This window comes from Athene noctua, chromosome 4 (genome assembly GCF_965140245.1).
Source record: "Athene noctua chromosome 4, bAthNoc1.hap1.1, whole genome shotgun sequence".
Taxonomy (NCBI): domain Eukaryota; kingdom Metazoa; phylum Chordata; class Aves; order Strigiformes; family Strigidae; genus Athene; species Athene noctua.
The window spans coordinates 69,105,978-69,178,066 of NC_134040.1; the positions used below are offsets into that span (position 1 = coordinate 69,105,978).

The 72,089-nt window shown below is 37.1% G+C and overlaps 2 protein-coding genes across 4 annotated transcripts in view; one reads left to right on the forward strand and one right to left on the reverse strand.

Annotated features, from left to right (window-relative positions):
- GASK1B (golgi associated kinase 1B) overlaps positions 1-8,803 on the reverse strand; it is a 21,633-nt gene extending 12,830 nt beyond the window's left edge. The window contains exons 1-2 of the mRNA XM_074905683.1: positions 8,790-8,803; positions 6,907-8,190 (exon numbers count right to left, since the gene is read on the reverse strand). Coding sequence (XP_074761784.1) covers positions 6,907-7,903 — 997 coding nt within the window. The 5' untranslated portion in view covers positions 7,904-8,190; positions 8,790-8,803. The remainder of the gene's footprint in view (positions 1-6,906; positions 8,191-8,789) is intronic.
- Positions 8,804-13,938: 5,135 nt separating this feature from the next.
- On the forward strand, positions 13,939-31,857 carry TMEM144 (transmembrane protein 144). 3 transcript variants are annotated; one of them, XM_074904055.1, is made up of 13 exons: positions 13,939-14,095; positions 17,934-18,130; positions 19,202-19,324; positions 19,718-19,817; positions 20,346-20,426; positions 22,321-22,402; positions 23,522-23,595; positions 24,513-24,631; positions 25,927-26,046; positions 26,538-26,635; positions 28,589-28,642; positions 29,766-31,106; positions 31,774-31,857. In XM_074904055.1, the coding sequence occupies exons 2-12, from the start codon at positions 17,992-17,994 to the stop codon at positions 29,847-29,849; spliced, it is 1,074 nt and encodes a 357-aa protein (XP_074760156.1). In that variant the 5' UTR covers positions 13,939-14,095; positions 17,934-17,991; the 3' UTR covers positions 29,850-31,106; positions 31,774-31,857. The 3 variants fall into 3 exon arrangements, with proteins under 3 accessions (XP_074760156.1, XP_074760157.1, XP_074760158.1); XM_074904056.1 differs by having other exon boundaries at positions 13,942-14,081; XM_074904057.1 differs by lacking the exon at positions 13,939-14,095 and adding an exon at positions 14,309-14,445.
- The last annotated feature ends 40,232 nt before the right edge of the window (positions 31,858-72,089 follow it).

Here is a 72,089-nt window from a genome sequence, read left to right on the forward strand (position 1 = left end):
GGCAGGAAAAATGGCCAGGGACTAATAACTTGACATTCTTTGGTTAATGTGGTCTTATTCCACATATAAAACCACCCACTGCAGGAATGGAAGAAGCACAGACATAAATGTCTTCAGTGTACAGAAGGCTTTGTTAGAAGCAAGAGATTAACGTACAAAATCATGTACTAAACTAGACTATTAAAAAGTTTATAGGTAGATTATGAGCCTACAATGCAACTGTGAATCAATGATGTAATTTCCCTTTGATTCCAGTGAACTGATGATGATTTACAGGAACTGAAAACTGATGTCAAAGTACATTTTCTGTATAATGGGCATAGAAACACTACAAATCCTATAATCAAAGTGGATTTATTGTTTATCATTTTAGACTTACAATGTATGATTGCATAGTTCTGAAATGATATGAGAGTACTAGAGTGCATGTGCTTAGCTTGAATAAACAGCCTGACAAATATTTTTTTTACCCAGGTATAGCATGAGATATGTTTTGCATAGCAGTTATTTTGATCACATTCTTTAATTCTTCTGTGTAAAGAATATTCTGCCTTTCCCTGAAACTAAGTCAAGGGCCTTAGCTTTGGTGAATCCAAGTGTTCATAGACCCTAGTAGGAAGAAACCTTGGCAAAGAATTTAAAATTAGTTTTCCCAGTATAAGAATTGTTAAATATATTTAACCCAATATCAAGTAACAGGCACATTTATCTTAGAACAGTGGAAATCTCCTTATCATTGCTGATGCAATGCTGCTGCTGTCCTAAACTGTCAAGGACCCAGGACTGACTGTGGCTTGTACATATATTAGAACAAATAAATCCTTTCTGGTTTTTGGTGTAGACAGAAGACCAAAATATGATGTCTTGGTACAGAGAGGGGGAACCATTTAACTGCAAAGCTGCTGTTTACTAAATAGCAAGTGTTGGAACACATATAAAGCTTTAAAATCTATTTATATTAATCTTGAAGGTCAATGAACCTAAAGCCCATATTATTGCACAATTTATCACATAGCTAAATGCAGCCTAAACTGTCCCTTTGTCTTCCACATGCCCATGAGACGCAGCTGAAAAGAAGCTTTCAGCAACTTGCATGAAGGCAACAAGATCCATGGCCTCTTCTTCTCCAGAAGCAAACCAGACAGAATAGCACATAGAAAACAGGCGTCAGTGCCAATTGCAAGGTAAAAGCTAACATGAATGCTCCATCTATAAAAACTGTTAAAAACAGATCTCCATAGAGCAGAATCAAAAAGCAACTTGTTAGAAAAATGCTGGCTGACCTAAAACAGGTAAGAAATTATTTTTGCCCATACTTAACAGTGAATCCTCTTGAATTTGCCAACAGAGCATGACAGGCTCACATGTAATCAAGCCCAAGAGGAAAACAAACTCCTCTGCAAAACCAGAATGTACTCTATCTTCTCTCTGCCATGGCTTGCACATACAAGATAGTCCTCCTCAAGCCAACCCAACGTGTAGCTCTACCACCTCTTTCATTTCTTTCCCAGTTGCCTTAATGTTTCCTTAGAACACAGAAAGTGTCCTTCCATTAGGAACATCAATGTCTCTTTCACTAGGACCAGTATTACCTTTATCAGCATCACGCTCCACACTTTCCTCCACTGACAAAAAGCACTGAGCACTCCTGAAGATCAGGCTTCTCCCACTGAGGTGCCTGAATAAGAATTTGGGAAATCCTATCCATTTTCCCATCTCTCTTGCTCGGGCTCCATCACCTGCTTTGTGGATGACTTTAGCCAGGTCAAGTCAACTATTGGCTAAGCCTCTTCTCCAAGCCAGTTGGGGAAAGTCTATATAGGCGTGGGCAATTGTAACAAAAAAGGACAGCTTTCTTCAGGACCAAGTCTGATCTCTTATTTTTATATCTCAAATAACAGCTTATGTAACTATTCATGAATTCTTCCACAAACAAAATACATCAGTGGTCTTCTAACAAAACAAACATCTCCTGTCTACTCAAAAGGGATATGATAAACAATAGTAATATAAATACTTGAAAAATATCTTGCCACTTTCCATTAAATACAAAAACATTTTTAAAAGACCAAGGTTAAATACAGGAAATGTTTGCAATTCAGAGGAAATGGGAGCAGAAAAGATGAGCCAAAATAAAATCTTTTAACTTTGTAATATAAATTGAATTACAGGAATATGAAACCACATCTTCAGTAAAGAACACTGACTCAAATTTTTGACACTTGCTTGAAAAATATGAAAATATTGAGTTAAAGCAGTTATAGCTGCATGAATTAACATGACCCCACTGAAATCAGAGGAGCTCTTCTGATTCAAACTTTGTGAGGATAGGGCTGAAGTTAACTGAACAGTGAAAAGTAAGGCCTGGCTAAGATTCAGAGCTTCTAGTTTGATACAGCCAAAACTGAGGAAATGAAGCACACTTCAGAATAAGTTCAGTGTGTTCTGCAAACACTTCTTTCCTTATCAGCTTTATATATTACCACAAAGGGCCACTGCTTTTCTGTTGCTGCAGCTGCGCTGCACTGAATCATGCCCAAAGCTGATTGACTTAATTCTCTCTTCATCTGCTGTTTTAGGTCAATACATTTACTTGACTATCTAAAGATGATCTGCAAAACCATATGGGAAAGATTTTTTTCAAAATTCATGTTGGAACCAGCTTCCTAGTAATTCATATAGATTTTTTTAAACATCAAAATATTTCTAAGAATTTCTTAGGCCCTTAGGACCTACTGGCTCAGAATATCCCAAACTGAATAAACTAACACAGATGAAACCTCAGGCTGCTGAGACCAGACTACCTCAAGGTACTCAAACTGCCTCATGTGCAGTTAGGTAATGTATCACTGAATGGCTTCTTCATCTCTGATATCCACACACAACTTTAAAAATAGCCTGTATGCTTCTTAACTGCAAAGATGCTCTTGCAAATGTTACTCTTCTATCTTGTGCCTACAGCATTTTTTCTAACTTCCTTGAAAGAAAATATTTTCAAACATGCCCATGAGAACATAATTTAAAAGAGCAAATCTTTCATGAGGTAATTGAAGCCCTTTCTCAAACTCCACATTGTTCACTGTAAAGCAGTACAGCTTACAAATGCCACTTTTGAAAGGAACTGTTTAGTTTCCCCATGTATTAGCAGGAGAGTGCAATTTATTATGTAAAAATGAGAGGGACTGACATACAGAGTATTTTTTGAATTTTAGCATTTAAGTTCTGAGGGAAAATGTAAGGGACAGAAGCAGAAAGCTGGGAGAAGTTAGGCCATTTATTTTTCTTTCTTCCCTTTGCACATTATTTCAATGTTTGTCCTGTGATCATATGGACGTCAGAATTAAGGAATGCATGAAATGTGCATCACTTGCTCTGTAGACTAAGGACTCCATTATTGCTTGTACATGAACTTCTCTACCCAACGAAATATCAGAAATATGTTCTCTGGTACCCCTCTGAGAGTTACAACACTGTGGTGTAAGTTGTTTGGGTTGATAGAAAACAGGACAGATCAGTTGAAGCACTTTAGAGCATTCTGAATGCATAAGTCAGGGTTAGGTTTTACTTATTCTTTGCCCTGACATTAGTGATTCATAATATCTTTATCTGCTTTTGCATAAATTTTGGTGGGACGGCAAGGGCAGGCTGATAGTACAGGGTACAACACAGAAAAACCTATGGCTACATTTATCATCATGTAGAAGTCAGTAAAGCAAAATGACAAGTACAACCAGTGGAGCTACCTATTAGGCATCTTTTCATCTATTTGCACTAAACCAACCATGGAAGGTGTTACTCAAAGGAAGAGTTTCTTGCATACTTTAGGAAACAAAAAAGTGGTTCTGGGCAAAAAGTGGGTTCAGTCTTTAGCTTGAAAAAGCCCAACCAAACTGAGTATACTTGTGTTTATTCTTCTCAGCACAAGATAAAACCTAAATAGCCAAACTGATGATAAGGGGTAGCTGTCAGCATGCAGTAAGTAGTTCAGGCCCTCAGCAAGAGGCACAACAAAACTGCATAGCAATAGCTGTGTATTTTGTACGAAAAGCTGAATTAAGAGTTCAACCTTGTTGCTATGATCCAAGGAGCCAGAGTCCTGTCCCTACAGCTGTCAGCTGCAACACAGAAGCAAGCCTGCTCCAGCCTGTTACTCCAGTTGTAGCTTAAGCTCTAACAAACACTGGCATCGTTCTACCCTGCACATGCTGCTGAGCTGCAGGCAATATATACAGTCGTTTTACTTAGCTCTGTGCAAATTAATTAAGGTAGGGCTGTGACACCAAACAAGATCACTTGTGTCTCTTCAGTTCCTCAGGTTAGGGGGATCAAATAATGAAGATTCTTAGTCCTCTGGTATTAATGTGACCATCCTGAAACTCAAACACACAAGAGTCAACCTCCATTTTCTTCACAACAGATACAATTTTATGATAATTTCTTGTTGGTTTACAGGCTTTTCCTTCTTTGTTTATAGGTATTTTGAAGCTCTTGTCATTTTTCACACCTTGTGGGTAGCAATGAGTGTAATGACTGACTGCTTGTGTATACCCTGAATCATGCTCTTCTAGACTGCAATATTGAACTCAAAAGGGCTTTGCCCACCTGTCCCCAGACTTCTTATGTTTGGCCAATTCATTACAAAAATGCGAGAGTTATCATACCTGATTTTTCCATCCATGATGGAAAATAAGATAAACCATTAAGATAAACCATTTAAAAAATTCAGTTAAAGCTTAAAAGGGTTTACAATTAACTAGGAAAGGCAAGGGCAGCAGAATTTTGCTAGAATTTAACAAAAAAAAAAAAATCAGTGGGGGATTTGTGGGAATAGGGGAAACAGAACCTGTTCAGGGACATACTAAGCAGTCCTTTTAAACTCTTGACAAAATGAATGACAGTTTTGAAAAGCCCATTTTTTGAGATTTTAATGCTACATCAAACATGTCTTGTTAGATCACATCACAGCTGAGGCAAGCTAAAGGGATGTGTCGTAGAGAGAGAGATGTCAGCCCAAAAATGGTGTACGTTCATAAACACATGCAAGGTCTCTAATCCTGCGTTGTTTTCTTTCCTATATGACTAACCATGATTCACACAAGCTGTCCCGTAAAAAACTTTACAGTGTCCACCTAATCTTAACTTAAATGCATATGGGTTATAGAAATGAGCCCACTGATTGTTCATATTATTTTAAAGAATAGATTTTGCTCATTTTATCAACAGAGACGTTTTCCAGATTATGTCAAACACAAACATGTAAATAGTAATGAGCTCAAGTAGGTATTGGGCATTTGAGCTCCAGCATATTTCCAGGCTAAAGAATGAAGAGAGACAAGGTACAGTAACTGTTCCAAATGCTCTGTTCACCCTTTAACTGGAAAAAATGAAGTGAGACCAAAATAATGTTATTTCTCTTCTCATCACCTAGCAACACTCTTCTTGTTATAGGAACAGAGCCAGTTATGAGGAAAAGAAAATTAAAGAGGGCAGAATGACACACTCTGTCTCAGACAATCCAAAATACACTGTAAGGTGACAGACACTGAGAAACACAATGCACAATTAGCCTAATAGCAGTTTTCAGAGGCTTGCAGTCTGTCATCTCTGCAGCAACACTGTGCAGAGTTCCTCCAACCGAACTACCTTAATCCGTTATGACAGCTCTATAGCAATAAATCTTGATCCTAAAAATAAGCTAAGCATAATGTATCTTCTATGCTCTGCAAGTATGAATAATATTCAGAAGCCTCCAAACTGTTGTTCCTAGAGATTCATTCACATTGTTGTACAGGCTGCCAAAGGGGAGGTTTACAAAGCAGGAAGAAACTGGAGATCACTGGGTTGTCTTCCTGCTGTCAGACTTTAGAAAGCCATTCTTGCATTACACTTTTTTTAAGAAACACAGACTGATATAAATTTATTTGGTATAAGCTAATTTCAGCAGCAAGAAATGAACAGCAAAAATATAGCTAGCCACTTTAGCAATGATTCATTAAACTGCAATGTAGTCCTTCTGGATTGTGATTTGTGACTGTACAAAAATAGTACTTAGGCTGAAGCCATATTTAACAAGATAGCAATGTTAGAAGTAGACTTCTAATTCACATTCCATGTCTGAAACCTACCTTTAATTTCACTACAGCCTAAAAATAAAATTTGTAATTGAAGACTATGCCAATCATGTAACAGGCATATTGAGATACGTACTGTGTTTATTTGTCTGCATAATATATAGGTGTGTGTAGTGAACCTCAAAATGTATAGCAGGATTCACTGAAATGCAGTGGATATTTTTAATTACCAGGGGAGAGGGAAGCACTTTTTAAAATTTTTCTGTTCCCAGAGGTATTAGTACCATGAAAGTAGCATCAAGCTTCTGCAGGAAGGTCCTCTACCTCTCCGAGTAGGTTATCTGACTAAATATAAAACCCCTCTCTTACCAGCTGTTTGAGAGATGAATTCTTGTGCTCACTTTCAATAATACTAAAGTAAATTCTAAAAGATGAGAAAACTTTACCAAAAAAAATCAGAAATACCCATTGAATCACAGGGTATTCTGGAATTTGTTTCACCAGTTTCACTTCAGGCAGTCTGTACAACGTCATGCAATCTACGGATGATTCCCTCTCTTTTTCTCATTCAAGACTCTTGTGGAAGAGAAACTGTTACTGCCCTCAGATCAAATACTGTTCAGCTGCTAAACTTTGGGGTACTGCATACTTTGGACAGGATAATTGCACTGCAGAAGTTATATACAGATACCAGCTTTATTTCCCTGTAATGATGGAGTTAGTTCTCAGGCTCACGGGAGTTAAAGATGGTGGCTGCTGCCCCATGGTCAATGTGGGAAGGGGAAGGAAACCTCAGCACTGCACATGCAAGCTGAAAATCATAGGAATGTGTTACCTTGGAAGAACTCTGTTCTCCTGCTTACAGAAGGTAAGCTCCTGTTTAGCCCCAAGATCCTATCCAAATGAAATGCAAACACCTCACTCATGTCGAGAGGTCTTTTGACAATGCCACAGTGTCCCTGATTACAAGCAGTTCCTGTGGTGCTGGAACCTCTTGCAAATACTACCAGGACTGCTTTGTGAGATGATACTTCTTGGATGCTCTCTATCTGAGAATCTGCCAGCATGCGCATGTTTAGGATGTCATCTTTGCTCAGCCAAGAGGGAGAGCTCTCACTGTAAATCCTGATATTGCTTTCCTCAGGCTGGAGCTGTGCTTTTATAGGTTCAGAAATTCCCGCAGGTCTCCGGTGACCCCTCTCCCTGATTGCCATTCCTTTATGTCTGTGTTCAGCCAGCTGGTGCTTTCTTGTCTCCAGAGCCATTGCTGCTCCCACTGTGCTTGCAGCATACATGGCTCTCCTTGGCTGTTGGGCAAAGGCCTCTTCCTGGTCCATAAAAGTGGCTTTTGGAAAGTGCTGTCTGTAGGACAAAGGGGATGCATGTTTCTTCCTGCGCTTTGGCTTCACCGTGCCTCTGATATTGGCAGGCTTGCTGCGCTTGGACCGCAGGGTAATATAAACTACATTGGGTGGCAGCAAGGTCCCATTGCTACCAAGCTGGGGTTCCTGGAAATTGGGCAGTGACAGGGTGCCATCCAGTGGGATGCCCAGAAAAGGAGTTTGGGCTGCATCTTGGAGACTTCTGGAACTGATCTTTTGGTGTCCTCCTTTGTTCTGGGGTAAAACATGACCCACTTGACTGACAAGGAATCCCAGGTAGATCACACATGCAACACCCACCAGCAGATTTCTCCTTGTCCTTGGGCGCCTGCAAGTCCAGAGCCTCAGCACCCGCGGGGGGCACAGGCAGCAAATAAACAAGTTTTTGATTTTACTTGGTTGATCAAAGGTGGTCATTTCTCCAGTGAATCCACATGATGAAAACAGCATAAAGTCTTCTGTACGTTCCAGCTAGGATGATGATACATGATTTCCTTTCTCCAATTTCTATTTCTCCTTTCCAAATTCCTTCCAGCATGTGTGATGGACAGAGGCTACTTATATGCCTGGGAATGTGTTTAGCACTAAGGATGCTGACACTCCACCTTCTCAAGCTGTTAAATTCTTATCAGCCACCACAGGGAAAGTGATTGGCTTCAGACAATGAATGGAGCCAGCTGTGTAAGCAAAGTTTACTGACTTGTAATCTAAAAGATCCGAACTACCTCCTTTGCAAACTGCAAAAAGAAAATAGTAGTATTTAATTTCACTAGTTGCATATGGCATCTGTGGTTTTATATTTTTAAGAGACAGAAGTTCTAGATGAGAGAGTATGCATCTAGAAATTTGTCAGGATACATCTTTCACTTTCACATTACAGTATAAGTTAAACACCAAAATAATGAAATACAGGCTCAATTTGCAATCTCAGCTAGCTGTATTCCAGCATTAGAAAAAAGCTTGTCAAACCCAGATCATTATCATCTTTTTCTTATGAGACAAAGCCTTCACTAAACCTCATGTTAAGAAAATGCTGTGAATTATACGATATTAACCACCAGTAGCTGTAGTAGTTAAATATGCATATATTCACTAATATAAAAATGTATTAGCAGTGCCAAATTTCCCTAGTTGAATATGAATATAGTTCACATAATTCATAAACACATTAAAGATGAAAGATGGTTAATTCTCTTTGCTCTTGTAAAGCCATAAATAGGATCTAGCTATAGTTTTTCAAATAAAATGACAGTGGCTTATATATCCTTTCAAAGAAACAAAGATAGAATAAGTGCACATTGTATATATATTGCTATAAAAATACAAAATCTCTTACCTATTCAGCTTGACACATCCTTCATTCTGGTACACTCCTTAGGTTAATAAAAGTAACTCAGTAAAAGTTGACGTTCTGAGTATTCTAGCAGATATTTTAGTTTTAAGTATGGTTCACGTTTAGGTATTTCATTGCAAGCTAAATACTGTTTGGAAGCTAACTGTACTGAGAAGTGGTTTGCATATGAACTGCTATAAACTTACATGAACCTCAAGTTATTAAAAAAACCCAACACACACACCAAAAAACCCCAGCAACTTCTAAATTCTGTAATGAAAAGTCCTGTGAAGTATGTGCTTTCCAAAAGTGCATTCCACCCATTTCTAACTCCTGAGGGCCCTCTAGTGCACTGCATGAGAATGTACTGAAGAAATTTCCATTTTCTACGTCTGTTTGCTTGATTTTTTATTTTAAAATGCCCCCTCCATCCCCTGAATTTTAGAACTTTGGGGAACCATATGTTCTTGTGATGAGAAATGAAAAACAGATAGTGGCTTTTAAAACGTTATTAACATGCTGTTAAACAGCTCAGGAGTGTTTCCTATTTGTGCTTTCCAAAATGAAGCATAGCATAGTCACTACACAGATGGAAAAGTTGAGGCAGAGAGAAGTTAAGAGCTTGTGCAGAGTTAAGAAGTAAGACACTAGCAAAGCTCTGACTTCTGACTCCTTGCCTAGTCTAAGTATGAAATAATAAAATGTGTATGTTTGCTGTAATTCAAGCTAATGGAGATATTATCTTTCCATAATTAATACTAAAGGAAATAGATGGTTAAGGAATTGGTTTATGTTTCAGATGGGTCCAATCTGAATTTATAAAACTTTGTGAGTGGATGTTTTTCACTGACCATCACTTTACTTTTTGTCTAAACATGTACTATCAAGTTAAGATTTCAGCATCTGTGCCTGTTACTAGGAAAAATGCCTTCATATAACCTGCTTTTCCCAAACTTGAGTTCTTGGAGGAATAGAGATTGTAAGAAATCTTTCTGGCCACTAAAGTTGTGCACTCTCTTTTTTTTTTTTTTTTTTTTTTTTTTTAAGTTTGGATTTGACTGAAGGGACATATCCCAAACAAAGAAGATTAATTCAAAAAGCTCCAAAGTGTATCAAGAAAGTCAGTAAAGATGTGGCTACTGCCACTTAACATTTTTTTATATTTGAAAGAAGTTGACAGAGATGGACATTATTAGATCAGCCTTAGATGCCTGAGGGTCCCGCTGAAAGAGGAAGGGTTTTTAGCAAGAGGTACCAGCTTTGCAGCCCATTTAACCAACAGAAGTATGTGGGTCACTCCTATACCCTTTTTTTAATACCAGTGCAAACTGAGTGAAAAATACCAGTGAAGTTATATAGTTAAAACCATATAATAAGGGTAAATAAGGGTAACTAGGTACTGCAGACTGAGAGCAGAATTTCACCCATAGCATGTAATTTACACATACACATGGAGAAATTTTTTTAAATGTCTAAGATAGGCTCCCTCCTTTAAGGATAAATAACACACACACAAATAAAAATTATACCTACTGGATTCTGTTTTGACTTACTGCTTATTTTGACAGCAAATAATTCAGCATGAAGCTTTTACTCCACTATATTTCTTCCAAGTGTCTTTGAATTATTTTGGGGGATTTTACTTTATATTGTTAATGGCAGAGTGTTCCTCGACTTGGAAATGTATGACACTGCAACAGTTGTTTTAAAATGCCCAGTTCTTGCATGCAGACAGCACCATGAACTGTCCATTACAATCAAGCAGTGTTAAAACAGTCCATTCCAGTCATTAACAGTTTTCCTTTGCTATGATATTTCTCTTAAACTAAAATTTTGGAACCTATGTAATCTTCCCACTGCAAAATCTTTAAAGATTATCTGGAGGAAATTACAAAAGGATATGGAGAATTGTTCTTCACTTGTTATTTCATTTGTAGCCTTGAAATCAAAATGTGTTCCCACAGATGGACAGTGTTGACTGCTGAAGTTTTTTTGAGGCTTTCTAAATGTGTTGAAAGCAATACTTCCTTTATTTTTCATGTTCAGAAAGGAGAAATATCTTTAAATTTTGTACTGTTACATCCTTTGGAATGGATCATGGTAGGAATCCAACTAAACAGTATTCAATATCTTGTAAATTTAGCAGACTTTGCCTCTAATTCTGGATCTCTAAAAGATAACATACCAAGAGACATTATTTTTTTCAGCTCTTGTGGTATACAGCTCCAGCATCCTACTACATTTCACAGAATAATTCAGGCTGGACTGGTTATGAACTTGTTTGAAAAACAAACATTTCTTTATGTTTCAGGAAAGACAAAGAAAATGTTTGTTGTTCAGGTGGGTAGTAATATTCTTTCTGGAATCATTACTAACCCAAAGCTGCAGCAGAGCACTAAAGGGCATTACTGAACTGAAATGATACTTCCTCTGTGGTCATAAAACATTCAAGACCAATATTTTGAAAGAATAGACTGCACAATGCTAGTCATCTGACTAAATTCTGGCATAAGTTATTGCATTTAGCCTACCTATATTTAGCCTGCAATGTCAGTTAGATTCTGTATTTATTCCTTGCTCTGAACTATATCTGTGATATTACCATCTGCATCCATTAAACTCAGCTTCTCATGTAATTTCTTCAATCATCCTCACCTATGCAATCTCCTCTAGTGTTTCAACTTTGTATCCTTCTTAATCCTACCAAGTACAGCTTTTTCCTTCTCATCTGAATTATTCTTCATAATCGTTTTTTGCAATGTCTTTCATAGGTGATCTTCTGTCTTCTTTAATCTAGACTAAGTACAGCCTTTTTGGGATAGTGAATACTACACCTGGAGAACTAAAGAAAAACACAGAGAAAACCATTTGTAACAACATAGTGATACAATATTATTAATCATACAGAAAGCTACCTAGCAGCTAATATGTTTCTCTCCAAAATGCTAGGTTGTCAATTTTTACAAGTATCAGTAAAGTAATACATTTCCTATTTCTTCATCTAACCTTTTCTTCTTGCTCCACTCAGTCATTTCAGTTTTAAGAGACATGGGATTTAAACATGCTTTTTTTTTTTTTTTTTTTTTTTTAGTTTTCCAAGATGTCTCAGTTTAGTTCTTTCCACTGTAGTTACAACTGCAGAAGTTCCTCTGAGTCAACGAAGAACAAAATATTGTCTGTGATGGTTTGTTGAGCATTTTGCAACAAAAGACACTCTTTAAGTAGACACCTGTTATATTCATAGAAGGCTCTGAAATTTGAAATATGAATGTTGCCATTTTCAATTTTAGTAAACACTAGGCATTCATGGAATTCCTTCCCCATATACTTTTCATCTCCAACAACCTATGATTTCAATAAAACCAGACAGGACAAATGAATCAGAATCTGCCCCTATTTGAGGTGTTTTATTCATACTGTCAGTGCATTTTAACTGCTGTATTAATGAGAAAAACAATTCTCCAAAACCAGCATGGTTTGAAGAAATAGTGAGGAATAGATGAAACAGTGAGGAACAGGTTACTATCAATTCAAGTGGGAAGTGGGACAGAGACAGTAATTAGAAGTAATTGCTGATGATTCTTCTGAGATCCATTCTTCCAAAGGAAACCAGGGGCAGGAATTTTGGAAAATATTTTGTTCAATACCAAGATTCTTCTGAAGCCAAACCTCAATACCCCTCTTTATCCCTGGACACTTGAAAGGATGTAGTTTCAGCCTAGGTTCATTATTGTGCATGCTCTTGATTTCTATGTGCAGGCAGTTCAGTGTAAAAGATTAACTCTTTTTTTTTTTTTTTTTTTTCCCCTGAATAAAATAATGCTATTGTCTTTAGAATAAAAAGCACTCACTTATTTCCAGCCTACATTTGTGATTATCATATGGGATATTGTTCCTCTTGGATGCACTGTAGCTAAACTGTTTCCATAGAGACATTCTGCAGTTCATCTCTCTGTCAGACAGGCATTTATGTTAAAATAATTGATAAATGGTACACTCCTAGCTTTACCGAGTCCATTGAACTGAGAACTTACTCTCTGGAGAAAAACTGCATGTCCTTATTATGGGTAATGCAGATTTGATTTACAAAATATGAAGCATTATTTTAGAAGGATTGTGCTGTGTTTGTAAGGAGATCGATTTGGGCTGCCATCTGGAAACTGTACTCCAAGAGGACAGAAAGAAATGTTTGCTTCATGACTAAACATGCTGACTAATAGTCTGTGCTTTATCTGCTCTGGGTCAAATCCTTACAGGGAAATCACAGAATCATCTAGGTTGGAAAGGACCTTGAAGATCACCTAGTCCAACCGTTAACCTAGCACTGACAGTTCACAACTACACCATGTTCTTAAGCTCTAAATTGACCCTACTCTTAAACACATCCAAGGATGGGGACTCCACCACCTCCCTGGGCAGCCCATTCCAACACCTAACAACCCCTTCTGTAAAGAAACGCTTCCTAATATCCAGTCTAAACCTTCCCTGCTGTAGCTTGAGGCCATTCCCTCTTGTCCTATCGTTTGTTACTGGGTTAAAGAGGCTCATCCCCAGCTCTCTGCAGCCTCCTTTCAGGGAGCTGTAGAGGGCGATGAGGTCTCCCCTCAGCCTCCTCTTCTCCAGACTAAACACCCCCAGTTCCCTCAGTCGCTCCTCGTACGACCTGTGCTCCAGACCCTGCACCAGCTCCGTTGCCCTTTTCTGGACACGCTCGAGTCATTCAATGTCCTTTTTGGAGTGAGGGGCCCAAAACTGAACACAGAAACCTGCAAAAATCTCTTCTTGACATCGTGCAAAATATTTTTATTCCTGCTCAGTTTTGATCATTGAATAACACGGGGGCTTCCCAGAGCAAAAGATGGTAATTTCTGTGTTTAGGGAAAAAAAAAAAAAAAAGCACCGTGTGCTGGCTGCCCAGCCAGGATGCCCTAACCTGGCAAGGAGCTTTCCCTGCCTTGCTGTCCACCCCAGGGTCAGCAGCCGCTGCAGAGCCTCGAAATGTTCCTGCTTCCCCGAGGTACCTGCAGCCCCGTGGCAGCTCCCAGCAGGCAGGAGGCCTCAGGAGCGAGGGAGGAGCGGCAGGGAGGCCATCCCTTCCCCTCTGGCAGCAGTCCTGCCTTCAAACCCTGCCTGTGCTCCTGGGCACATGCTGCCGAAACCAGGGTGCCTGTTCTTCCAGGGGTGGTAACAGCAACAGCCTGTGAAGTACACAGGGCCCTTCCACCAGAAAACACAGAACTGTCTCATCAGCTGCCGTTTCAGACCGGGGAGGAGCAAAGGCGCTTTCATCACGCCGTGAGTGCCTAAATGTAAGGTTTCCCTTGGTGCTTCTCCCCGCCAGACGGGCCGCTGGCGCCCCGGCTGCGCCCCTCCGCTCCTCTGGGCCGCCGCCACGGCGGCTCCGCGGCAGAAAGGCGGGCGAGCGGGGCGCGGCGGCCGGTCTCGCCCTCATGTCCCTCCCGGCCGGGGAAGCGGATGGGGAGGAGGCGGGCCGAGGCGAGGGCCGGCGCAGGCCCTGGCGGGAGGCCTGTGCGGCAGCGCGGAGCGGCGCAGGCCGCACGGACGGCTCAGGCGAGGGGTCGCCCGACGCGGGTCCATCCCCGGGCGCCTTCAGCTCCGCCGGCTGCGGGAGCGGGGCGGCGGAGAACACGCCGCGGCGGTGAGCCGGAGGCAGGGCGCTGGGGAGAGGAAGGTGTCCGGCTGGAGGGGGGTGCCACAGTTTCCTCTCAGGGCGCGTCGCGCAGCCCTTGGCCTGCTCAGCCGCTGGCGCTCCCTCCCGCGGCGGCCTTGGCCGAGGGCTGGGCCTGCCCCGTCTGCGGGCCCTGTCCCGCTCGCAGCCCGGGCCTGCCTGCCCTGCGGAACCCCGGGCGCCGCGCTGTCAACAGAAGCAACGTCCACCCGTGTCGGGAGCTCAGCTGCACGTTTTAACTTGTTGTGTGATGCCTCTTACTGAAAATACTGCCCGAGGAACGGCTTTCAAAAGCGTTCATTTTCGGGAAGTGAAGAAACGTTTCTTGAGCACCAAGTCAGGGGCCTTGGACATCACTGAGCTGCTTCGGGACTCACAGGGAGTCTCCTAGAATAAGGATGAAAGTATCCACCCTTGATGACAAGTAGATGATAGGAGAAACAGGCAAATAAACAGTCAATGTGACATGAAACTTATAAAAATAAAAAATTAGCGCAGTTTCTCAACAATAGCTTGGATCAGCCTTGAGATGAAAGCTCTTAAGGGCAGGTTTCTTGATATTGTGCCTGTCTGCAGAGACTGTAGCGGTGTGTTGCTGTGGCATTAAGTGATCATCATGATTTGTTATGTCTCTGTGCAAAGGAAGAAAATAGTGGCATATTTCTGAGGAAACAGTGAAAAGACAGAGCACAATCTTCAGTGAGGTAAACGTGTGAAGTTAGTATAAGGGCAATGTGTGCCAACAAAATTCTATTATATTTCCTCTGCAGCTTGGGAACCCCAAAGTGCCCTTCAGTAAGGGCTACTTAGTTAAAAAAAAAACCTTCAATAACAGCAACAATTCCAGTTGTCTCTGCTTGAGTTTCATTTACAACCTCTAATATCTTAGCAGCTTCAGCAGGTGCTTCTGGTTTGGCATTTGGTAGCTATGAACCTCTGGAGACAGCATATGCTGCAAGTTCCTCTGGCAAAAACATAGGATTTTAGAGAAGAGAATAGGCTTTTAGTGAAATCTCTGAAGCTCTCTGATGTGCAAAGTATGTGCAAGCATATGCAAAAAAGTGTAGTCAACTTAATGCTGTGTGCCAGTTTATTATTTGATCTTGACATTGGATTTAGCTGGAAGGAACCTCCAGAGGTCATCTAGTTCAACTCCCTGCTTAAAGCAGTGCTGTCATCAAAGTTAGAGCAGGTTACTCCAGACATTGTCTGGTTGACCTTTCTCTTTAAGACTTTAAAATGGATTTGAAAGTTGAGTCTGAATTTAGCTAAATTTGGAGCTAAGTGCCCAAAACGTGGGAAAGTTGTAGAGTTTTAGACAGTCTCAATGAAGCATATTGTTCCTTAATTAACTGGAAGTTGTGTTTCCTTTCCATTTGTGGTGTCATGATTCTGATTCTCCAATTGTGAAACAGTCTTCAGTGTGCATAATGTAGAAATTTTTGGAAGATAAAAAGCAGAAAAGTATATTGCCCCACAGCACACAGATTTTCTCTTAGTAGATACAAAACTGAAATATTTTTAAAATAACTTTGTATATTATCAAAATCAAAAAGGCTGATAAACCACTTTAAATTTGAAAGGTTATTCATATTTTACCTGCATCAGTACTGAGTCCTGCATTCATAGAGGTGCAGTGTAATCAGCTTTATTTCTATGTCCTTAACAGCATGAAGCTGTGTTAAACCTAGCTCTTGTGCCTTCTTTGTCAACTAAATGAATTAAATGTGAGTGAATACTCAGTGAGTTGAGGTTGATGGGATGGACATAGCTGATATAAGTCTTTATCTTAATCCATTCTTGTGGTGTCACAGTGTTTCTTAGCCTGTAAAGTCAGTCTTTGAAGAAATCCCAGCATTATTTGTAGTAGTCAATGTCCACAGGTCCCAGGTAAAACATACTTTATAGAAGAGTCTTAAATACAGTGAAATCTTCCTGGAGAAGCTTATTATTTAAGTAGGCAAGAAAGATGAAGAGTGAAGGAGAAAAAGATAGTAAGATAAATGGAAATACCTGTGCTATTGTATCTTCATGATGTGTCTTCTAAATGTCATCTGAGTTTCTCTTAAGTAATCAAGTTAAAAATATACTGACATCTTTTGAGGGGAAGACTTACAGAAACTAAATTGTTATATTAGTTGTGGGGTTGAAATTTTCACCTGCTAATGCAAATAATTAATTTCAGCTGACACTGATGGCCCTGCTGAAGCTGTAAATAAAAACACAACCTCAGCAGATACAGATCTCAGTGTCCTAAGAACTCTAGGGAAGCTAAGACTGAAGGGTAAAATAAGATGAAAGAATGTGCAGCAGCTCAGCTCTTCCTTTTTATGTGCAGAATGTAGTCTCAGCACCCCTTAGAAGACTTGGCAAAATTTCCACCATCCTATTTCAGCTTTTTCCCTTCAGGCAGTAGCCAATTCACCTACACTGGAGAATGTCAAACTGCGTTAGGGTGTCATCTGTTTCAGTATAAATAGTATTACTTCGACAACAGGATTGCATGTAAATATGCCCCTTTATACTCACAGCATATTAAATATCCTGTTGCCATTTGAAGTTAAATTTCCAAACACTTTTCTTATATGTAGTCTTATATGCAGTGTGGTGTTAAGATTATGTATGCAAAGATCATGTTATTATAGTTGTCCTCAGAGCCACCTTTTCTATCAAAGTCATAATCCTATCAGAAGTATATATGTGGTACTTCTATTGAGTGTAACCTCAAGATGAATCTCTCACTTTTTTTAAAAAAAAGGTATTATGGGATTAGAAAAAAATCTATGCCTTTCGTATTATAGTTATGTGGAGTGAACAAAGAAATTTTAGAGGCAGCTTCTCCCTTTGTTTCCCACAGGAAAAAAAAAAAAAAAAAAAAAAGAACCTTTATTCACGTTTTGAATCAGCTAGAGCAATCCCTGGGGTTACGTTATGATCCTATATTGATCCTGCTGTGGCATCTATAGAAGGTCTGTGCCTGTTCCTGACTTCTAGGCAGCAGAGCTGCAAATTGCTATAGCTTCTTCTGCCAATTAAGATTTTGTCTAATTCCTGCTTTTTCACACACCCCAGTGTGACTTCCTTTTGGCTACAGGAATAAGGAATATTGTGATAGAGCATCTCCCTAAAGTGTCAGGGCTTCCCATAGGCCTCAGATTCAAGTCCTCATGACCTTTGAGTGCATCTCTGCATTCACCTTATTGTATGTTTTCAGACATGCTTTTCTGTGAAGCTGATTATGAAACACAAAATAGTGTGGGGGTTTTTTTGTGTACATCTGTTCTTAAGTTACTTTATTCGAGCTTCATGGTACCTTTTTATGGGATTCTACAGTATACTTTGCAGTTCTTTCCAGCTTTTGAGAGATTGATAAGTAGGGTCCTTTTAAGTTTAAGATTTCTGAACTAGGTTGGTATTACTTAACACTCCAAATGTTTAATTCCACTCTCTGATTTCAGAATCTGTCAGGACCCACAGCAAAACAACTCCACAAAAAGAGGCACCTTCAGAGCAAAGATGAACATCTGGAAAACTTACAGTACCTTTAACATCAGCAATGGAACAGATCTAGCTATTGGCTTTACATCTTCCACAGTAGCTGTCCTTCTATTTGGAACAAACTTTGTGCCTGTTAAGAAATTTGATACTGGTGATGGTAAATTTACTTCTATTCTTTTGTTGGTTTTGGTGGTTTTGCTAACAGGAATAATATTTTTGGTAAATATGAGAGTTTCTATAGCTAGAGTTATAAATATCATTACAGCCTTAATCCATAGAGCATGTTTAATTTTCTTTGCTATCATTAGGGTATAAAGCAATAATATATTGCTTCAGGATGTGGCAAATCTTTAAAAGAGCCTTTTTATGTGTTGTACATTTTAACATTGATGTGCATTTCATGAGCATTTCACAATGGAAAGTGAAATGTCCATTTTTCTACCCTGTGGGGATTCTCAAATACATACAGTGTCATTTATACTGTAAAAGTTCTTGGACTTTGGAGGATTGCCTTTCAGTTGTGAACCTACCATAAAAACAATCAAAAATTTAATACTTTCATCTAGTGACTCGGTAAGAAGAAACAATCTCTTCTATTTCCTGCTTGGAATTTTACCACTTTACTAGATTCATGTTGTATTTGCACATTTATATGAAGCATAGTCAGTTACCAGATCCCTAGATGAATAAATCTGCATGATGTTACTGCAATAATAGTATCTGCATTACTGGCTGGATATAACCTCTCTCTATTCTTTGTGCCAAATATGGTCCTAAAAAGACAAGGCTAGAATTCAAAGCAAAGTCTTAGCTAATGTAAAGTTAACTGGTCTGCCTACTTGACCCTTAGAGAATCTATAAAGGTAGAAGAGATCTGTCCAAAGTTTTTACCATCCTCAATATCCTGGACTAGTGGAAAAGTCTGAGCCCTGAGTTTTGCAGAGTTTTGTCCTGTTCAGTCGTCTGTGTTGGCAGCTGCTAGGGTGGTGGGAGAAGTGTGCAGTAACTGAATATCCTCTTTGTCAGAAGCCTGTCAAAATTTTCATGTAACACCACACCCTAAAATATATCTTTTTAATGTATTGTAACACAGTTCCCTGAAATTCACAAAGGAGGTGGCCACCTTACAAATTTTTTCTGTACTGTTTTATCTAAAACATAGTATGTTAAGAGATTCACCTGCAGTGTTCTACAAGTTCTCTGTTGTGTGCATTTGATTTTTCCACAGGCATGTTCTTCCAATGGATTCTCTGTGCCTCCATATGGATAGTTTCTTTGGTGGTCAATTTAATCCAGAATTGCCCCCGGTTTTGGCCTCTTGCTATGGTTGGGGGTTTTGTGTGGGCTACAGGTAAGGATAGAGATTCTGTTTGTTGAAACTGGATGTAATCCTAACTCTTCATAAAAAAAAAACAGTGATAAAAACTTTTCCATATATGAAGTAGTAGTTATTTGGCAGTTATTTGGCTTTTTAAAGTCTCAGCATTCATGGAGCTGTACCCTTATAGCATAATTTTATTATGCTTATTTTGTAAGCAGCAAATAGACACCAAAAAGAGCTTTTAAAATTGAGTATTGAGGAAAAGTCTGTGTTTAATGTATTTATTTTTTAAAAACAGTTTCCTCCCATGTTGTAGTTGCCTAGATTTCTTTGCCTTCTGAACAGTCACAGAACATAAAGCAAAAATACACAAGATCACAGTCTAGTTTTTAACTGATTTTAATTCTGGTTTTTGTATTTCAGGCAATGTTACAGTTGTCCCTATTGTTAAAACTATTGGCTTAGCTCTTGGTCTTTTGATATGGGCTTCTTTTAATTTGCTGACAGGCTGGGCAAGTTCACGGTGAGTATGTTTAAATCTTAAATTGTACATAATTAATGTTGCCAATTCTTTATTAATAACTACAGTGAAAACAGTATCACCAATAAATAGGATTTATCATATATACAAAATAACTTTTTCCTTCTCAGTGGAAAGTAATCAGGTTAATTATTTTATCTGTGTTTGTGCTGTCTCAATAGGAAGAAGAATGCCCAGTGACATTCATTAACATAATTGAGTGAATAGATAGCGTATTTGTTAATGTAAAACTAATACACTGTATTTTTTATTCTATAGCATGGGATGATAAAATAGTTTAAATCAACTTAAAATTTTAGATAGATTAAAAAAACCAATGTAAATTAAATTAGTTTAAAGATTACTTTTGTAGACATAGCTCTTTGCAAGCCAACTGAAGCACTGATCCAGTATTGCAAATATAAACTTAAGCAGAATTATTGACACAAGTAAAGATTTTCAAGACTGGGTTATAATTTAATTATTTCTATGCATTTAGTGCAACTAAGTTAAACTGGTTAAATATTCCAGGTTTGGTTGGTTTGGAATTGACCCAGAAGAGGTATCAAGACCAATCTTAAATTATATTGGAGCTGGTCTTTCACTGTTAAGGTAAAAATTTATTCTTATAATAAATTTCTGTAATGTAAAACGTATAGCTAATAACCACAGGGATAATTTAACTAGAGGGCAAATATATTGAAGTATTTGTTGCAGATTGATTTACTGCAGAATTCATGAGCTATCCGTACCTAGCTGGTCGGTGTTTTATTTCAGAATAGAAACATGCATGATATCCAGTACAGTGGTGAAATGGTTATCCATAAACACACAGATATGCTGATAGGCATGTTCAAGGCAAAGCAGTGCTGCACTGATTGTCTCCCTAGGTAGGTTATTCAGATGATTCTGACTAGAAGAATCTTGGTGAGAAAACTTCAGTGAGATTTCTGATCTGACTTCACTCAGTTGGGGGTACAAATCCATCCTCTTTAACTGTAGAATATGACACAGGACCCCTTCCCATACCCTTCAGGGTCCATGAAAAGCCAGAGACTTTGCATTATCTCTTGTCCTTAATAGCTCCTCATCTTGTAACTCTTAAGCCACACTTAGAACAACTCCCAGACAATGGCTTCCTTTGGGATCTTCAGAAGGACTTCTACTCTTACTTTTTGTTTAATATTTCTATGAGGGCACATTTTGGTCCAAGCACAGAGGAAAGAGGTTCTTTGGTACATAGCAGTGTTCTTGCTTTCCAACTGGGTGGCTAGGAAAGTCTTTCTAGGAACATAATGGGGGCCCTAAATCCCAGGGGCAGAAGGCTTGATATATGCATGCTAAGCAGCAGATGCACGTAATGCCTGTAGGAGAAGGGTGCCAAGAACATGGAGACAACGGAGCCATTTTGATTGCTGGGAGAGAGCTGCTGGCTTAGATTCATGAATTTTGCTTCCAGTCTTCCTCTTTCCTAAGAGTCTGCAGCTTTTTACCCATTACCCTTGGACGTAGCATGTAATTTTGTGAGGTATTCACAAAATAGTAGCAGTACTGCTGTTTCTGCTAAGTGATTTAATTCAGCTCACCACCTGCTTCCTGCCTGTTTCTGAGATATCATGGAGAAGTGATCAACTGGGAAAAAGATTGTGACCAGACATGTTTTCCTGGCCAGCTGCACAAAGGCTGTGTATGTTGCTCTGTAGAGCTCAGAAGCATGTATTTCATTTTAGCCTCCTGTATATGTTTGTCTAGTCCCTCTGGAGGAAGCTGACATCCTTTTATATCTACCCTTATTTCTTCAGAAGATGAATCATTCTTCAAATGGAGACATTCTGTTTAATGTTATGGGAAGGAATTCCTAAATCATTAAAATATCTTCCATAAAAATGAAAAACAGATCCTGCCAGTTCTGATTACACATATTTACCTGATTACCTGGAGCTGTGGGTACAAGTAATAATGTTACCCTTCCTTCTTTGTTTTATTCACTTGGTGCACTGGAACACCACTGAACAATACCCCTTCTCCTTCCACATGTGCATGAGGCCCTGCAGGAACAGTATTCCCTCACTCACATATGATAGAAGACTAAAAACTTTTTTTCTTGAGCACAGGGCCAACTCTGTGCAGGTTTAAGCTGTTCCATGTAGAATTTTCATGCAGATGTTCCACTGTATGTGTGGCTTAGTACAAAAGGGCACTGTTAACTAAAGCAACTGTTGTTAACATAGTTGTAACTACACACTGTAAAAAGGAAACATTTCAATACCATTACATAGAACAGAAATCTATGAAGTAATGCAAAGACTAATTTATTTACTTACTGTCACTTAATTTGTTTGTTAAAAATGTGAAAAGCAATATTTTTAAAATACATTGAAGTGACTCTAGGGCAACAATGAAAATAAAGTAATATGCCTCCAAATATAACTTTTGTCTTTGGACACTAAATGTTACGTCCTTATGAGCTGACGTGGTATTTATTGGTTTATTTTTCTCTTCTGAGTGCTGTCATATTTCTTTTTATAAAAACTGAAGTCCGGAGTTCTTCAGCTTCGTTAGAAAGAACACCTTTGCTGAGAGAAAGTGTAAGTACTCTATAGTTGTTATTTTACAGCAGTGAAAGTATATATCCATTTAAAACCAAAAATCTGCTTAATGTTAACCAGATTTATGGATTTATGGTAGACTACATAAATGTGCACTGATTGTATTTAATTTGTGGATCTTGTATGTCCACATAAATGTGAGTAACAGAAAAGGTTTTTTCAAGTGTTCTTTCTCTATTGTCAGCTTTAAATGGCTTAGAAGTCCTTTTTCATTATGACAGAGATTATATAAAAGACAGAGTGTATTACTTTCCTATCTGAGAAGAGGAAACAATTTTAATTAAAATTTAACTATAAAACTAGGAGGGTGCTTAGATGAAAGGCAACACTGTATAACTCTTATCTGCCAAATTTTTGACACATTTCAGAGACAGGGGCCTGTCAAGAGTCGCTGATACTCAGCATCAGCTGTGGACAGGTTGAAGGCCAACGAGGGGTGCCAGATTGGCTGTTGCTTCTTGGGGTGTGCAACAAAAGCTGGAGAGCAAGAGGCTGGCTCCTACTACCATTGTACCTGACTTTTGCAGGTCAGTGCTCAGTTGCTACCTGAACTGAGAGCCCCTCAGAGTCCTCTAGATGTGCTCAATGCTCACTAGAGGTTCCAGTCTACCACACCAAATTGCAGGATTAAAATAAAGGGATGTTGCAATTTCTTTATACTGCAGACAGGGGCATTAATTTTCCTGTTTGCAAATAGTCCTAATTCTGATAGCACCAGAGCTATCAACAAAAGGCAAAAACCTCATCATAAATAAAATCTATAGATTAAATAATGAAATTTAAGGAGGGACAAGTTCTGTAAGTGAGATCTACCTGCATGCAGATTAAAAATAGTGCTAGTTAGTGCTCTATTATGTAGTAAACCCAAAGTCCACATCTGAACTTGTAAATTTCAAGGTAAGTAGATCCAATTATGAGTTTGTTTTATTTTAAAAAAAATTCTACTTTCTTCAGAGTATTTTTGTAAATTCCTTTTGTTTCTCCTTCCATTTTCATTTTATTTTCTTAGAGCCAAACTGTTCTGTTTGATACAATATTTGCGATTTTTTTTTAATCAAACTAAACTAAACTTGTGTGAAAACTCTTGGTTTTTTGCAGTCTATTAATGTTTCTGAAGATACCTCTGATGACTCGTGGGTGAACAGACTTTCTCCAGCAAAGAAGAGGCTTGTGTGAGTTATTAACAGTTCTTTTACCAATGCAGGCCAAGTAGCCAAAGTAGTTGAACACAGCATAAGAGCAGATTTGTGTCCTGTGGTTTTCCTAGTGCGGTCAGGCACTTATAAACAACAGTTTTTAAAGTACTAATATAGTGTATATATCTATATATGAATAGCTGCTCAGCTAATCAGATTATTTACTTTGCACTTTTGAGTGTGCTTTACCTTCCCAGTTAAGTATTAGTTAATGCAACAAAAGAATATTTGGTGAAGTAAACAGCAATACCAACTAAGTAATTACAGAGCTGTTTTTTATCACCTGGTTGATTAGCACTCCAGCATAGAAGGAGCTTATACTAATAACACACTTCCAGGTGTGGTTTCCGAATGAACACATCTGGAGAAGGCATGGCAGTATGGTAGGGAGATAGCAGAAGTGCTCCAAGGTGGAGACAGCAGGTAGCAATGGGCCAGTGTGGGAAGTGGAGATAGCCAAGAACAGAGCTATCTGGAGTCAGAGAAGGGGCCTAAAGAGACAATAAACCTGGGAACAGTTTTAAAAAAATATGTAGACTAAAACAGTGAAGCTGAGGGTGGGAGCGTTTTAATTATATTTTTGTTTGTTTCCTCCTAACTCTGCTTTTAGGAAATCCTAGTTAGTTGATTTATCTTGTCGTTAATCTAGACTGCAGGTTCTTGGGGCAGGAATTGTCATTCTTACCCGGCCACAAAATATAGAAAAAACTAAGTTACTGTGTTGAACCATTTATGCACTAGAAAATAAAAATCTGCTGAAAGGTAATATTTTTATAGTATTGCTAGCAATTTTCATATGATATGCAGTCTTAAGCTGCAATACTGGACTTGTATATTGTCTACTTCCCTGATTAATGCTAGGCTATTTTCTCTGATTTTTGCTGTTTTTAAAGAGGATGTAGCCTGGCTGTAGTAGCTGGAATACTTTATGGTTCCAGTTTTGTACCAGTACTTTATATCAAGGACCATGGAAGAAGAAATGAAACTATATACACAGGAGCAAGTCAATTTGGTAAAGGCTAATAGATCATTTCTACTTTATTTCATCAGTATATTGTGTTCTCCTGCTTACAACCGCGACAATTTATCAGTTCTGGACTATGTTATATGTTGTCATAATCATAGTACTAGCACTCCCTTTTTCTCAGAGGTGAATTACACCATTAAAAGAACAGTGAGAAACAGCCCAGAGGATAGCATACTTAATTCATGGCTGTATTTCAGAAGGCATTGAATACAAGCACTCTCAAAATACAAAGTTCATATGTCTAGAATATGAGGTAAACAAGGACACCAGCTGTACCAATTGCCAAATTAGTACACCAGTAAAGGAAGAGAAGGTTGATCATAACTGATGAGCAGAAGAGATATATAACAACATAAGTAATTAAAATCTTGTCGTTTTGGAAATGGAAACCTTTTAACATAAGCCTAATCACCAATTTCAAACAACATTTCCCCAGAAACATTTTCCTTAAGATGTAGTGTGTAGTCTATGAGGTAATGCCAGCAGCAGTTTGCAAGATAGTGTGGAGACTGCATAAGGTTGGCATTAAGAAATTGTTTGTTATGTCACATACAATTTCTCTTTAATAATGGAACTTACATATTCCCCAGCTTGACAAAACAAGTGTTATCATTACTATAGGTGCCTTTCCTGTTGAGAATTTATAACTCCAGGGACATAGAGATCACCTTGCTACATGCTTCTGCTTTACCTTGTTGGAAATACTCTCTTTAGCACATACGAAGTCCATAGAGGATTTGTTATTGTTAATGATTATAGTAATCAAAATTGTGACACATTCATCAGGATAAAAAAAGAACAAAACTGCCATGTTTAACTTACACAGTAGGTGCAGTTGTCTTGCTCTTAAATGTACAGAAGAGAAACAAGGCTATATACAGGAATACAAATGTAGATGGTCAGGAGAGGATGTAATTATGTAAAATCCCTACCCCAGTTCTGTAACCTCACCTGAGGATTTTCTTAAGATTTTAATAAATTAATTCAGTAATAGACTTCCAAAAATAACTCACAGAAATGCATAAAAGCCTGTAATAAACGCTACAGTCAACACAGCAGTTAATTAATGTTTAATGTATGTGTTATTGACCAAATCCATCCACAGTCAGAATGTCAACTGTGTTCATCACAATCACAATTGAATTTGAGTTGTTAGCAGTAGCACCTTATGTGGTTTTTTCTATGTGAATAAAATAAATTTCTCTATGTGAGTGAAATAAATTTAGTTAAAATTAATAACTGATGGTTAGACTAATACAATTTTGTAATTTCCCTTTCAGATTTAGATTATGTTTTTGCACACTTCAGTGGTATATTTCTGACAAGTACCATCTACTTTTTGATCTACTGTACAATCAGGAAAAATAAACCTAATGTTTATCCCCAAGCCATATTGCCAGGTATGACTGTATTTTAAATTAGCAATTAATTTCAGTTATTTCCTATGACCATTTTGCAGTTATTAGTTCAAACTGTGTGTTGGAATTGTAGTTTACTTTCAAGTCTCTTCATTTGACTTTTTATCTCTTTTGAAAGATCACTTTATTGGGTTAATTAATTAAAGTTAGGAAACAATGATAAGTTTTGTTCTAATCTGAAACTAGAACAAAATGACATTGCATATGGTGGATTTTCAAAAACTGGTTTTGCCATAGTGGAGAGCATATTGTCCAAAAAATTGTGAACTTGCATTAATTTGCTACTTCAGTTTGAGTAGCTGATTTTATCCCTTGAATCCATTGGTTTAGATTATCAGAGCCTTCTTGTTAAAGTAGTTAACATACTAAAATACGTGTATACAGATTCTGTATTGTGCCATAAATATAAATATTCCACAATTTGCTGTCTATACCTTGCTGTGCATTTTTTTGATTGAGATTTATTTTTCTAGGGTTTGTTTCTGGTGTGCTTTGGGCAATAGCCAATTGCTGCTGGTTCATAGCCAATCACTATCTCAGTGCTGTGGTCAGCTTTCCAATAATTACTGCAGTAAGTATATAAAAAATAAAGAGAATGGTGTTTTTTTTCCCTCCCATTCATAAAATTAAGTTAAAATTATGACATCTAGAGCATTTTAATCAAGAGTGTATACATCACTCTGTGCTTGTCTGTACTGGCCTTTGTTTTTTTAGGAACACACATCTTGGTCAATGGCAAGCATAAAAAACAGAAGAATTGAACATGTGAGTCTTTAGGTTATGTAAAAGCCAAAGCTCTAGAAACAGAACTATAACAATATTAAATAGCAAACTGAAGTGATTAAAGGAATAAATGTTCTATGCTTTCATCCCAACAAGTTCATTTTGTTCTGGATGGTTTCATTAGTGATTTTTATCCTCTAGTCATTTAAGCAGTCATTTTGCTTAATTAAGTCAGTATTTTTTCTGTTTACAGTTCTTGAACAAACAGAACAGGTTATGTATTGCTGTAAATAAAGTTACTGTGCAAATGAGGGAGCAATAGGTTGGCCTGTTTTGCTGTTTTATTCCTATTTATGATACTGTACCTTTAAAGCACTGTTAATTTCCAGAAGCTGCATCAATTCCATCACTAAGTAAAAATAAACTTTGCCTTTTCTCTCTTGTCAATCTACTAGATGATGGATAGCTTCTGGCAAATGAGAGTTCATAAATACCAAACCCAAAGTTTTGCAGAACAGCTGTATTTCAGAAGCAGACTAATGAAACAACGTTAACAGGGATTAAGCTTTGCCTCAAGATGCAGTAAATCAGAATAAACTCTGCAGTATGCAGTGAAAAAAAACACTTGAGATCATTCTAATTAGAAATTGAAAGATTAATGGAAAGCAGCTTTAGTAACTTAGTTATCAGTATGCCTGAAGGGCAAGGATATAAAATCATGAAATGAAGAATTTTTAGGACAGCACTGGTGAGAAACTGCCTGTCTGTTCCACAGGTTCAGAGCTGCTGCTTTACTTCATCCTAGAGAGAATTTCAGACAGCTATACATCAGTCCCTTTAACATTTTGTTTCATTTTCAAAGTGCATTCCTCTTGCAGCATACATTATCTAGAAAGTGAAATAACACCTTAGCTATTACTCAAATAATAGTTGGCAATTTTACTAGGAAACAGCACCCACAAATACAATTAGCACAAGACACTGTTTCCTGCTGGCCTGAATCTGTGTCCTATCAGCTGTACTGAAGCTGGGGAGAGGAATATCACTGTCCAAACATCTGTCAAGTGTTTCTGAGAGCAGCTCTCATGGGAAGCATTAACAGATCCAGGTTTTGCTTCATATTCAGATAATATTTTCTCATCAGTCATGAAAATTCAGATCATTGCTTCCACAGGGTAAAATCTGTATTACCAGGACTGCGTGGGAATTATTGTTGTGTGCCACTGTTTGCTGTTAGCTAGGAAATCTGTACAACAGCATCACAGATAATCAGTAATTTCCCTGACCTGTCTATCTGGCTGGCTTTGTGCTTTGCCCAGATGCCTGCTATACAAGAAATACGGTTATGTTCCAATCTCTTCATATTGTACTAAACAATAAAACATTTTGTACAACTAGTTATCATGCTAATAAAGGAAATGTTAGGAATATCTGTGGTAGCTGCCAATAAATAGTCCTCTGAAATGTATTAACATTGTGGACTATAGTTTGGACTGAAGTGAGGCATATTACTTGGAGCTTTCTAAAATAAAATGTAGACCCCCCAGTGAAATTTAGAGGGAAATTGTGCCTTCTCTGAAAAAAAAGTCTCACCTCTTTATCCTTTCTTGAAGACTTTATTGTATCTTACTTCATAAAGATTTCAGTGGTTTTTATGCTTATGCTGTGAATGATGTAATTATATGGAATAGAAAGGTCTAAATTTGTTATCCGGACAAAATTCACCACCCTGAGAACAATAATGAGAAGACTGTACATTTTAATGAAATGCTGTAATGTACAAATGAATCTTATTCTTTAGGGTCCTGGCCTTGTTGCTGCAATGTGGGGAGTCCTTGTATTTAAAGAAATCAAGGTAATTTTATTGCGTCTCTTATCTAGTCCCTCTTGTTTGTCTCTAGCTTTAGGAACAGCATGACTCGGTATACAGATGTATCTCTTAGATATCTCCTCCTTACAAGTATTGCATTATGAAGGTGAAAGTCATATCATGCAATACTTTTCCAAAAAGGATGAAGAACTGTGAACAATTTTTACAGGGATGAAGATTTGAATTCCATAACTGTATGAGCAGCAGTGGGAGCAAATGAAGATTGTAGCAGGGTCAGGAGGCAGGATGCCAAGCACAACCTGAAAACAGTCTTTATTTGAGCCAGTTCTTTCAGTGGGGGCAACGGAATGAGCGGTTGTCCTAATAATCACATAGACAAGTAGATTAGACTTTGAGGGTCAGGTTCACCAAAGGACCAAAAAATGAGATGGTGGTTAGCTGGCCTTGCTAATTACAGTATAATGTAGAGATCCTAAACTGATATGGCAGTGATTGCCTAGAACAAGCTCATTTACTGGATGCTAACATATATGACAGAAACTATTTTACCAGTGGAATTTGAAGCATTGAATGCTAGTAGTGTAATCTTCAGGTTCCCTTAGCTAATCTGTCCACAGTCTATAGGTGCCTAACTTGCCATTGCAGATCATTTTTCCCAATATTTTTGGTGACTGGGTAAAACGTGTTAGGCATCCAGGGATCAGGATGTAAAAGTTTTCTCTCTCTCCCACTGCAGATTAATGTTGCACTACACTAGAAGACCATCATGTTCAATATCCAAATCTTTGTGACTCACCAAATCTTTCATCCTTTTCATACATTTTAGAATAGTCTCTGCATAAGTGTTGACTGCTTAAAAATAATCTGAAAATAGACAAAGGCCTTTAAAAATACTTTTAAAAATTGCTGAATTAATTTTGTGAATATTTTACTAAATGTATGGCATAATACATTACTTGTACTAAGCTGTTTTGAAGACCAGATACATTACAAACATTACATGAAATAAAATTTACCATTTCATGTAGTGGCTTTATTAATTTTGTCATAAAATTAATCCCTAGTTCTTTATTTTACTTTTTTTTGTGAAGTGGTATCTATTACGACAACATGACATTTTTCTTTTTCTCTCCCTTTGCCTCTCCAGGGACTGAAAAACTACGTGTTACTCTCAGTAGCATTTTGTGTCATTTTGACAGGATCACTCTCCACAGCTTTTTCTAAAGTTTGAAAGGATCTTCTGGACCAGTAGATGGTGCTACTGTTTAATATAATCAGAAAGACAATATTGGTTTATTGCAATACATAATAATTTTCAAAATGTATGTCCAACATTTACCCTAACTTGCTTCAGGCAAGTGAAAAAGAAAACCATTGCTCAGTGTTCCCATTTAGCATGAAAGAATATCTGGAAATGGTTTTTTCTACATTTCTTGGAACAGTAAGTATATCAAAGGATTTTATTTAATAAAGCTAAATGATTTTATAGTTACTAATTGTGTTTCTTCTGGCTCAGGTACTAAACATGTCATCATAAATTGTCATTTACTGTTGTGATGGTGGATAAAGGGATTTTATTCTTTGTAATACTGTATGCATTTGCCATCTGATTTGTTTTATTATAATGTTCTATCTTCAATATAAAATATGTCTTGGAATATTCTTCATGAAACTGATACACATGAAGATGTGAAATTCATCAATTTACATTAAAACCTCTTACAATTGCTTCAGAAGTTTTAAGGAAATATAGAAAAAAAAAAAGGTGCTTTAAAATAAATTATTTGTGTTTGCTGCTGAACTGTTTATTTAGTTGCAGGAACATTATATAGAAATCAGGACCATGATACAAATAGTTGGGGAAGTTTTGGGTTTTTTTATTTTGGTTGCAAGTAACATTACATTTTTGTGTTGCAATATGAGCTAAGCATGTGGTTCAAAGTTTGTTTCCAAATAACTTTGTGCATTTTCTGAAGACTTACTTTTCTATGTAGTATCTTCAAATCTTAAAAATTATGTATGGCAATATTTATTACATTGATGCGTCATGTTATTATAAAACTACCCATTCATTTTCTACCTGAAGAGAGGTCGTTATGGGAATACAATGGAAGATTGGTGAGGAGGATGGTAAACACACTGAAGTGACTTGCAGCTGAGGTGTCAAAAAACACATATATCATATTAATTGCTGTTTAGCTTTGTGTGCTTGATGGGTAGAACGTCTGCTCTCAGATAACATAGACCTGTGATAGACACACCTTATTGAACATCCCTCAGATTCCTGCCCTACTGTGGGAAAGATCAAACCACAGTGGAAAACTATGCCTGCAGAAATCCCTGGTATATACAGATGAAAGCAGCAGGTTCGAGATCTTTTGTTTCTTCTCCTTTTTCTGGCTAAGAAGGACCAAGCTCTGCAGTGCCTGCATCCCTGCTTGTGTGCCTCTGCCCGGGTGCTGCTGCAGAGATTCCCCCAAGTTGTGAGGTAATGAAAATAAACGTACTCTTGCATTTCATCCGTGGTTTTGTGGTTGTTACTGCATCCTGTTTGTGTCTACACACAGTCATCCATATGTAAATCACTTTGACAGTTGTCTAACTTGTTTTTTTAAAAAAATAAGTACATTTCACAACACTCAGGCAAACTAACCAGCTTCTAACTACCTGTCCTGCTAGCATATCCAAAGGGAAGTCCCTATGAGTAATATGTCCACTGTTCCGTGACCACCACTAACGTGGAGAACTATTTACTTTTCTTACTTTTACTTTGCATATATAAATTAAACGTTTGCCTATGCAAAGCATGTTTCTGAACCTCCCCTTAGTCTTTTCTTCAGTATATTAGACAACCCCAGCTCCTGCAGTCTTCCCTTGTTTGTAATGTGCTCAACATTTTTCTTGCTCTTTCCTGAACTCCTTAAGTGGACTAGATCTGTCTATTAAAACTAGACATGGCAGTCAGACTACAACCTTACAAAACCCAAGAAGAGCAGCAGTAAGATTATTTTTTTTCCCTCCAATTTGCAAGTTCTCTTGGTTTCACATCATAGTATGACACTTTGCTATCACTGCTTGATACTGTTATTGTGTTCAGATTGCGTTAATAATTTCTCCTTTTTTTCTTCCACCCTTCTTTGTCTACTATTTATCAGATTTGATCTCAGGACTGTTACTTAGCCTGCTTTTCCCCATCTCCTATTGTTTATTCCTACCCAAGTGTCAGAACTTGGTGTCCCACAGGTTTTTTCCCCCTTAAGGCATTTCTCTACTTTCACTCTGTATGTTAACCCTGTCCTCCAACAAGTTGGCAGTATTTTCGAGCCAGATGTAATCTGCAAATTTAATAAACATTCTAATTATTGTAAATAACTTATGAACATGCTGCATGATTCTATCCTTTACTTACTTTTTGGAATCTAATGTAATATCTTTTCCCTCTGACAGGGAACAATTGATTACTCTTTTGAATACAACTTCCGTCTGTCTTACAGTGGTTTTGTTGAGACTGCATTCTTCCAGGTTTTTATGTAACATCTGCTACAGTTGAAGTCAGGATCCATGATGTGTACTGCCCTATAATACATGATATTGGAAAGAAAACTGATCAGGTTTTTTTTCCAATATCCACATCAGACACAATTTCTTCTTAACAGATCCTTGACTGTTACTTACCTAGCCATTATTCTATTAACTCAGACAAGGAAGAGTAATTTGTTCACATGTTTCTGAAATTACTTGAATTAAATTGGACATTTATCATTTACCTGGATCTGTTTCCCTTCTTAAAGATCACAATAACTTAATGTATTCCGATACCCCAAGCCAGAAAATTGCTGATAAAGAGTTGGCAAAACCAAAGTATGGTGTTCTCAGGCTCCTCTACTTTTCAGATATGCTTTAATACATTGATTCTTTCCCAGTTAGTTTTAGTTCTTATTTCTCTCACCCTTTGCAGTTCTGTTAACACTGACTATGGTCTGTTTAAGTAAGGCTGAAGGAACAAGGGTGCTGTGCACTTTATAATGTCATTGCTGAATAGTGGCATATTATCTCTTATTTCCACACAGTTACTGACAAAAATACTAGTCTTGTAACTCACTATTTTGCTAAAATCATTAGAATGCGATACAATATTTATAAAGATAGTGTAATTACCACACCAGTCCACTTAGATGTACCAATTCAATTGTTCAGGAAGGATCATCTGTTTAGTTTACTACTACCTGTAGGCTACCTTCTCTGATTGGTTAAAGTCTTCTCTGATTGGTTAAAGTCTGCAAGTACAGTCTACACTATTCAATGAGGTATATTCTTTGCTGGTTTATGTTAAGTGAATTAGTAATGCCTCAATCCAGAAAAAGAGCTGGAGAATGTTCAGCTAGAACTCTCATGAAAGAGAACCATGTCTGCATGGGCTTGGGTAGTGAACTAGCCTGCTCACACTACTGCTTCCAGGGTAGAGCTAGCTTTTAAGGAGCATGTTAAGACCCATCTTGCACAACAGGTCTCTCAGGCCCCAGAAATCCCTAGAGCACCTTCAAGGGAGAACAGGAGCAAGCAGAAACAAAGGTCAGAGAATCAAGAGATAAAAGAATGCACAGCATGATTAAAAACTGAGCGAAGGAAACCAAAGATGCCTTTTCTAGCAGAGCAAAGCTCTGGGAAGAAAAAGGAAGAAGGGCGCAGATGAGGCTGTGTGAAGATGTTACAAGGTTAGGCATATTGTAGAGCAGAAACAGTATCGTATCTTCTAGTCATCTTCCACAGCTGGGCGAGGCACAGTACTCCCTGAAGAGTGAGTGCAGAGGGGCTGTCATGCAATTGCTGGTCATCCTGCACCAACTCTGCTTGGTAATCTGCATCCCCAGCTGTGCGAGGAATAAGCAAGCAGGATTGCTCAAGCCCAGTCATGGTGGGACCTAGTTTATCCCTAACCTTTCCCAGCTGTTTCCCATCTTGCTCTGCAGTGAAGTGCCATAAGCCTTGTCTAATACTGCAGTACCCTGAAGCTCTGTTTCTTTTGGTGCTGTGAGTATCCTGAGTGAATGCATCTTGGGGTTTTCAGATTTTTAGCCCATAATTTATAGTGACAGGACAAGCTGTCTGCTAGTGCTGCAGTGGAAATGTTATGGCAGGTTAGCAAGTAGTAGAAAAATTTGTCCTGGCAGTGTCTTTTTTACTTGCCTCAGTTCAGATTCCGGTTTGTTTGCTGCATGTTATTTGCTGGGGTTTAAGATAAATCTGAAAGTGGACAATGAGACTGAATCTGCTACATCCATCTCTTATCAGAGGACTCGCTCTGTCTCATGCTGTTTCTGCAAAAAAATCAAAGCTGGTTTATACCTTGGCAGTTGAGATGCATTTAGGTTTCAGGTTTGAACTGTTATTTTATGCTTCAGTTTGATTTAAGTGAAGAGTCTTTTCTAATGTTATCTTAAGCTTCTACTCTCACTTTTGAGGGATGCTTTTAAGTTAATGTCCAGTGTGGACCCAACATCCATCTACTGGATATGATTACAGGGAACAGGTGAATCTTCCAGGGCAGGAGAACCTCTACATTTCCTCGTTTCTGTAATAGATCATTGGCTTTCTGAAACAAACCTAAAACCTGAACTCCTGACTGTAGTAATTGCCGTGTACATGTATGTACTTTGATGCAGTTCTCCAGTGTATATTGTAAAGCTGTCAGATGTGCAAACTTAATTGCTGACTGCTAGGACATTAATTAAAATTCTTGTTTGTGAAAGCTCAACTATTAAATGCTTTCTTAGCAGCTATCCTATTGGATTTGTCTGGCCAACAGCAAAAAACACCCATCTCTTGTAGTTCTTTTCTGTGAAAAATCCCTTGTCATAATTCATCAAGATTTATGGTTTAAATATGTATTTATTCTAAAATATTTTCTTATGATGTTCACTCGGAATATATTGGATAAATATTCCACTCATTTCTGAGATTTTCTTGTTCTTGAAGTTATGAGTTTGAAGTAACACTGGTACTTATTTCATGTTAAAGTGTTGGATTAACAGATCTGTTTATAGAACTATTTATACAAAACAATCTGGCAGCAACTGAATTTAGTAAGAGAAAATTCCACAGCGAATATAAATTATCGTGGATCTGTTTATATCAGCGTGCTTTTATATCAGTGTAAGAACTGACACAGAATATTTCTATTGGGGGGGGGGAAGGAGGGGGATTGTTAATGTTTTTTGCCTATATAATCAAAAGGAAAAGACAAAAGTAGGATCAAGGTGGAAGAATTGCATTTCTTGGAGAAAATTCTATTTTCAAATATTTTTTTCTGCCTGTTTAAGAAGTTCTAAGAATATATTTGAGCTTGCTTTAAGAATTTTTCTCTGGCAATACTTAGAGGAAAGCTAGTCTTTAAAATATGGGTAGACTAGGAGTTTCCAAGTAAGATTTTGGCTCAGTGTTGGGAACCAGGGAACTCAGTAACATCTTTATTAGATTTCACTTACCTGTTTATTCCTTTCCCTATTTTTATTATCAGTTTTCTGAAATTCACTGCTCTTTTTCCAGATTTTTATTCTTTAATTTTCTTAATAAAAATTATCTGGAAAAATAATTTAAATACATTAATTCCTGTGTCTCCAAATGTAAACAGTGAAAAATGGCATTTTTTAAGCACTAGACACATTTTTATATTTTATCTATATCAAAACTTTCTTTTTCAACCAATATTCAATATTCAATGTTGATTAAATGCTAGTTCAACAATCTGACCTGATACTTGAGCTGTCTTGCATCTGGCATGAAAATAAAATGACAGCCAAGATGATGGATACTAGCAATTAGTATATTTAATTTTTTTCATTTTGACCTTGTTTTCAGATAGAAGACTGGTTTAATGCCATGTTCCATAGTTACTGAATGACTAATTGATTTGACTTTCGTTTAGCTATATGTAATGCTTATAGATAGTGACTACAGAGCATTGTGGTTTGGTTGATACAGCTGAAATGATGGTTCTGACATTTTTTTTCATGCTTATCACAAAATATTTTTTAAAAGTCTAAAATATATTTTCTCTTTAAAGTAAACACTGAACAGTTCATGTGCCTCTTATTGTACCAGATAGCCTGTTTGAGTCTAACCTGAGAGAGGAAAGAAGACTGAAAGGAAATGGGACCTGCATTATTCCTGCTAGTATCAGTGATTCGGGCAGTCTGACACCACCGTGCATCTTCAGATTGTGGAAGTAACTCTTAATGATCTTAGGTTTTGGTATTATATAGGAACCAATACACTAGTAATTAAGTAAATTGCACATAGAAATATATTAGTTATTTCCTATGTCCTAGAATTTTTAACGCTAAAACCATTTCCTGTATAACTGGGAGACAAACCACGCAGTTGCCAAGGCCGAAGCGAGGAAGGGGTGAGGAGGGGAGAGGGTTTTCACCTCACTAGTTGATGAAATTGAGAGAACTGGTGGCAGTAGCATTTCTGGGCCCTGTGGTTTGCTGCAGTGAGGGAAATAACTGTGTTGCAACACTCTGAGCCCCTCTCACTGAGCCCATAGGTAAGCCTCAAAGGACATTGTTTATTGTTCCTGTTCGTGGACCAGAGAAAAAATTTATAGCCTCTAACTGATGAGTCATTTTTTTTTCCTTTTTATTGTTTATGAATGGAGACTGGGGAGAGGAGCACTTGTTCAGGAGCTGCAGAATGATAGCTGCACCCCACCTGTATTTACACATCTGAGCTTTGATCCTAGTTGAGGAAGAGCCCCAGGAATGCAAAAGTTACAATCTCCTCACAGACCTGGCTGAGGAGAAGGGTTGATCTGATACTTAACTGGATAGTAATATTTCACATCAAACGTTGCCTTGACTCTGCAGTTCATTTTCCAGTTGATTTTGTGCGCAATTGAAAGGTTGGAACTTGTTGTATAAAACCATTTTATGGCTTGTGTTCCTTGAAGCGTACTGTGCTCATCAAGTTCAAAGGAAATAGTTTAGACTCTTGGCTTGTTGTGAGTCTTCCAGATGTACTTGCAGGGAGCATGCATAACCTCATATTCAACTTCTGCTTCAAATGTTTGTGTCTAGCATTTTTAAGTGAAGTAGTCGAAATTTAGTTCATAAATCCATACAAAAGCTGCTATTTCAAAAGCCGTGTGTGATTAAAAAATGTAGTCATTTGAATATTTTTAAAGTTTGGCAGCATTTCATGTTACGTGATCTTTGTAATATGAACGATGTATGAAAGATACTTTTAACAAATAGATTAAGCACTTGCAACTTGTGTGTCTAGCGGCATACACTGTATTTCCTTGGCTTTTGAGAAGCTAGTCATCACAAAACTTTCTTCTTGCACTCTTCTAACTTTGCAGACACTGAAGTAAAATGCTTGCCTTTTTCTCCACTGATTACACATTATAGTTTAGTGCCTGATATATTCCCTTCCTTAACTTAGTGAGCAACAATCTATTCAATGAAGTAATAGTGAATTTCACAAAAAGAGGGATAAGCTGAACTATGTACATGTATTCATGCATGCACAATCTTACGGTTTAGGTGATATCAAGCCATGCTGTTCTTTAAACTAGAACTTGAACTTTATCATTTAAAATCTGTTTAAATTGATCAAAAAATTAAATTAAAATTCATAACTTTATTAAAAGCTCTGAAATATGAATTCTAACACAGAACTCACACAACCAGAGGTTGTTTCTAATGGGTATGTATAATTCAAACTGTAGCATGCCTATTAAAGGTTACGCTGTTTGTTTATATTTCATCTGCTGTGGCTTCTGTCCTGCTTCTTACTGCACAGCCAAGACATTTCTCCATGGAATCCACGTGTGATCTCTTAGTACAGGTAGGGAGGACTTTTGATTAGGGCTAGTTGTATTTTTTCTGCAACTTTTGTCCAAATTTGTGACCATGGCTTGTGTTGTGATGGCAAACACAAGGAAGAGTATAAGTCAAAAGGCAGAACTCCAGAATGCAATAAACCAGAAAACATTAAAGAGATGATTGAGAAAAGCAGAAGAAACAAGCTACTAGAAATGTGATAAGCAGAACATTTATGTAGGACTTCCAGTAGGACAATGAACTTTCAATTAAGATACAGGATACAGGCGGGAATTCAAGAAGTTGGATGACAGATCGAACCAAGAGGAAGATGATTGTCTTTACAGTGCACTGTAGTAATAAAATTAAAAAGCAACCAAGTTACAGAAAGTTTCTCATTACCTGAGTTGAGAGGACTTTTGGCAAATCAGTTTGAATCTGGCATACTAACTGATTAAGCTTCTAATTTAGGAACTGTGTCATGTTTTAGCATAACTTGGCCCAGATAACAACTCAGAATCTGTCACTTCCAGCCTTACACATTCAAGTGAAGGATGCTGAAATGAGCAGAGTCTTTATACACCTCTGCTGTCTGAGAATGCTTTCAGTATTTCTCCTCAACCATTGTGGTATGTCATCAGCATAATTTATTTTCCTAGTTACTCAGGTAATGATTCCATTATTTCTCATTGTGTCTGTTCTCAAAAAACAAGACTCAGAACAGATTTCCATTGTGCTTTGGAGTCTTCATTTAGAAATCTGTAAGTGCTAAGGCTGGCTAATAAAGTTTGAACCCATTAGAGGAAGGACAAAGCATGAAAGAAAAGTAGTGTTTTAGTCCTCTTATGACTACTTGAATGGCTATTAGAAGCAAATTTAATTAATTTAGAAAACATGTTCTTGTATGCAACTGAAAATACTAATTCATAGTTTAGTAATATTTCTGTCAGTTTCATAAGGGAATTAAAAGCTCTGCTCACTTTACCAGGAAAAGAATATTTCCATTTAAATTGAGTTCTTAACAAATAGTATTGAACTGATCCATATACTATCAGTTTATTGATAAGGCAGTATCTCTTGTAGCTCTGCCAACATTATCAAAAAAAAAAAAAGAAGGTAGTTACAGGGGAAAAAAATCCTACTGCTGGTGCTTATGTTCTAAACTGCTGCTTTTTTAAAAATAGAGAGGCTGTGCATGAGGAATGTTAAAGCTTGTCAAATGGACAAGTTCTGCCTTATCTTTTAATTCAGGCTCTACTATTTTTATATAATTCTGCACTGCTATGTCCTGCTGAAGCTGTTTGTCAGATTTTTAAACATTAAGTCCAGAGCCACAGTCAGTTCCTGGAAAGAGCACACTTGTGTCTGTATACCATATTGATGCCAGTATGAAGGGGTTATCTTGTTTTCCAGAATCTTGTCATCTGCTTTAAAATAAGATTTAAAAGCATGTCCTTCAGCTGGAGAACTTTCACAAGAGGAGACCTGAGCTGACTGAGCTGTGTGACAGGCGCACCAGTGGATGAAATTGCAACCTTCCAATGGTGTGCCCACAGAGACATTAATAATGGAGACTAAGATGTGCCAGTCTTGACAGGAGAGTGAGTCAGGTGGACAAAATGTATATGCTGAACCTGTTCTTGCATAGTGGAGTGTGGGAAGTGGAAAAATAATTTCCTAAGAAAGGATGCTCTCAAAGCAACTTGACTGACGGGAAGCAAGAGCTAGGTAATTTTAAATAGTAACAGTGTGCTTTGGTTGGGAAATTATAAAATATCTCTTGGTAACAGGATGCTTTAAACTATTCAGTAAAATATTCTGCCCGGTCTGTAAACCTGGGCCGGTGCAGGACAGAAGGGGTGGGTGATGTGCCTATTCCTGTAACCATACCCTTATCCTCACTTCTGTACAGATCACTGTTTAACAAGAGAGAAACAATCTATGGATATCATTATTAAAGGATCCATGATAAAGCAGAATTAAAGCCACCTGATATTGTGTGGGTTTGTGTGTGTATGAATAAATGCTATTCTGGTCTATAAAGAAATTCCCCGATTAAAAAAATGTGTCATTTTCAGATTTTATTTTTTGTAACAGAATATCTCTTTACAGTAAAGAATCAAAGTGAAGGAAGAAGTAGGGAGGAAATTCAGGTGCTACCAAAATGTGCCTAAGCTGCTAAACTGCCTAAATGTCAGTGTAAATATAGATAGTTTTCTTTATATGTCAAAAAATATATATCAGGATAAAACTTTTACATTTAACTTACTGCAAAATACTGCTACAACTTGGAAAATGTCACAGTGATAGGAGAAACAATGTTACTGTAGCACAGAAGATTCGAATATTGTTACAGCAAGGAATAACAGAGGCTGTGGATGAGTAGAATATTCTCATATTATTGTATCTTTGTATTTTAGGTGTGTAGGACTACCTCCGCTGACTGGTATTCTTGCTTCATGGATGTTTTTCCTGAAGGAAATATGGCTAAGCATTAATGTTCATGTACAGTCTCTTCTGTGTCATCACTGATAATCAGTTTTTTGGAAGGTTTGTCACTGGTAAACTAAGGGTGTGCAACTGTATAAAGTGGTCACATTCAGGTCACACTCAGTCCAAGAGCTCACATGGCACCATTGCCAAAAATAAAGCAGCACTGCATAAGGATCTGAAATACTCTTTTTACAGGGGTTCTCACGTGAAGCTGGGTGAGTGTCTGAGGGGCAATGCATAGAGACCCTTGATGTTACTTGATACTATATTTTCTTCCAAAAATTTATGCTCTGAATAATGATATTTTGCCCAATGAAGGTGAAATGTCCATTAGTTAACTCTGTTGTTGTCTGTAACAGAGAAGAATCCTGCAGATGCCAATGCTGATTCAGACCTGTTAAGATAATCGCAATGACTATAGACAAAACGCAGAATAAAATGTTAATCTAGAGAGTTGGGTCCGTAGATTCTCATCCTATGGTATAAATGAATTAGTCTCAAGGAGGCCAGAAAGGGATCTCTCATTTCCTTAAATTGCTACAAAAATAGGGTTAGATTGTTTTCAGCAAAGCAAAACAGTCAAGTAGCAGAACACACAGGAATAGCTCTGCGAGTATGAAGACTGAGCAATATAACATAATGTGCTTTAGGTAAATCTTCTTGACAAGCCTTCATATGGAAAAGAAAAGCCTGTTGCTATCAAGAAAATTTAACTGCCATTGACTAGCCTTGGAGTCTAGGAGTATTCAGCCCACACTGTGGATTTGGTAAGATTTTTATCCATACTGCCTGGACAGAACTGGAAGGGTATCTGAAGATTTTGACTGATTTTTCTGCTAAGAAACACAAGAAGAAAAAAAAAAAAAAAGGAAAAGAAAAAACCCCAAACAAACCCAAACCTCCTCATTTTTGAGACAGAACTTATTTGAAACAAATAGAGAAATTATTGCTATCACCGCTATTGGTTAGCTAAGAAACATAACACATGAAAGACAACACCTGCAAACTAATTTTGTCTCATGAGTGTAATTAGTATTATACATTGTTAATTAACTGTAATGAAGGTGTTGGTAGTATAAACTGAGAGACTCACAACAGATATGACCTTTGAATTTCTAAGGAGTTTCATATTTGGTAATGATCTTAAAAAGACCTAAAAAGGAGATTTCATTCCATCTGTATTTGGGACAGAATTTTATGAATTGGTGATGTAGGTTCATCTGAGGTATTCAAAATAATTTAAACAAATTCCTGTTTATAGGCGTGAGAAGACAGTAGGTGCTGAAATCAACAGAAGGGTCTAAAATGCTTTGGTACTTCAGAAAATCTTAGAAGAATCTTCAGAGAGATGAGTAAGTTCTTAAATACCTTTAAAAATTAGATCTTGCCTCCTTATCAGTTCCTAAATCTATTTTGCAAGTGTGAATTCTGATAAAAATTTGCTTAAATACACTTCAAAATATGGTGCAAGCAAATTTGGGTATAATTTGGACAAGCAAGTTTAGAAGCCATCTCACTGAAAAGGTGATATAAGTTAGATTCATAATGATCAAACTTTTCTTTGCCCTGTACGCAATTTTATCATCTTCTGCATGCACCAAACCAAAGTATATGCTCGCCATGATTTAACTTGCCAGGCATATCTGTTTTATGAACTGAAACAGCACAGCTTCATTTTTAGAGTAATTTTGGTTTTTTCCATATAACAGTGCTGTTGTGTTACATTTGGTGGCCCTCTATGACAGGGTTACAGCATTGTTAGATAAGGGAAGAGCGAGTGATGTCGTCTACCTGGACTTGTGGAAAGCATTTGATGCTGTCCTGCACAACATCTTCGTCTCTAAATTGGTGAGACTTAGATTTGAATGGTAAACCACTCAGTGGATAAGGAATTGGCTGGATGGTCCTACCCAAAGAGTTGCGATTAACAACATAATGTCCAAGAGCAGTGATGAGTGGTGTTCCTCAGGGATCAGTGTTGGGACCAGTGCTATTTAACATCTTCGCTGGTGACATGGACAGTGGGATCAAGTGCACCCTCAGCAAGTCTGCTGACACCACCAAGCTGTGTGGTGCAGCTGACATGCTGGAGGGAAGGGATGTGCCATCCAGAGGGACCTGGACAGACTTGAGAGGTGGGCCCATGCAAACCTCATGAAGTTCAACAAGGCCAAGTGCAAGGTCCTGCACATGGGTCAGGGCAATCCCAAGCACAAATACAGGCTGGGTGAGGACTGGATTGAGAGCAGCCCTGAGGAGAAGGACTTGGGGGTATTAGTGGATGGAAAATTGACTATGAGCCAGCAATGTGCGCTCACAGCCCAGAAAGCCAACCACATCCTGGTCTGCATCCAGAGAAGTGTGGCCAGCGGGTAGAGGGAGGGGATTCTTCCCTTCTACTCCACTCTCCTGAGACCCCACCTGCAGTGCTGTGTCCAGCTCTGTGGGGCCCCTAACATAAGAAGGATATCAACCTGCTTGAGAGGGTCCAAAGGAGGGCCACAAAGATGGTTGGGGGGCTGGAGCACCTCCTGTATGAGGACAGGCTGAGAGAGTTGGGGTTGTTCAGCCTGGAGAAGAGAAGGCTCCAAGGAGACCTTATAGCGGCCTTCCAGTACTTAAAGGGGGCTGCAGGAAAGGTGGGGAGGGAGTCTTCATCAGGGAGTGTAGGGATAAGACAAGCTATAATGGTTTTAAATGGCAAGGACGTAGGTTTATATTGGATATAAAGAGGAAGTTCTTTACTCTGAGAGTGTTAAGACACTGGAACAGAGAAGCTGTGGATGCCCTCTCCCTGAAAGGGGCCAGGTTGGACGGGGCTTTGAGCAACCTAGTCTAGTGGAAGATGTCCCTGCCCATGGTGACACCAGGGGGTTGGAACTAGATGATCTTTAAGGTCCCTTCCGACCTAAACCATTCTATGGTTTAAGATGGAATAATTCAGATTCCAGAATAATATTTCTCTTTGATTAAAACTTCTTTTACACAAGAGTTTCTGCTTTGAAATCATCTTGATTTTCAAAGGGCTGAGAGACTGACAGAACTTCTGACGATAGAATAGCCCCTTAAAAGCCACTTTTCATTTTTATCTATTCAGTAATTGATCCCAAATAAAGTAGTACTTTTTAGGAGATTGAAAATCTTAGAAAAGTAGATTTTATTTTTGTTGTGGTAAGCCCAGAAGGCAACAGAGCACCACACAGCCGCCCGCTTGCTCCTTCCCCCTAGGAAGGAGGAGGAGAAAATAAAACACTCTAGGATGGAGAGAAGGATAAAGAGGGATGACTTGCCAGTTATGGTCATGGGCAAAAGACAAACTCAACTGGGGAAGAAAGAACACCAATTTAAACTCCACCACCACCACTAATGTACCAGTCAGTAGGACAGTGTTCTCACAATAGCATCTTAAAACACCTTTCCCCCACCCTTCCCTTCTTTCTGGGCTCATCTTTGCTCCCAATTTCTCTACCTCCTTCCCCTCAGCAGCACAGGGAATGGGGGCTTCAGTCAGGGTCAGACTGTCACCCATTGTTTCTGCTGCTCCTTCCTCCTCAGGGGGAGGACTCCTCCCACTCTTCCCTTGCTCCAGCGTGGGGTCCCTCTCACTGAAGTGCTCCATTAACTTCTCTAGCATGAGTCCTTCCCGCAGGCTGCAGCTATTCATGAACTGCTCCAGTGTGGGTCCCTCCTGCAGGCTGTAGTCCTCCCAGCAACAGACTGCTCCAGCACGGGCTTCCCTCAGAGTCACGGCGTTCTTGGGGCACAGCCACCTGCTCCGGTGTGGGGTCCTCCATGGCTGCAGGTGGGCATCTGCTCCACTGTTGTACCCTCCATGGGCTACAGGGGGACAGCCTGACCTCTCACCACAGGCTGCAGGGGAATCTCTGCTCCAGCTCACCTCCCCCCCCTTCCTTCCTCCCCTCAACTGACTTGGGTGTTTGCGTAGGTATTTCCCTCACCACTTCTCCTCCTCCCAGGTTTCCCTTCTTAAATACGTTAGGACAGAGGCACAGCCAACATCACTGATTGGCTTGGCCTTGGTCAAAGGCAGGTCCAACTTGGAGCCAGGGGAGCTTTGAGAATCTTCTCACCGAGGCCACCACTATAGCACCCTTCCCCACTACCAAAACCCCCACCACACACAAACCCAACAAAATTTTATGATGTCATCACTATATAAATAGCAATATAATAGTCATGTTATAGTATCTACTTGTCTGTTCAAACAATGGCAGAGTAACTAAAAGTTCTTTCAGACTAAAACTTAAAGTTTCTTTTGCATTTGGGTTTTAAATGCCTGGTATTAGTAACATTTTGTGATTTAATATCTCAAAGTAAGTTTTCTAGTTTCCAACTATTTTGTTTTCTTTCTTGTACTGGGTGTGCTATGTAAAACCTGAAGTAAAATAATCTTTAATATTGATTTTTTTTTTCCTTACTGTAATAGATTTTCTTGATCCTTAAATCCAGAGAAATAACAAGAAATGATCACAGAGAGAGAAGATAGTATAGTTACAAATACTAGTTGCTACACCTGTTTTATAATCAACACTTCAAAAGGAAAAAACTACCTCTTGACTCTTGTTTACATCTTCTGAGGAGTAACCAATAAATATTGGCAGCCAGGTCAATTCTACTTGAATTTTCCTGCTCAGATAAGTGATTGACAGTAAGAAACAACAGGAGCAGAGACTCCTGTGGTTAATTGTGCTTTTAGAAATTTTGTTTTTAAAAAGAAGTACTCAAACACTAAAGAAAGAATCTGTGGTTGCAGCACAGGATTTTTTCTGAGTCAAATATGTGCTGAATATGCTTTACATTAAAATCTATAACTCTCTTGGCTGTTAATTGAAAATACAGAAGTACTTGGTTTTTCTTTGCAAAGATTATTGTTTTCCCCCCAAAGGTGGCTAAAAAGAGGGGGGGAAAGCATATTTGTTGTAGAATAAATTAATATATGGATGGTATTCAGAAGGCATAAGTAAGCCTTGATATTGCAAGTAGTATTAACTCATGTTCAATCTTTTCAGTTTACTGAATGGAAAAGAAAAAGGTAGGTGAAAATACTATCAATATTGGAACACAAATCTATCAAATCATCAAGTTTTGGAGTGGGTCATAAAATACAAGTTATGTTGTTGGCATTATATGTCATATCCTCTCAGTAGATTTGCTTTAAGCATTCTCCATGAAATGCCATTGCTTGTCAAGTACACCCATCTTCTGCCAGAGCTGCTGTACGAACCTCTGGTATTCCCTTTCCCCCTGTCCCAGCACTGGAACAAGAGAATCAGTCAGGGGCCAATTGGTCCTCAGTTGTCACACTGTTATCTCTAAAAGTAAATAATAGAATTTTCTTGTTGAACAGCATTTGAATTCACATACATGTACATGGGCAGTGTTAAATATTCAGAAGTAGAGGATTACATGAGGCTATCATGAGCTTGAGCATCTTGTAGTAATGAAGAGGCATGTCTGTGTGCACAGAGAAATGATCACGGAAGTGTAAATTGTGAAATATTAATTCTATTCACAAGAGTAATATCAGTTATTAAAGTGGAAACAATATAAGATTAATTTATTTTTTTGTTGACGTAACAGCTAGCTTTGTTACACTGTACCTGACTTTTTAGCAATTACTGAGACTTTAGGTGCAAGTTGAAGTCTCGCATCCTGTGTACAGGCTTACACTCTCACTCACTGGGATTTAAAATGGGATTTGGATATATGCAGTCCCATAGTATGCTTGCTTTATTTCTAAGCAAACTGGAGTAGATAATAGGAGCATAACTATGAGGAAGGAACCAGGACTGCATTTTGGACAATGCTATTGTCAAAATCTCACTATTATCTTAAGCAATTGACAACTTCAATATTTATAGCATTTAAATGATAGTTCTCATGCTAAGCCAGCAAACATGTGGTGAGAAGGCTGAAATTTCAGATATAAATTGCCTGTCAACCTAAATATTATGTTTCCTTTAACTGACTTACAAACATCCCTTGAAGAGCAAATGATTGAAGGAAAATGCATTCCTAGGTAAAATATGAGCTAAAAATCAAGATGTCATCAGCAGAAAGGTGTCCAACTACTAAGCCTTTCTCACTGAAAAACGATCATCTCGAGTATATGTTGAGCAGTTGACTCTTGCTTCTAAAGTTTTTCAAGTTGAAGATTCCCAGATGTCCTCTGAAGGATTTTCCAATTCAATAACTTTCAAATTATTTAGTTCCATGCAAAACATGAATTTTCAAGTATGTGTGAATTACAAGTGCTCTTATAGTGAAAAATATTCACTTCAGGAGATTGTCAGAAATTAAGCATGAGCAATTTCCAGAAGAAAAACTGCATTCTTGTTAAAAGTCTGCTTTAAACATCTGATTTTCACCTCCATTCATCTTCACCCTAACTTCAGTTATATCATGAGCTAATCTGTTTGTTTGGTTTTGCTTCTAGGTGTGGAATTTGGCTTAAGATCATTTAAGAAAACGTAGGAGAGTTAGGACAACAACAAATGCACTGGAAAAAAGTGGGAGTTTTATTTAACTTTAGTGTAAATAGGGCTTGTAAAGTACAGTGTTGTTTGTTAAGCTTCTAGCTAAAGATTTAATAAGAAAGCGTTGCAAAATCATCTGTTGAAGAAACATCATTTTAAGGTTGAAGTGTCATAATGCAGGTCCTGACAAAGGGGAAAGTGTGTAAAATATGCCTTCTCAAATGATTCAGGGAGAAGTAGTTTCCTGGGGAAAATTTAAACTGTTGCAGGTTCAGAGGCCAAGGCAACTGGGAATGCAGTCTGAGAATCTATGGCTTTCCTCTACTCTCGTGGTTTAAATCAATTAATGGAAGGGATATAAAATCAAGTGACATAGGGCTGTGTTTCAGACATTGCTTTCCCTCACCATCTTTCAAAGACTTCAAAGAGATCTTCCATTTTAAATGATCCTCCCTTAGGTTTTTACTTTACTTGAGGCAATACCTTATTTTCTCATTTACACAGTACATGAAGTTTGATTTGTAGAGTACCATAGAAGACTTCCTTGTATACGCATTCAAAATTAACAAATTGGTTATTGTTCTGTACTTTTCAGATGTTTATCACATTAAAAATTCTTTTATTGCAAAATGTGCAAATATTTGTGCCTTTATGATACAGGAATAGAGATCATTATCCCTAATATTATTTGCTTTGAATCAACTATCTAATTATTATTACGAAGGGAATTACAGAATATGTCTCACTTATTTCTTTTTAAAGGAATGCTTGAATTGTCTGCTATGATACAGAATAGCTGTGCTATAAGACTTGAAAAAGATGTATAAAACTGCATAGATGAATTCAGACTTCTGACTTTTTGCAAATCGGGGACAAGTCCATCTACTGGTTTTAGAATCAAATTTCTTAGCTGATCCCTCTTCCGTGCAATTAATAAAATCAAAACACTAAATCTGAACAACTGCCCCACAAGTCAACTTTCTTCAAGTATAAAACCTAGACCTATCTTTATTCCTTATGACAGCAAGGGTGATACTACCACAACTGAAAACTTTTCACCTGGAATTGGTGCATATCAATTACAAATGGTTCACATGGTACTGACTGAATTCTGTGTTAGCAGTAGGGAATTGGATGCACACAAAACAGCATAATCAACTTATTGCACTTTTATTCAAAAGCCTTAGCAAATAATGGTAAAAGTGGTAAAATTCCAAGCAGAAAGAAGGGAAACCATTTTACTGCTGTTGAATATACTTTCAAAAGAATTGTCTTTCTGCTGGTGGCTGAGCATCACATTCTTAAACATAATAACAAGGCCACACTGAGGAATATTCCATGATTTTGTTGTTGTTGCCAAAACTACCCATAAAAAATAAATAAGATGTCATCTGCAATATAAAAGAAAAATAAATTAAAGCATGCTCTTTGTGCACGTTTTAGTCTGATTCATGATCTAATATGATCTTTGTAAATTTACCACCTACCACCCTTCTAAAGTAACCTGTTAAAACTCCTCTGAGCTCAATAGAACTCACAATAAAACTCTAATATTTTACAGTAGTGTAAATCTACCTCAAAGATGAACAATGTTTGTCATGCCCTGTTCCCAAGCAAATGCAAGCAGGGAGACAATAATGCCCTCTCCCTTAGAGCATCATGCTTCACTGACCAGTAATAGTCAGGCAAGTCAGATGGAGGAAATCAAAAGCAAATTTTTAATAGTATTTTTCTTTATCCAATGCCCTTTAGCAATTTAATAACACTCAATACATATCAAACATACATAATGATATAAAAATTAAGAAGGTAAATAAGAGGGGGAGGAAAAAAAAGAGAGAAAGAGAAAGAGCACAGGTTAAAGAAAGAAAATACTACCTGTCCAATGATCAGTAAACAGGATGGGGTCTCAGGCTGACTGAAGGGAATCCCAAAGAATGACTTTTGTCCCCTGCCTTATATCCTACATTAATGCATAGTCACAGCGCATGTAGCCTTATGATAAGTTTCTTCAGCTCGCCTACTTGCATTGTCATAATATGTGTAAATTATACATAAGGGGTGCTGGTTGACATAATATAGCATAGCGACAGGGAAAAGGAAACTCCAGTTGTTCGGCAAAGGCTTTTAGTACCATAAAAAAGGTATCGAATCTAGCTTTTGGTCACAAGTTGTTATGGTATAGCTTAATATGGATGATAGTTCCCAACTTGTTAATAGTACAAAGCTAGTTCTGGAGTTACCTAGGCTCTTGACATGTCTAGGTCACAGCTCTTAGTGATAGATAAGCCGTGAAAGGAGTGACAAAGGCATTTTCTGCACACCTAGGGCAAATGTCAACAGATGAGTGGCTACCCAGCCTCTGCCTAGTCCCACTCTCCATCGTTGCACAGTGATGGCATCCCCTTCTTCAGCAGATCTTTTACAATGTTAGATATATACAAAGTAATTATTATTACTGCTTTAAATACTTAAGATTAATATTAAACAGGACTTGAGAAACAAAGTAAAATTATTTTCTATAACTTTTTAAATTTCTATTTTTATTACACTGAAATGGTGACATCACAGTTCATTGATACATACAGAGTTACCAAAATAAAGAGCTTTTTTTAAACACTGTAAGTTCTTTTGCATAGTTCAGTCTCTGACAGAAAAAATTAAAAAATGCTATATTCAAATGAGAAGGAGCTGTTTGCTTTAAGTAATGATTTACGACTCAGCAATCTAAGTCAGTAATCTGAGTCTTAAGTAATCAGTCTTAAAACTCAGTAACCTGAGTTGTAAATAATGACTTCAGACTTCATCCAGCTATACCTTTATCATGGGATCTATACTGCAACCACGGATTCGCCACTGAGATCCTGTACTCGCCAAAGGCAGCAGCAAAGTCATTCTTTTCATGAAATATGTAAAACATTGGTTTTGACTCACAGGGTCCTTGATTATCTTCAGCCTTTGGTGATTAGCTAAAAGACCAGTCTTCCAAACAAACAATGGTCAATGCTGTTTTCTTGATGATTTTATTGGTAACTCTCATCAGATTGTGACTAGATTTAAAGCTAGGAGAATCAGATGTTAATTTATGGACTGGTGAGTTTGCCAGTTCATCAGTGAAGCTGTGCAAGGTAACTTTTGCATCCATCCATTGCAGGGCTGGTCAGATTCTGTATAGAAAAGTGTTGTGGAATGCTTTCTGTCTGTGGTGAAAACTCATAACCAGGTAAGTAAAACATGGGTGGTAACATCTGGTCTGATTCAGTATCATTCAGAGCTGTTGTGCTGCTTCAACCTGTGTACCCTGACCTACCTTCAAAATTCCAGACCAGACACCTCACCTGTGGGCTAGCAAGACAGGAGTGACCCAGAAAGCCAAGTGTTTTACTGCCTTTATGCAACTTTGTGCTTTTAAAATGTTTATTTTGAAGTGATGAATAATTCTGAAATACTTTGTATAGCTTTTTCATTAAGGCAGAATGTCAGGGGAAAGTATTACTTCAACCCAACACAAAGAAGAAATTCCTGGCATGTCACATCTTTTCTAACATGACATAAAACAGTGTTTAATTGCTGTGGCTTAAATTGTATAGAAGACTTAGTTTGCCAAAGCTATTTATATAGCTAGATATTATTATTGCCTTTGAGTTTAAAAATTAATTCACTGACATCATCACTGCATAGTCCTTTGATGAATATACTCTAAGGTCTTCCAGCTGCACAAGCTTTAAGCATTCTACCATAGCATATGTCACAATGAGTCATTCTCACTGAACTGCAATTTCAGAAATGTATTACAGCAATTTCTAAGATAGTAATTAAAAGTGAATTTTCAGGTTGATTCTTTCTTTCAGCCTCCAGTGAGTATCTACCAGCAAAATCTACAGCCAGTGTATGTATTTTTTTCTAATGTACTGGAGATAAAACATTACTTATGTACTAACTTTGAAATTCAACCAATAACCTAAAGAACATTAAACAAGCAGAAATAACTAAACAGAAAAAAAACAGGTGTTGGAAATCAGAAGCTCAGTGCGCTTCATGATTCAATATTATTTTTATGTAGTATATGGAACAGCTTTTTAGCACTGATTTTCCCCCCCCCTTTTTTTTTTTTTTTTTTTGAACAAAGAGTGGTCAGAATTTTTGTAGACTCTGACCCCTATAGTTAAAAACAAATTATGATATTTTGCCCAGCAGAGTTAATTCAAAATTAAAACCAAGCTTTCTCAAAAAAAAAGCATTATTCTAGTTTGTTATATGTGATACTGTGTATCTAGAAAGAAAAAATAACATTCAGATTTTACAGTGCAGTATATGCAGAACAAAAAAACACAACCAGACAGATTCCTCAAGCTAAAAAAGCAACCAGGAGTGCAAGGAGAGTTTGCAGACTTTTCAGATGTTCACTGCCCCTGCAGTCAGAGCAAAAGATGAAGGGACAGACACATATCTGAAATGGAAGTTATAATTTGTAGCTCAAATCTTTTATTCCTTTCTATATAGGAATTTCTGAGTGTATGTGGTGAGGGAGCCCTCTTTCTCCTATCTTTTCATTGGCAGACTTAATCACAGTTTACAAAGAGAAGGTGAGAAACCTGCCTTTGAATGAACACTAAAATTCTTTCTACTTTAACAGATATAGCTAGTCATCTTTGCTGCTGCAAGCCAGGACACTGAGCTTTAAAAAGTCTGAAGTCTCTGATTTTCCTGAGAAATATATAGGAAAAACTGGCACAGCATGTTCCCATGCCTATGAAGTCACCTGATTTGAAGTTTCTATACCCCAGTGCATTAGGCAGAAGTGATGGGGTTACATGTCGGGAGCCTGATGAGCCACAGGTAGGGGTTGGAGGCACAGAAAAGAGATCACTAGTAAAAAGCAGAAATTAAGCAGATGTACCACATCAGGTGTTGTTTGTCTAGAAAGCAATCAAACTCATTAATTTTCAGAAAGGATTTGTCACCTGAATTAGAAACTACCAACTTACCTTTGCTGGCCTCTTAAATTTTGAATTATCATTACAGTAATAAGGTTTCTTTGTCTTGATACTATGTATGCTATCAATTCAGTTCCTGGACAATAACTCTTACTGCATTTTGCTGACAAAAATATGTATTTTTGACTTAAATGTACCATACATCACTGCTGGAATAAGTTTATATGTACAAAACATGGTATCATCAGAAAAGCAAAGGGTAATAATGTTTTTCCTTGTAAAAAGAATAATTTGTTTGAACTCTAACAGAATTTCTTTATTCAGTTGGTAAATCAGCATTATTATATATGATGTGATTACATGAGTATGTGAGTTCTCTATCAAGCAAGCAAAATTCTGAAGTCTCTGAGTTTAAACCATACAGTTCCAGCCCTCCTGTTTGTGGTGGATTGAATTCAGTTTAACTGGGATTCTGTTACACATTATGCTCAGGTATTTTAACATCTAAACAATATACATTTCTTGGTCTACAGAGTTATTCATTACTAGCTACAAAATCACAGTTACTTCTGGGAAGGCTCCATGTTGTTAAAGTGAGACTTGCCGCAAGTACAACTGCTGAGATAATTATAATTTGAAACTTGAAGCTTAAGGATAACTTCAATACAAACACAGGGAGTTGAGGTTTTGAGGCACTTACTTGAATCCATGTATAACAACTAGAAATGCTCACATGCTTATACAATTAAACGAAAACAAAACCAAAACCAAAACAAACAAAAAACCCACAAAGCAAAAAACAAACCCCCACAAATCTTGGCTGAGTTAATATCATCAGGAAGATAACTGGCAATATAAGTATGTCTTCATTATACTAGGTAAGTAATGAACCATCTTCTTTTTCTCCTAGCCCGTTATATTTTTCTCTGTCAAAACATGGTTGCATCTGTTTCAAAAATAGTGTGTCTGGATGTACCTTGGATCACTGGGAAAAAAAAATAGAGTTCCTAAACTGGTATGACAAATGTTAGAGTAAAATTTTATTCCAGTAAAAAAAAAGAATCATCTGTTCAACAGTGTTCTTTTTCCTGCTCTTACTGTGTTTGCATCATAAATACAGCAGGATTTTTCTCAACTGGTTTTCAGAGTTTTAGAAAACTCCCTTGTTAAGAGATGGGATTTCTTAGATTTTAGTTTTTAGTTATGAGGTATTCTGATAAAATGAAGTCAGATGCTAAGCTGAAGTTCTATTAAGAAGCTCATAAATCAGAGTTGCAGAAATGTGGGGGTTTTTTCAGGTCTCTCAAAACATTTCTAATGAAATAATAGGGCAGCTGCTCCTGCATAATAAATGAACACAAGTTCCTTACAAAACTAATGTGAAAAAAATGTCAAGCCTAGAATTTTAAGTGTATATCTAAAAGTCTGATTCCTATCTGTTTAAATTCTGTACCATGTTGCACAAAATTATTTGCAGCCAATGTTATTTATAACACTGCAGTAGGAACTACACAGAACAGTGTGATGTGCTGTAAACTCTTCTGCCTCTGGAGCAGAGGGTTTGTAAGTGGGACCTGTGGTGTATCAATCAGGTGCCAGCAATGGAGAAAAGGCCCTTTCTGGAGGAGTTTCTTTCTCAAGAAGTTTACTAACTTGATTATTTCTAGTGGCAAAGCCTGTGCCTGCAATTCTTATTTCACTGTGTGAATGTCCTCTGTCCTAAAAGTTGTTATCTCTAAACAGCTTGGAATTTTCTGTTTAGGAAGCAACACTGAATCTTTTCAAAGTAATTCCTCATTTTCTCTTTTTATCACATCCTTCCACAAAGAATCTCATACTGGAATTACGTGGAATTGAGCCCAAATTGGCATGGTAATTCCTAAATTCCTGTGCTTGGGTTCTCTTCTTCCACTATGTAGACACACTGTTCGTGACTATTCTCGAGAGATTAATTAGACACAGTCTACCATTTCAAACATCAACACAAAAAAAATATATCCCCCACCATTGTTATAACTAATTTTTAGTTAGGAAATGTATATGATTTAGCTTCAAATGCTTCTGAATTGGCAGTTTAATCAAACTGCTTGTGCTATGTACTTGACTAAAGAACATCGTATTTAATTTTGCTCTTTTTGTGACATGGGAAAGCAGTTTATTTAATCATTTGCACTAGGAATTGTAACATACTGGGAAGATAAGCTTGCAAGAGATATTAAAGACTTTACTACATTTGTGCAAAAATGTAGTGCTTGAGTCTACAGATAGATTATAGATTTTCAGAGAAAACTTTGTGTAAATTTTATATGTCAAATATGACAATCTATTCATTAGAAGATTACTCATTTATTTCTGTAAAATAAGGCACTATGGAAAAGCAGAACATTACCAGAAGCTATACTTCTATCATGTTACTTAACAGGCACACTGGGACCATATGGGGAAAGAGGAACAAAACAAAAAAAGAGATGCTTCACAAAGACCTTTAATATGAACATAAAATGCTAAACATACCAAAGGACTGACAAGAAGATCCTAAACGAATTGGTGATGTAACTTGAATTTATACTCCAACAATTTACAAACATCAGCTTCTCAGAAAGAAAGAGGAGTGTGACCAAATATCTGGGTAACAGAGGACCATTTTATAATATTTGTGATAAATAAATATCTTCAGTTGTTAAAAACTGTAGTTAAAAAAAAAAAAAAGTATGCTTATGTTAAATTCAGAAATGGGAAATTACATTAGCAGACTATTGCTGCATTTTGCCAGATGTAATGAAAATCTTCATATCTATAGATAATTTTTTATTCTCAAATTAACATACAAATATTTTGGCAACTTGACCATCCTCGTTTCTGATCCCTATCAGAAATCCTACATTCTTCTCAAGCTACTCTCCTTCCTTTCCTCTTGTAAACTAAATTCATCATGCGATTTCATTTTGTTACCTTGTCTTTTTAACCCTCTAGATCCAACCAAGTTTACCCTAAATCCTTGTCAGTAAGGAGCTTCTAGCTTTCTGCTACAGTCACCAGGAAACTGAGAACATGAAGATGTCATGAATGCAGAATAGTTTTGTTTCATAAAGCAGGTCTCATAAGACAAATTCTTAAAGTGGGATGAGAAATTGTTGGAACACTTTCTATCCCTTAAAAACTTGCACTTTATTAATATTTTCTTTTCATACACATTTCAAACAAGGAAAATATTACCCCTATCAGTAACATTTTAGACTGACTCTCCAGGCTTCTGTGTTCACCAAAATACACTTTTCCTAAGTGCAAAACTGACATGAATTCTTTGTGATAGGGATACCCGCAAAAATGCTGACTTTGGCTTCTACAACCCATTTGCTTATACATTCCTATGCACTAGAATTATCTTTCTGAATAACATTAAATTCCTCAACTCAACCCAAGTTTCTGGGATTTTAGCCTTGCTAAATTTTATAGCAATATATTTAAAATATTAATTTAGATAGTCTCTGTGATGTGTCTTCATTTTAAGAATATGGTCTGGGTTTAGTCTGTACTTAAGTCTCAACTATCAAGAACTATCTTTAACTATAGCTGAGATTTAAGTATAGCCTAAATCCCGAAGAGAGAGAGATGGAACAATTTGTGAGAAGCAGGAGAAAGGAGTACACCGAACAAAAAGAAAAGAAAGAATGGTGAGGAGAAGGAGGGACAGTAGTTAGAAATGGAAAAGACTAGACTTGAGAGTAAAAGAGGAAGTAAGAACAGAAAGAATAAACATCATGGATGAAAGTGTAAAGGTAGAAGGAGGGAGAAAGCATAACTAGGGCCAACAAAGAGATGTTAAGTTCTACAAATAAAATTAGGAATGAAAAGGAAGCAAAAGATATCAGGCTACAGAGAGGAACAATGTTTAAAGAATAAAAAAGAGGGAGAAGAACTGAAAAGTGTAAATGAGGAAGGACAACTGCCAGGCAATTATCAAACAAGAGAATTAAAAAAGCTAACAGAATTGCTCAGTTTGTCAAAATGCAATACTGCAGTGCACACATGCATGAGTGTTTGACAAGGGTAAAATAATCAATACACTTTGCTTGTACCATGGGTCCACTTAAATATTTCAGAGGTTTTCAAAATGAGAGAAAGAAGCCAAGTGTGAGGGAAATTGTATACAGAGTTCTAGATGCAAGTTCTAGAAGACCCAGGTTAGCCCTGGCCAGCCCTTGTACCACCTAGGGCTGCTAGACATTGCCAGTTTGTGAGATTAGGGGCCTCCTAGTCATTTTGTGTTCACTCACTGAAGCAATCTAGGCAAGGGGGGGAAAAAAAGGCAGAAAAATGCAAAAGAAACGTATCAGAAGCCTGTGTTTGCAGTTCTTAACACTAATTAGAACAACAGTATTTCTGTGGATGGGGACTGAAAGGGACACCAGCCTGGGAATGGGCAGCTGTGAATACTTCTCAGAGCATCCACGTATAAAAGGTCAAGCCTCAGTGGGCCCTGTGTTTCCTGATGATCAGTTTTAATGTTTCTCTGTGGTTACCACAGTGACATAATTGTTTTGTTGTGGTTCACTAGGGAAATAAGTGACTTGATCTCAGTAAATCCCCATTATTAACCTTGTATTCTTTTATGTGTTATCATCTCTTTCCTTTGATTATTCAGAAGTTATTTGAAATTGAATTGTAGAAATAAATACTTCATTAACATTTTAATTTAATTGGGCCAAGGAATACAGAAAGCAAGAATCCCTAAAATGCATCTCAGTCAACATCTTGGGGTTACTTTTCAAGAATAAGAGGGAAATTCACAACTCAGAATTATTACAGGTTTATTTTCAACAGTTATTTTCAGATTTTTATTATGCAAGGTAAAAGCTTGTCCTCTTTATGTTAGTAATATATCTCAAAGATGAACTTCTATTCTACCACTGCATATTTCCCTCTTCTCTTTTAAAATCATTTTTCCAGGACTAGGTTTTATACAATATCAGTTTTAATTTTTTGACCTCCAAAGTTTAGAGCTGTCATAAAGCTCTAAATATCTCTACCCTTTCTTACCTAGAAGGTCAAGACAGTATGCCAACACCATGCTGGTTGTCCTCTCAAGAAAGAGGAACTCCAATGAACCATATGTTACGTGTCATTGATTGGATTTACGTATGGCACTATGTAGATATAGATCTCTAGCCAGCAAAACAATCTGATTTTAAATTGCAGTGATCAGAAAACAAAGAAGTGGTCGTACCTTTTAGCAGTATACCATCTCTCTTCTGCTTTTTGCAGTTAGTGTTCCTGACTTTACAATAGTTATAGATAAACAAATTCTGATACGAAAAACAATAGAAAATTGGAGAAAAGACTTCTGAATGAAATCTTCATATTTCTTTAGCAAAAATCTCTGAAACTAGTGATTTCTATACCATACTGAGACTCTGGGATCATTTCATGTCCTTTTTCCTTCTTTCTTCTCCTTGTTTTTTTACAGTGAAAAAGGAAATGCTGGCACAGGTACTTTTCCCAGTCACTGTAATCTACGTTAGGTTAACACTTCTCCTTTATCGACAAATTAATACAACAGCCTTAGATTGCTGTGTGTTACAAGACATTTGGGTCCTTGTTCAGTTGAATTACACCAGCAGAAGTCCCTAAAATTGACAAGTTGGACAAGCAAAAATGCATTTTTCTCATTAGAGCTAGCATAACCCATTTACCACAGTGGTACAGTGTGATGTCTTTAATACACCTTCATTTATATCAAGAGTGGTTTGCTACTACAATACTCAACTATGCTTGCATGGTAAAGTACTACTAAAATTGAAAACATTTAAGAATCCAAATGCGTACTATTTCTCAACTTCAAAAAACCCTGTGTGGACAGGACAATATGCTCCATCGTGAGCAATTTAAGCAGGAGGCATGTTTCCCCATTTCTTTATTCTGTTTGTTATCCTCAGCTTAGTGTACAGAATTTTTATTTGTGGTAGTTTCCTACTAACATTATTATCATTATTGTTATTGGTATTGTTGTTGGTTTTTATATTTATATAGAATTTATATTAATGGTCTTATTTTATAGGTAAATTTGTTTCTCTGAAGGATATTTCTGTCAAAGAGATTTTATTAACAGAAGGATTAATTTCTTTTTCTTCATGCTTTGAAACAAAGCTGGCTTTGAAAAAGGCTTATCGCTCTACGGAAGGTAATGTTGCAGACTTAAATCATGATCTGATTACTCAAAGCAAGTTAATTAATCTTCAAATACATATTTAATCAGACATCTTATGAATTTCAGTACAGCTCAAGCATTAAGTACATTAGTCATTAGTCACCTTCAGTAAAAGGTGAAATGAAAAACATTTAAGATTTGAGAAGTATGAATTTTAATCAAAAGTACATTAAAAGTATATCATTTGGGATCTGCAAGGATGAACCCCCAGATGACTGGCTTTGTTACAGATCAGCCTTGCTGAATGTTGTTACGACTTGACAGCTGCTCTGTACCTGATGTGAATGAGTTACTGGTCACGATGACCTGGCAAGTCTCTACATAGTAATTACCATTGAGTGCCACAAATCTGCAAGTTCCTTGGGCAATTCAGTCCACAGGCTGAAGATCAAACTAGCAGCAGAGGGGCAAGACACATAGGCAGGAGGACAATGTGTGCTGCCTTTCCCTGTGATACATTTTCTCTTTCAGAGCTAACAACTTAGAATTTTTTTAAAAATTCACACAGAAATTTTTTCAGGCAACTTGGAAAATTCTTGTTACATCTCTCTATTCAATTCACTTTAGCAAAGTACATTCAATTTGATGTCCATTACCAATATATCCATTTACTTAATTCATTTGCTTTAAACAGGGACGTTTCTACTAATGCTTCCTTTTTTTTGTTGCCTCTTATGATCTTTCTACCATTTTGAAGAGACACTATAATTTTTATTTCATTTAATATATATTTACTTTTTCATTATTATTTTTAAAATAAACAGTTTCTAAACTCTGGGTTCAGCTAGAGCAACTGTTAAAAAGCACCTGTCTGTTTTAAAAGTCAGTTACAAAGTACTTTCCTTCTCTTTACCATCTTTTTTTTTTTTTTAAGTGTAGCAATTTTCTCTGATTAACTAAATAACTGAATTTTTGTTTTTCAGCTTGATGATCTCCTTTCTGAAAAGTCAGCTTTTAACTACTCCATATTTTAGTAAAATAACCTCATAACTTTTTCCATAGCAACATGCTGTGATGGAACTGCTTTTGAATTACGATCATTGCAAGAGACTATGAATAAGCCTCACTAGCAAAGTAACGCAGTAGCTAAGCACATTCTCTCTGTACAAATATGGCCTATTTCAAATGTTTCTATGTGCAACCTTTCCTTTAAGAAGCATTGGTCTTATTCTGAGAGCTATGAAATTGTTTAAAATGACCATTTCTTAACAAATTTGTTCCTTTAACATATGAGAGAAATGAACTCTCTCCATTGCCAGCTGGAAAAGTTAATTAAATACTTATTCACCTCTAAAACCAATTAGGCTATTAGTTATAAATAAGGTATCTGACAACCACAAGACTTCTTCCCCTTCAAGACTTTATTTAACAGACTAATGCTGTATTTAAGAAGGCTGTTATTCACAAATGCCCATTAAAACAGGTTTAGTTTCAGCTCTTGGATATTTCACAAGCCATCTGATGATTGGTAGGTATTATTTAGAAGATAACATAAATTATTTGAGTTATATTGCACTATTCCTTCTGCTTAGTTGGATGATTGAGGCGTTTCAGTTGTAGTATCATGCATGAACTTCTGCTAGGAACCTCCTGCATTTTACATATATGTTGCAAAGAACCTGAAAACTGTTTGATGTAAACCCACAATAAACAAAAAAGTACTGAATCTCATGGACTGCCTACCATTGCTTCAAGAAGAAATCAGATCTTTCAGGTTACAAACTGAGAATGCTTTTAATATTAAAGCTACTTCAGCTGGAAAAGGAACTACTATTATATAGGTATGACATTTTCCTAAAAACAAAGAGAAAGATGAAAACAAACAAACAAACAAAAACCCCCTTATCTTCTAACAAAAGAGAATGCAGGTAGTAATTATTTATTATAAAGCCACTCTAAATCTTGAAACTTGTGATTCTGCTGAATTTAAAGGGACTATTCTCAGACAGGTATAGTGGAAGATATACTTGGCTCAAAGAGAGCAGTTTTTGAGAAGGATGGAAGAAACAGAAATAACCAAAAGAGATTTCAGTTTCAGTTGTGCAGCTTGTATAAAGGGATGTACTTGTCATGAAACATAATTTTTTTGCAGAATGGTTGTTCACAACTTTAAAGAAGTACGGAAGACTATATGACAGCTAGCAGGCATAACCAATGTGTTAGTTGTCACAACAATTTTTTTAATACAGAGCCCTCATTTCATTTCTTTACCTTCTGTCTAACCATGTATTTCCAGGCATAAGTACTAGAAAATCTGGATTTTAAAAACTAACCGCTTTTTGTAATTACTGATATCAAAATATCAATTAATTTGAGTAGATGCACAATATCATATACACAAATCTTGGACATTACTTGGAAACTCTTTTGGAAGTGGGTCATTTAACTGCTTATGGAATGATTTCTTCCCCTTTGTTCTAAAGTATCTGGTGCTGTTCCCAGAGAAGCAAGTATGAACATGACAAGATAATGGTATAATTTAATTATATATCAATTTGGATGATTACCTGTTATGGTCACTTGGTGACATTCCTTCTTGGAAGGTATTTAACCTGCTTGATAAATACTGTTCTCTATGATGGTTTGAAAATCTCTTCTGTGAAAATGTTCGGTTTTCTGAAGTTGGGGATGAGTCACAAAGCACCCAAATCTTCCTTCACTCTTACCAGAGCGCTATGCATCAGGTGTAATTGAATTTTTTAAAATCTGAATCTTCTTGTGGTAGAAGAATCAAATCTCTAGGATCTAGAGGGAACTCAGGCAAGATCAGTGTGGAAAGAGCCATTAAATGATGACTCTAAGAAGGTAATTTCTGAAGTTACATACAAAATTTTACTGCAGCAATAAAATCACCTGCAAGTAGGGTTGCAAAGCATAGAGGTGCTCAACATCTGGGAGAATTAGACCTTAGTTTTATGATCTTTTTTTATTTTTACAGGGTAAATGGATATTTTTGTTTACGTATCAAAAGCTGGATGCATCTAGACCAGTATGACTTCAAAAGCCAACGTGATCCATTTTGGCAACTCATGTGGGTCTCATAAGAAATTTTTTTCTAGGGGTTGGATGTTAAATTTTTCTTGTGCATTTTAATTGTATATTTATTAACTTTACAGTAGCATCCTACAGATCATGAGCTTCCGTCCTACAGCTGGAAGCTGTTCTAGTACTGTGTGGCTGTGTTCAGGAAATGCTTGATAGTACTGAAGTTAGACTCAACTGAAGGAAATAACTAGTTGTTATTAATTTTTGTTTGATTCGGGATAAAAAGTTGATTTTGGCCTAGAAAAGACACTTGTAAGAGAAGAGATCAACACTACAGTATTTAGACAGTTTTTATGAATGTCTTTAGTTACTGCAGTGCAATACAGGATAACTTAGAGAACAGTTAATTGCTGTGTTCAGTCTGAAAGAACACTTACTTTCAGCTATACAGTCTTGTCAAAATGAAAGGTGTCAAGTAAAACATTAGAAGTTCTGCATAAAATTAATAGTATAGAAAATTTTGAACAGATATGAAGAATTGAAAGTTATATTTGCATATTTATAAAACCACTTATTCTCAGCCATGTAATGGATTTATGTCTATTAAACTACAGAAAAACAACTGAGTCTTAGCTGTTGGACTGAAACATCTCTCAACGTTTTTAAACAGTTACAATAGAAATACTGGTACCAACACAGCCAACGTGTAAACATTGACTGTGAGGGTAACCGCAGGCTTCCTCCTCCATTGTTACCCAGCCAGGCAATCAGCCGACTATTTCCTTTGCAAAAGCATTTTCATTCTGTTCCTCCTCCTGTTATAAAACAAGTTTATCTTGTTTATAGAGAATGAAGGTGCATTCTGTTCTGCTGGTTACCAAGACAAATATGTTACAGAAGAATCCTTTAAAGCATCCCCTCTTTGGATGAAAGCCCAGGAATATGGGAACAGATCTCCAAGAATGCTGGTCAGATCTCAGCCCTCTGTGGTACTTAAAAGCCAAGTTACCATTCCAGCCAACATCTATTATTCTTAGACCATATTTTGACTGAGTAAGAGGAAAAAATAGCCCCACTTCCATCCCTGTGAACAGGCTGGAATATTGGCTTGGACTAAGCTGTTGCTGTGCTGTAAGGAGAATGTAAGTCAACATCAGATATTAGTTCTGGAATCCATACATTTAAGGCAATATTTTTACCTATATATTTATACACATATATAAAATCTGACATCAAGAAGTTCTTGTTATCCTTTCTATACTCTTGATAACACTCCACACAGAGGACTATAGTAGTGCTACCCAAATAAAAGCCCCAAACTTTTTTTTCTATTATAATTTTTGCATTCCCAGATCACAACAAATGTTAATAGAAGTCTAAGAGTTCTTAGATAAAAACAATCTGATAACATCCTGCTGTCTTTCAGAGATATTTATATACCTTTTCTTTCTGATGCCAAATATTTTAATACAAACTTTCATTAAGATTAGCAGATACAAAGTGTAGAGCCTCTTCCCTTCACACCAAATCCTGGTGTAAGAGTTTAGTTCTGTAGGCAACACAAAAAATGCACACTTGCTCTATGATTCTCTATAGACAAAGGGAGTGGAAAAAATGCATAATTTGTATTAATCTTTCTTTGTAAAGATTACATAAAGGTATTGTTATTTAAGAATTCTGCATTTCCCAGGGCATATTAAATATGAGAAATTTTTAAAATCAACAATCACAGCCTTTTTAACCAGTCTCAGGTGATTCAAACTGCTCCTACTAGAAGTATGCACAGGAGAGACACATTTTTCAAGGATGTACTCCAGATCATAGGCTTTATATAAGTGTTTCTTAAAAGGCCACCTTGCCCTCTTTCAAGATAAGTGTAATAAATACTCAACTGCTAACAAAATATTACTTGGAGCATGTTCCTTGTCTGTGCTAGGTTGTCTGTAGTCAATGGGTGTGTTAGTAAAAGGGTTTCTCTTCCTGCAAGAAAAAAAAAGATAAAGAATCACTGAGATCTTTTCTGCTCCAAGAATTTTATGCTCAGTTTTGGCACAGAAATAAATCAGAAGTGTACTCTTCACGGTGTCTAATAAGTATTCTAAAGTACTTTTAGAAACCTGGAGTTCTGCTGGAGATCTTGGTGATATGGATAGATCCTGCTTTTTGCTGTAGTCAGTAATGAAACTCTCATGCTTTCAGTAATGGAAAAATTGGGCCATTTTGACTTAGTCAAAATACACCTTTAGCTCAGCATATTTCAGTAGCCAATAAAGATACGTAGCTAAATAATATGACAAGAAAAACTGAGTCAGACTTTGCCCAGCACTCTTGTTGACCCTGAACTTGATTGTAATTTTAATCTAATTTATTTTAGTTCAGGATTTGTGCAACTTCTTGTGCTGTGTGAAGTTATTCTTCACCTCTCAGGTAAAATTAGCACACATTTCTTTCAGAATTTTCAAGGGTTTTTTTTCAGGTTTCCAGATCATTAATTATTATTGAAAAGAATGGGCAGAATCCAAAAGGCATGCAATAAATAGAGGTCTGGAACTCCAGTTAAATTTATACTGATTAGTTTAATGATCCATACGGTACGAATACTGCAACAGAAAACTGAGCAAATTTTGTCAGTTCTTTTTCACAGCTACTTTTACTTACCTTTACATATAAGCTTTCTACTACATTGTGGACCACCTTTGAGAAGCTCTTTGTAGTTCAATTGTCTGAGAAAATATTAAAGATGTGGAAACAGGAAAGTAAAAAAATACCAACCCAGTGTTTACCTAGCACAAGTATGTTGAGGGTTAGTTAACTAAGGAATGTATTATTTTAAATCTTTCTTCTGACACATTTGAGTTAGTCTCTTCTGCTTCAGGAGAACATGGATGCCATTGTTGGTTATCTCAGAGAGTATCAGCATCACTGTTGTAAAGAATAAGAGTGAAAACAAAACCCAAGCTTGCTTATGTTTTAGGGTGTATTCCAATCCACATAGGTTCCTCTGTGAAGTGGGTCATTTTAGCATTTAAGTGTCTCTCTGAAGTGCATTTAAAAAATTCCTTAATGTCTATCATGTGACTACTTATAAATCTCCTCCTCTGAAGGAAGAACATGCAATTTAATGTTTTGTGCTTAGAAGTTTTGGATTTGGGTATTTGGTTTGGTGAGCTTTGTTGTTGGTTTGTTTCAGGGGGGCAAGGTTTTCCTTTACCATCTTTCTCTATTTTTTTTTTTTTGTGACAACCTTCAGTTAATCATGCAACAGTTGGGCAAACACATTGTTATTCCTTGTGAGTTTCTTTACAGCATAGAAGTCAAGGAAGTGTAATCTAGTGAATAAAGGGCAAGGGTGTGGAAAGAACCATGAAGTAGCTGAAACCCTTTTAGCCACCTCCTCTTCGATTAGTCCTGCTCTACTATAGTGTTATAGTGTAAGGACATTGAAGAAGCAGATCAAAGAAATGACCCTTCCCTTGGAAAAGAAATTGATAAAGTTTGATTCATCTTTCCTTCCCAGAGGGGATACTTCCTTCTTCAAAACTCTTGAAATTTGACCTTTCATCTCCCACCATTGTGATTTCTTCAGTACTTTGCATGAAGCTTTTATTTCTTTCATTCTCTGGAAGCCTTGGTTGGCATATACTTTTTGTGGAATGTTAGGTTTTTACCTGTCTGCTTTCTCTGTATTTGTTTGTAACTTCCTCTGGCATTGCTGAGATGGAAATCTGAGTGCTTACATAAATGAAGCTGAGTATAGTTTCAAAATAAATAACTTCAAAGTGATGAACATGCAAATTAATTAAAATAATTCAGCATAAAATATCCCCCCGTTTTAAATAAACCTGAAGCTAGTGAAAGATTAACTCTGCTGCAAAAAGCAGTGCTCATGTTGCCTTGTAAATCTCTTCCATTTGGTTGGTGGTTTTGGAAGTGTTTTATGGGTTTCTTTTTAATAATTTATGGTTGCCTTTTTCATACTATGAAGTCAATTCCTGATGTCTTTTCTCCCACTCTTGACAATGGAGAAGCATGGTTGCTTTCCATACTTTTTACCTTTATACAGCAAAAGCTGTAATTATAATCACAAATCTAAATGTGTCAACAGTAATTAGAAGTAGACTATTTTAATTGTGAATGTAAAATATAAGGAAATTCAAGAACATACAAGTTATAAAATTCATAAAGAGCAATAAAAGAATAAAAGAATCATCTAGACTCTTAGGATAAATCAGTATAACTCCATTATTTGCAACAGTGCTGGATCATTCCAGTTCATCCCACAGTATGAGATCCAAAATGTGGGTTGAGAGTAAACTTTGGCCTGTTGGGTCAGCATTTTCCAGAATATGTTTTCTAATGTGAGAAGAGAGTAAGACTGCTTTAAACAGCTCTTGATATGTACCCTTTAATGAAAAGAACACAGTATTTTCTTAGACTGACATTTCTAGAAGATATTATGCCTAAATAACTAACAGGGTGGGAGGGAAGGCATTCAAATTAGAGAAAATTTTGTCTTCAGCAAGGCTTTCTTACTGCTTGTTAATCTGATGAGAAATTTAAAATATAACGTACTAGACCTCAATTCCCAAATTCTGTGAATGACAATAAAAAACTATGCAGTGTTATTGGTCTCAAGGATCTGGCATCAGAGGATAAATTAATTTTTGAAAACACAGCAATAAAATATAAATCTTCTGAAGGAGACACCAAAATACCTAGAAACTAGCTTGATGTTTGGCTTTTTTTCTGGGACTACATAATTTTACTATTTTAAGTGAATTTTCATTTTTGGTAAATAGCTGACCACCAGTCAGATTCACAAAGGAAATTACAAAATCTATTTTCCTTTCTTTGGTCTGAGGTTTAGCTCAGGGCTGCTCTGATCAGTTCAGTTCATTTGATGACTAACTTCAGCAAGCCCTCTGAAGCTGAGGACAGCTACAATTTCGTGAAATGGTCACATCAAAGGGTCTCCACAAGCCAAAAGTGGAAGACCATGGCATAACACTGACTGAGGTGACTACCTGCTTCTTTAGGAGTCTTCTAAAGTGTGGGAAAACCCAACAAACAGAATAAACAGTCTTCCACCTGCCAGTATATAGATAAATAATTAATCTTGGGAGAAAAAGAAAAACAGTTTGTTATCTGAAATATATGTTGTGGAGAAATGCTTTTCAGTCTATAGACCATTTCAAAGGCATTTGTGAAAGATAACTTCTTAATAGTTGGCTTGAATTTGCTGTAAATTATTTAAACCTTCCCTAGTTAGCACTCCACAAATCAAAAAGTGTTAACACTTCCATGGAGAGATTTTATGATGTGGCGAAGGGTCAATCTGCAGGAAATGTCTTGGTCCTAGATGAAAGCAGGTATCACTCTGCAGCACATTGCTGTTGCTGGCATGTGATTTGGTCTGTAGATACGCAGAGAGATGCACTATTTTGACGTATGAAGAAGCAGTTTGAAAAAATTAGTCTAAAAGCTTGAGAATATTGCAGGTATTCATCTCTTGAGAAATAAGGAAAGAAAAAGGGAATAAAGCAATTTTTAAGTTATTTTTTTATTTATTCCCTCCCTTCTAAGCAGAAGCAAAACATTTATTCTCTAGAGCTCAACTTGCAATAAAATAAGGATGTGAAGAATAGCTAACTAAAAACAGCTAAAAATGCCAAATGCCTGGGGATAAAGGAAAATAACAAAACAAATATTTCTGTGTTTTTCAAATTGGTGGATATTGTGTCTTTGTGAATAACTAAGCAAATTAGTTTAAATAATATATTGCCTTTTGCATAAGGGGTATTGTCACTGGATGCAAAGAAAAAAATCAGTTCAGAAGTGGTGAAAGACTATGACAAATATTTAGCTTTTTAGTGAGCCACTACATTACAAAAGACAGTGAGCTCCTCTGCTGTCAGAAAATATGCTCCAGCAACAGGCAAGCAAACACCAGCTAAACGCTCTTTGGAGTTGCCAATCCATGAGAATAAATTCTACATGAGAGGACATTCAACAGGTAAATGGTAGAGTATATTCAAAGGTTATTATACCACACCATTCCTAACCATCTCACTGGGCTAGAAAAAGTAATTGGATCATTAAAGGTAGAAATCTGTTTTCAAAAAATATCATTTCTCTCCATGGCAGCCTTGTCTGGGTCTTTCCTGAGACATGAAAAGGAGTGATTTTCAAAACTTGTGCAGAAATCTCTAGGGTGGATTTGCATTTGGACATTGCAAGTGTATCAGATGGAGACATTCAAGACAGTATTTCACCTATAACTTAGGGTCAAGGGACAAATAAAGAATTCTTCAAGGTTTATAATAAAATTCCTGAGACCTAGGCTCAAATTTATCTTTTCAGTAAATTAATATAGTTGCTTAAGTTTTTCCTAGTGCTGGAAACAGAAAATGGTTATGTATTTCACACATTTTGGATATAGGGCCAGAGAACAGAACAGTGTTTTAAAACTCTGGATGATTATTTCAGAAAGCTGACTTTCAAGTTTGTATAGCAAACAAATGTTTAATATTTGAGCCTTCTGATTTGCAGTATGCACTTGGTATTGAAAAGTCTGGAGAGGTTTTTTGTTGTTTTTTTTTTTTAATTTCCTTTTTTGCTAATTTGTTTTGTTCTGCTCTCAGTCTTCATGACTCCCATGTCCAAACAGCATAAAAACTCAGACAAGCTGGCTTGCAGGAGCGCAAATTTGACCTCTGTGTTCTCCTAGTAATTTTCATCACATTCTAATCTACAATTGAATGATTGGAAGAGACTGCCTTAGCGGTAAATGCAAATTTAATGAAAGACCATCTAAATATGTTCTGATTACACACTCTGATCTGCTTTGTAAGGCATGTTCCTGCTACACGTCTTAGTCTGCTTACATTCACTCCATTCCTATAAAAGAGGTTAGTGTTCCTGCAATCCAAACCAGGCAGAACGACAATGGGGTTTTGGCTGCAGGCTGCTACATAACTGACAATGAAGCCATTTAAACAGAAAGAGGTTTTCTCACACAGTAAACTTTGTGACGGAAACCAAATTTATTACTTAAATGACCTGACCCTTTTCACAGTTGGGCCCAATTTAGTTAATTTTGTGAAGGATTGTACATCCTAGGGCAGCACGTCCTGTTGATGCAGTAAATGATCTGTCTTACATTTTAGAAGTATCAAAGCAACATTCAATTAAAATGCATACATTCTGAAAAGTGTAACAACAGAGAGGCCAGTCCTGACCCCCAAGGAAATTATCTACACTAACCAAAAGTTATTTTCCCTCTACACTCTGTAACTGTTTCTTTTATTAAATTTATTAAAGCCAATTTAATCTTTGATGTACTGCAGCCTTTTGGCTGGTGTTTTCATCAGACATTATTCATCCTCCTAAGGAATAAATTCTTCTTTCAGAGCAGATGCTGACACTACTTTGTAATTTATTCCTGTTTAAAATTAAGTGCATTTAAAATGTATCAAATTAACAGACATGGAGATGATAGTCTTCTATGCACTTTATCCACAGAACAGAAAAGGCACAAACTATAATTGTCTCAGTTTTTTCTTTATTAATCTAAGCTAGAACCTGTAAATGAGATGGTGGATTTTTCATTATATTCTTTTATATACATTCTTGCATCCTCCTTACCTGGAATCTTGGCTGGTGTCCTGTCCAGGTCCTCTACTACTGATTACCATCCGTTTTAATGACAAATTGCTAGGAATATCCTTATATCTATTCTGGTTGTGAAAGTTTATCAGACAACTTGGGTTTCATACAGGTAAGAAACTAATCACAGCGGATGATTCATTTCATTCTGCTGTGGGCAAGAACAACACAGAGGATTCTAGGGAACCGATTTCAAACAAGTTAGTAAAGAAATCTGATGTTGTGCTGGGAGGAAAGGGTTTTACAATGAGGACCAACAGATTTTTGGAAGAAGTTGAATGTAGTCACTAGGATTACTTCAATGGCAAGAGTCAGTTTAGTCTCACTGAAAAGCTATGACCCTGAATTTTTAGACCATCTTATGAAGAGCAACCAAACAGTCTTCATTTTAAAACCAACAAATTATACTTCTTGCTTTGGAGATATGCATAACATTTCTAGATTTTATTGTTCTTGTGAGGATGAGGTTACATATTTCCACCTACTAATACAAAGAATTTATTCATTTCCTCAGGCAAAAGGGAACAGTATTTTTGGTGGAAGAACTCACATGTGCTACAGAGGTTTATGACTGGTGAAAGAAACTTTCAGGTTGCCAAAGACCAAGCTGCACGTTTAAGTGAACATAATACACTGGTCTTATGGTTACATGCCACGTTTTCCTTTTCTAAGCCAAGATACACGCTTGTTCATTGTCTCTTATACAATTACAGATATGTAATAGTTAAAATGGGCAGGTACATAATGTACCCACATTTTTTTAGAGCATCAGATACTTTTCAGATATGGTGTGTGGGACAGGTTTCACAACAGACTTCGTTTCTCTTTTGAGCACTGTTAGTGATAAAGTAGCTTCACAGGTTCAGACTGGCATTTTCCACTGCCCTCTAGTCACATGCAACAATGTCGTATTATCACGTCCAGACATGTAACAAGTACATCTTGACTATAACCAGTTTTCTCATCCCAAACAAATAGAGGGTTCCACATCATTTTCCATCATGGTTAGAAAACTTCTTCTTATACCTGTCCCAAACTTTCATATGACCACAATATGCTTATTTATTCTTAAACCGGTACTGTTTTATACCTCTTTCCCTTTGTTACTGTTTAATCCATTAGGTATATAGAGAGGGATTAAGTTTATGCCCCTTTGGCCTTGATTTTTTCTATGCTAAGTTATCCCAGCTTCTTTCCTATCCTATTATTTGAACAGACTCTGTATCCCTTCTGCTAGCTGTCCTAATAGCCATTCCCTGTTTACACTGACATTTCTTTAAAAATTATTGCCCAGAAAGACAGATGGAGTTTCAGGTTAATATTTTTGATTTTGTGTTTACAACGTAAGTGAACTTTTGGTAGGGTGTGTGAACTGAGAGGTGGACAGCAAAGGATTAACAGTCCTAAACTGGACTCATTAATCTGAATGAGGTGTCAGATCTGTGAGAAGTTGAGGATGGGACAGAGCAGCTCTCTAGAAGCTGAGCAGGGGAAAAACAGGTAATGCTTCAGGTACTTCATTTTTCTAAGGCTGTAACTCAGCAAGGACAGTAGAGCTTCTGTTAAACTGTGATCACAAAAAGAAGCTGCCCTGTGCAAGTGTGGAGCAGGGAAGAGCAGTCAGTTTGAGAGGGAAGGTGCCTTAGTGACCTCAAGCAAAGGCAGAAAATTGAACAAAGGTCACTTTCTGGTTTGAGGTTTTTCCAGAGCTGAGCTATGACCCCAGAAAAGATGAGTCTCTTACAGTGTCTGAAGTGAAGAAGTGACTCTATAAAGATTATTGAGGCATGGGAGACATATGTGAAGGGACAACATGGCTATGCAAAATAGCTTTTTGATGTTTAACATACTTTAAAATTATAACTACACTCAAAATAACACACCTTGGGGGATCCCTGGTGGGGAAGAGAACTGAAACTGAATGTAAATAATTATTTGGTCTTGTTCTTTAAGAAGTTAAAAGGTACTGAAAAGATTTTTCCTTATGAATAACTCCGAAAAGAATCAAAACATGTTTGATTGATTCTAGTCTTAGTCCATAGTGCCACAGCCAGATTCTAACTCAGGCTATTAACATCTACATTTTCTCTGTAACTCACAGGAGAAAAAACAAACTTTCCAATCTGTCCTAAAGATCTTGTGGACCCTATTGAACTCTGATATATAATGTGGCAAAGGCGTTGCTGAGAAATGGCTGATGTAGTTAGTCGGTGTTGCTTTGTGATGGGGGAAGAGATCTTTGGAGGAGCAAGTGTTACATAAAATGTAAAATGATATTTTCTCGTCCTCAGGGTAAAAAAACCTCTTTAAGGATTACTTATATTTTGACCATCGCTAAATCTCCCTTTAATTATTTGTATGTGATAAATGTGATCATGTTCTAGGCTTAGTCTGTTCAGTGGCTGTTTGTATTTCTGTAGTCTATTTTGATTTATATTCCTATTACAAAAATGTCACAGAGAATTTATAGATGTGCCTAGTTTTCTTTATTGTCAGAGATGCTGGTTGTAAACAGAATGTTTTGACTGCTTCAAGATGTAGAATTCCAACAGTTTTATGTATTTGTGTTTTTATTCAGAATAGCCTTGATAGGAGACAGCATTCATGTAACTCTTGAAATGAAAACCAGCATCTAATAACAAAATCTGGGTGCAAAGTAGCTGGTTATACTGACCTAAATTCATAATTAACAACACTCCATTTACAAAGATAATACTGAATTATGCTTATTCATTTATAAGGCAAACTATCCTGGCTGGGCCTTCATCTTGGCTTAACTCTTCTAAGTTTCACTGTCAGAGTTTTGCTCTGTGAATCGCAAAAGTATTGGTGATCTTTAAGGAATTCATGGAGGCAAATTCTTAGTCCTCACAAGAGAATAAAGGGATAGAAATTCGGGCAAATAGAAAGAGGCTAATGGCCTTTACCTTTTTCTCCCCTCCCACCACTGCTCCTGCAAAAATAACTTCAGATTCAGACTTTTTCCTGGCACCACAAAATTGAAGGTGCAGCTTGGACTTCTGCAAATGCATGATAGATAGATATGGTATGAGATTAGTTACTTGCAGTCTGGGATCTTAAGAGCATATTACAGAGGTGCTAATGTCTTTGTATGCCAGAAAAGAAACAGTCTGAATGAAAGTGGAACTCAGAAGTTGTGTTGACTGAATTATTGGAAGCTGTTGGACCTGCCCCATGAGCTGTGCAGTCATCTGTGTGATGCCAGCCCTTCCCCTCTAACAGCAGTGGATATAGAACACATGGGAATTGTTTGAACATCCCTGTGCCTAAACTTAAAAAAAAAAAAAAAAAGAAAAAATCTGTTAAAATCTGTTCATATTGATTGTCTCTGTGGAGTAAGCATATTTTCTGATGCTTAGCTGTTAGGATAACATTGGCTGCTGAGTCTTCTCTATCCACACTGCTGGTTTTGATCTGAGAGCACTAATAGCCCTCCAACATTTTGACCTTTTCTGCTTTTCATTTCTGAACAGCTAAAAACAAATACTTTTTCTCTCATCTAAATACTTCTTTCCAAGAATCTGTCTTCTTTTTTCCAAAGAAAATAAACTGTCTTCTTTATAAACCTCTCATAATTCTGACTGTTTTCCTCTTGGGCTCTCTATTTGTCCTTTTCTTTAAGAGAACTTTTCAAATTGGATGTCATCTTGGCCCAGTGAGATCCCACCAGTGACAACTACAGTAAAAGAATAACCCCTTTCTCATATGCTTATTAATATATTCCAGAATGTCATGTTGAAATTTGCCCTTTCTGCAACAACTTATCTTCTTTGGATTTTTTGGTTCACTAAAACACCAAAACTATTTTCTGCCCTATGGCTCCTACTCAATTATCTTCTC

Excerpts from the sequence above, each read along its gene's own strand:
- TMEM144 (XM_074904055.1), top strand. The coding sequence starts at position 17,992 with ATGAACATCTGGAAAACTTACAGTACCTTTAACATCAGCAATGGAACA. Across the intron at positions 24,632-25,926 it reads CACAGGAGCAAGTCAATTTG|ATTTAGATTATGTTTTTGCA; the intron begins GTAAAGGCTAAT and ends TTTCCCTTTCAG. Across the intron at positions 26,047-26,537 it reads TCCCCAAGCCATATTGCCAG|GGTTTGTTTCTGGTGTGCTT; the intron begins GTATGACTGTAT and ends TTATTTTTCTAG.